Genomic DNA, 71,499 nt, shown 5'->3' with positions numbered 1-71,499 from the left:
TATTGGAGGGAGGCAAAGACACCTGCCAGGTACCACAGTCAACCAGATCATTATTAAGTGTGCAAAACAAAACATGCTGCATGTCTGAAAGTCAATTCTGTTTTTCTAATATATCTTGACACACAAACGTCTATCTGTGCTTCTTTTTTATATATGTGTGTGATTCTTTCTGGCCATGTTTGATGAGAAGTTAGTCCCATAAAGAAAAAAACCCTGTTTTTCTGTAGGGTGACTCTGGAGGTCCAATGGTGAGCAAGCAATGTTTGGTGTGGGTTCAGTCTGGTATCACCAGCTGGGGTTATGGCTGTGCCGATCCCAACGCACCTGGTGTTTACACGCGTGTTTCACAGTATGAGAGTTGGATCTCCACCACCATTGTCCAGAATCTCCCAGGATTTGTCGTCTTCAACCCCTCAAGCACGTGCCAACCTGTTTCTACCACCTTACCTGTTTCTACTACATCTCCTACTTCTACCACCTCAACCGCTTCTACTACCTTAAGAGATGTACCCTCTTCTACTACCTTAAGAACTTCTACTACTTCAGCAACTACCCTAAGACCTCCACCCAATCAGAGTAACTCTCTCTCATACACACTATACACTCCTGTACACATTTATGCATCCTTAACACCACTCACTTCTAATGCTTGTTTAAATGTCTTTTTGTTGTAGCCTCAATTTCTTGTAGAAAGAGATGTGGTGAGAGATTTGACATCCGCAACCGCTGCAACTGCAATCATCACTGCCGCATAAACTGCTGTAGGGATATGCAAAAGCGATGCAGTAAGTCCATATACACAAACAAATACACATGCAACTGTTTATGGTGCTTATAGTTCTGAAATAAAATTCAAATCACTGAATCAGTAAGTTACTCCAGCAATATCACACAATCTCTGTATGTTTTTGTGTCTCTGCAGTGGGTCACTGGTAACTCTTGGTTGGCACAAGCTTCTACGTCTCTCTCTCTCTCTCTCTCTCTCTCTCTCTCTCTCTCTCTCTCTCTCTTTCTCTTTCTCCATATATATATATATGTTTTCAGTTTCTTCATACATTCTATAAGCTGTCCATGTACAGCTTATAGAATAAATATTTCTTCAAATCAGGACAAAAGTACTCAGATTTCTCTATTCAGACTAAAGATTTATTTTAAATCAAATGTGTCAAAAAAACTAAATTTCTAATTCATGTAGCATACAAAATAATATGAAAATATTTGTATTATAAATATATCAGCATTAAGTGATAATATAATTTGAGTCTGTAATCTGTATCTGTATAAGTGACTAAATAAAGACTTTGCATCACATGGCTTGTAAAGTCTTTTGCTGTAATAAATTACACCAACAGGGGACGTTGTTTTACAATTGAAAAGTGTCACTAGGACAGTCACATAGAAAAGAATAAACTGATTAAACACAGTAATCATAAAACTCATGATCAATTACTGATAACTTTTGGTCAGTGGAGGCTGTTTAGATGTTGAGGTACTGCTATGATGAAACACTGGCATGTTCAAACCATTAATGAGTAAAGATGTCATTTTCCATTAACTTTTGTAAAGCTTTGTTTCTAACAAAACAGTGACTTTCCACCACCACCACCAAAAAAAAAAAAAAAACCTAAGATTTTTTTATAGTACTGTAGTTGTATTTCAAAGTATGAAAATTTCAGCAAAACATAATGACCAGCAATGTTGTTGAACAAATTTCTGAAAACAACAAAGATAATGTTAGTTTTAAGTATCCTAGTGTGTTAATGCTAAACACACCCAAAGGTCATTGTGAACTCATGTGAGATTAATAAACACATGTGCAGCATTTTCATTAGAATAACTAAGCTTTTTTATAGATCTTCATTTTTCCATAATCTTTAGTTGTAAATATGCAACTGTGCTTATTTATTTCCTCATTTGTGCTATATTATTGTAAATCAAGTATATGGAGGCATTCTAAAAACAAAATCCCATTTTAATACATCTGTTAGGATGCGTAAGTGACAAACTACAGTAGTCAACATTTGAAGTGGATCAAAACCTTTCATCAAAGTTATACATGAATTACAACAATACCCGTTCTTGTCTTAGGACAACTTTGATTCAATTTTTTGATCCACTTCAAATGTTGACTACTGTATAGAGTAACTACTAGAATCTTATAATAATGTTAAAAATGAATACAATAATGATGTTCAATAAATCATGCTGATGATGTTGTGTAGTGGTAAAAATGTCATCAAACAGTAAAAGCTTACTCACGTAAAGCATTCAATAACGAAACTTGTGGCAATTACAAGGTAACTAGGAACAAGGATATAATAAATCACCACGCAATTCACGTAACATCTCTTGGAAGGGGGAAGTTATTTTAGGAAAGGTAGTTCATGATAAGATTCAGGATGAGGTCATGGTCTATAAGGAAGTAGCAACAAAAAGACAGCTGGCAGTCTTGAATTCATTAGAGGATACACAATTGACTTACTACCATGATATATACAGTTACTCACAAGGTGATAACATTTATTTCTAGAGTGAGCATTAATCCAATCTGACATTAATTCCTAAAGAAGTATTTTTCTACCCTGTGGTTTCTTTACAACAAACACGACGGTAATCCATACAACCTCCCCAGTTGACGAAACCTTCAGAAGTGAAACGATAGGTGTGTGTGTGAGAAAAAAATATTATGAAGTAATTAGTAATTACAGTACTAATGAGTTAATTTATGGACTGATGGACCATATACTAATAAATTACAAAATATTAGTCAAAAGCTGTTTCTAACAATTCAAATAAAAACACATAATGTGACCCAGCACTAACTCAAGTGTTATTTTAGTATCATTGAGATTTAATTATATTTTTTAGTAATATTTTTTTTTTGTCATTTTATTATTTTTATTTCAGTTTTAGTTATTTTAGTAGGCCTACAAGTTAAACTAAATGAAAATGTGAATTTTTTCAAATATATTATTTGAGTCAAAATTGATCTTATTTCAAGTAACAAAAGTTTTTTTTTTTATGGTTTTAGTTTTAGTTTACATAACTTAACTACATTGTGCCATTTAGAGCACTGGCATCCGGATTTGGTAATCAGGAAAAGTACGATGGATTACCTGATCCTGAATAGAAAAACATGGAATTTCCAAATTCGGATCATACTGATCCTGATTAAACTTTATATGAACAACTTGGGCCAAAGCATCAATGAAAGCGTCATTATCATATTTTGCATTCTTTTGATATTCAAATTCCATTGCATATCTCAGTACGTTTCACTTTGAAATGGCTTAAGGCAATTTTTTTACAGTCAGTGGCAGTACCAGTTACTAACAGCTTCAATGTATTTTTGTCATGAAGTTTCTTGAACATCAGAAAGTGACATTTTCATTGTACAGCGAACTCTTTTATCACAAAAGGTCAAGATTTCTCATGATATCACCCTAACAGTGAACCAGCTTCAGAAAAATACAATCCTCCAATAAAATGTTAATCTTGACCCCAACTGAACATTTGCCAAAACACATACACACATAAACATCACTCAACAAATCTCTAACACTTGGCTATGCATATTTACCAGGTATAATTACATTATGTGATGTTACATAAGCACAGTCTTAGGTTTATCTCTCCTTAAACAGTCTATTCTCTTGTTCCTTGTTTCAGCAGCTTTTTCCACATGATGACTTGCTATTTTGAAATTCCTTAGAAATATTCCTGTCATTGTAACTGCTTCCAACATGCGTCATCTCAAATGTACCATATTGACATGAGTTCAGTGCATATGGCTTAGAAGAAAAGTGCTTCTCAACAGGATTTCAGGTCCTTTGTATGGTTGTCAACATCTATTAATATTTTGGACTCACGCTATACTAAAAGACAAACACTTTTGTAAAGACCTGAAAATAACTGAATGTACAGAATTTTAATTACCATTATTTAGTAGGTGTTGTTGCTGATACCGTTCTGTTATTTATATGAACAATAAGCAGTCATTTAGCAGACACTTTTATCCAAAGCAATTTAAAGTTTTCTGAATATAGAAAAATCCCCATGCGGGAACCGGAGCTTCAAGGCAAGAATAGTTATTTTCATTCCCACAAACTAGCTGTCTTCTGATTACCAGCCCTGAGTTTAGCCATTGTCACACCTGCCCTATTTTGTAAATTAATTTTGGTGTCTGTTTAATCCAAGAGACTTTAAGTAAAAACAAAATATACTTTTGCAATGCCACCTTTTTAAAGTCACTGTTGTGAGTGACAGAGTGTTATTAAAATGTTTTATCTGAATAAGTTCTTGATACATTCAATACATTTTGAATGTGATAATAATTTGTTTGTTGAATTGCAATCTGTGTTAAACATTTTAAAAGTAGAGGTTTTAATGAATACTGTATTACTGGTGGTTCAGCATATGGTTGATTCTTTATGTGGTTCAATGTCATTTTGTATTTTTTTTTAATCCATAAAAATGCAATTCAGGGGGTTTACCAAGAATTTTTTTTTTAATAGTAAACTAAGGCTTTTCATTAAAATTTGATATAGAATTAACATGAATACAAACAAAACAAAGAAATACTCCCCATAATAGTCGACAAAGTCATAAAATCCTGTTTTGTTATCCTTGCGCCCTTGAAAAAGTACTTCAATAAAGGATAATCTGATTCACAAACAACAAAGTAATTCTATATTTGCGGTGTCTTATAGGATTCTACTGTCTCCTATATGAAGCCTTTTGATCTCTGATTAATGAGCACATTTTAAGACAATTCGATGTTAGGCTGATAGAAGGCTTATTCTAAGGCCAACTTTCAGGATTCTGTATTCTTTATGTTGCCGGATCTTAAGATATGTGATGTCACAATTATGTTAAGAGGTGAGAGAAATGGAGGGGAACCTGATAGCCAGACTGATCACGTCTGCACAGACACTGGACAAACAAACAAAAATATTAAAGAGATCCAAGACACTGTAAAGCATATAATCTGTTAAAAGTTTGGAAACATTAAATTTTTTTTATGTTTTTGAAAGGAGTCTCTTCTGCTCATTGCTCACCAAGGCTGCATTTATTGAATCAAAAATAGAGTAAAAACAGTAATATTGTGAAATATAATTACATTATAATTAAACATAATAATTAAATAACATAATTAAAAGAACTGGTTTTTAATATTAAAAAAGTAGTTTATTTATCTGAAAAAAAAATGTATTCATGTGGTTGCAAAGCGGAATTTTCAACATCATTACTCCACTCTTCTGTCACATGATCATTCAGAAATCATTCTAATATGTTGATTTGCTGCTTAAGAAACATTTTTTATTATTATGATCAATGCTGAAAGAAAACAGCTGTGCTGCTGAACATTTTTGTAGAAATGGTGATTTTTGCACTACTGAATATAATAGTAGGCCTATTATATGTTAATAATAGCTATAATTTATTAATTCCGCACTTTTTTGTTATACTTAATTCAAAATAAAATATTATTGTTTTAATAATAGCCTATCCATTTCTGATAATCCCAGGTATGGTCACGCAGGGTAGTTCTCGTGGCCACGAGAAATAGCTATAGATGTCGTTCCCACAACATGATGTCGTTACCTCGACAAAATGATCTCTTGGTCATGACATATTATCACATAAACTTTAAATTTAAAGTTAAAATCTAGACTAAATACATCTTAATAGCCAAGCATTTACATAATACATCTCTTAACCTTGTTCTATATCAGATCAAATGCACAAGATTATCTTTGCTTGAAATGTTATGAACAGCAGCTAATTATTTTTCATTTGTTTTTCTGTTTTATCTTGGGATGCCCATCCCGATCAAGGTAACTAGAGTATGTGCGCTTCAGTTCTTCGCTTCTGTCCTCTTATGAAGACTTTCCGAAGACACAAACTCTGAATCAACATGCACCAATGCTAAATTTCTATATATTGTAGCCAGGCTAATCATTATGTTCACAACTTGTTATAATCACTTCAATGAGCTAATTTTTTTGCCTAAAATGTATATGATAGCTAACTGCGTGATTTGTATACATTTCTGAAATATATTACTTGGACACAGATATGGAACACAGACTTGGAAACAATATGAATTGTGAAAAGCGCTATTCAAATAAATGTGAATTGAATTGAAGAGAATGACAAAAAATTGAGGTGGAGCATAGTGGGCATGTGAGTGAGTCATGAAAGGAGTAATTTGAGAAGCACAACTATATAAAAGGGACTGTAAGAGTCACTTTGTACCAAATTACCACCAGCATCCTGCTAAGGAACAGAGTGACTGTGTGAAGATGTGGAGATCAACGTGTGTGACTTTGACCCTGCTCATGTGTGTAAAAGGTAAGGTCTCATGATATATCTGTTAAAGCGACGATAACATAGACATAATACATAGAAAAACTATATATTTAAGTATATATAAAGTAAATATATATTTGTTTTCTTTGCACATAAGAGCAGTCTAAGGCCTATGAAAATACTCATTACCATTAAACTTACAGTTCAGTAAGTGAATCATGTTGATTCATTTGTCTGATTCATTTGACCGGTAACTCATGGATTAGTGAGTTATTTTAAAGCTGGAGTTTGTAACTTTTGGTGCTCTAGCGGTTAATAAACAGAACTGCATGCGTCTTGGGGAAGAACATTGTCACTATTCTTTCATAAGATACTAAGCAAAGTTTGGGATTTCTGAACTGCAGCAATGATCATGAGAGATAATATATAAATTCTCTTTCTGGGTCATATTCTGTTAATAATGCAAGAACAGAAGAAGCCTATAAATGTTTTACATTGTGAGTAACGCCTACTGAAATGTACTCGCAGGACATGCATGGGGCTAATGTCACTTGTTGAATAGTTGTGGAAAAGAAGGCTGTTAATTGTGCTTATTGTGTGTAATTAAACCGGTTTGCCCACAGATGTTTTACCCATGTTCAGTCTCACAAGTTTAATCTATCATTATTAGAGCAAGGATCTCTGACAGGGTCATTATTAAGGGAAAGGTTTAATTGAATTTTTCTCATTTCTTTCTGTCCTTGCAGGTTCACTTTCTCAGCTGAATGGTAAGAGCTTTTCTCTTTCTTCAGATGTTGACATCAAGTCAAATAGTTAATGTAGATATGCTAATGTGAACAATCACTCTCCTCTCTTTCTCTCTCCTAGTTTGTGGACAAGCTCCTCTAAACACCCGTATTGTGGGTGGTGTGAACGCCCCCGATGGGTCATGGCCGTGGCAGGTCAGTCTGCACAGCTCCACCTATGGAGGTCATTTTTGCGGAGGATCCCTCATCAACAATGAATGGGTGCTGACGGCAGCTCACTGTTTACCTGGGTAAAATTCACCCAAACATGCAGTTATTTAGTTTTAATTAGTAAAATGTACTTGGTGTATTGTTTTGTTCTTTTCTCACTTTCATGTTCTCTGACTGTATTCAGTGTGAGCACGTCCAGTCTGCGTGTGTACTTGGGAAGGAGGACACAGCAGGGATCCAATGCCAATGAAGTCATGAGAACTGTGAGAACGAAAATCGTTCACAGCTCTTACAACAGCAACACAAATGACAATGACATCGCTCTTCTGCGCCTGTCCTCCACTGTTACCTTCAATAACTACATTAAACCTGTTTGTCTGGCAGCCCAGACCAGCGTCTTCAGTGCCGGCACCAGCAGCTGGATCACAGGATGGGGAAACATTCAATCTGGAGGTAGAAATCATCCATTAATTCACATATGCATCAACTTATAACATCACTAATTAGTAATTATTATATGTGTGCTTGTGTACGTTCAGTCACCCTACCTGCTCCTGGGACTCTGCAGGAAACTATGGTTCCAGTGGTCGCTAATGATCAATGTAATACTCTGCTGGGTTCTGGAACTGTTACCAACAACATGATCTGTGCAGGTTTAACGCAGGGAGGCAAAGACACCTGCCAGGTACAAAAAAAAAAAAACAGATTATAAATACACATTAAAGCGTGTACAGCTACTGCATAACATATAATGCACTTCAAGACCTGTATATTTCTGGGATTCACATTGCTCAATTAGTGTAAATGCTTGATGTTGAATAGCTCCAGTAGTGTAAATATATAAAGGGCTGTAGTGCTCCTGTGGGGCACAGGTTGTTAACTGTCCTAATAAAAAAGTCCCCAAATAAAAAACATCTCCTTTGTCTTTCTTTTTGTCCCTCTTTGTAGGGTGACTCTGGTGGGCCAATGGTGAGTCAGCAGTGTACAGTGTGGGTTCAGGCTGGTATCACCAGCTGGGGGTATGGCTGTGCCGATCCCAACTCTCCTGGGGTTTACACCCGCGTGTCTCGATATCAGTTTTGGATCACGAACAACATCGGTCAGAACCTGCCGGGATTTGTCACCTTCAACCCCCCAAACTCATGCTCCTCTGCCAGCCTAAGTAAAACTCTCTCTCAGACACACACATATATCCACTCAAAGCATACTTGTTTGATTAATGCTTATTTGTATGTGCAGCCTCAACCTCCTGTAGGGGAAGATGCAACGAGAAGTACAACCCTTCAAATCGCTGCAACTGCAATACTAACTGCACGACAAAATGCTGCAGTGATTATAGACAGCGCTGTGCCGGTAAGCCCGAACACATTCATTTCCATAATACACAAAAAAACACAAACTTCACTTATAAAAGAGTTGTTGTCTTAAAAACAAAATATCAAACCATGTGGCATCAGCAAACTAATGGTGTTAGTCACTTTCCCAGATTACTTTACTTTTTTCCAATTACTTTTAAATGACTGGTCTTGAAGCGATTGTTAATGGACGTATGAAGTCAGTGTTTTTGTCTTCATTTTGAACAGTATATATTGTTTTGTATTATATTCATTTAAAACCTAACAAAAGTTATTTTTGTGAAATGTCTTGCTTTAAAAATGTTTATTTATTTAAAATAAATGCCACTTGCTTTGATTTTTTGATCCGGATATACAGATCCAAATATGTTTTATTACTACTGCACACCATAACATGCATTAAACAAACTTTGCTTGTCGAAAATGTAAAGACCAAAAGTAAATCTTTCTTGCTCCAAACTCACTTTTGTTTTTGTGTCTCTGCAGTGTGAAGTATGTCATAACTCCCTGGATTATTCAAAAACAGGTTTATAAGCACCTCACTTGCACACAAGTCAGGTGCTAAAAGATCTTTATGCCTGTTCTGCCAGAGATTTTACTTCAGCGCTGCTTTGGAAACGTTGCACAGTGCAAACAGTCTGTCACAGATTGGCTTCACTGACTACACTCAGGGGTGTAAATGTATATTGTTTGTGTTCAACATAAGTTTAACAACAGCACGTACCTCACTCCGGTACCTCTCTCTCGTTTGTTTTTCTCTCTTTCCAGTTGTAGCATGTAACCAGCTAGATTAATTGTAGGCACTTGAAACTTTTTTCTTCACTTAGTAGCATATGCACATTTCTAATATAAAAATGTTATATATAATAATGACTTGGAATTTAAAATTGATTGTGATCGCAATACATTTCTGCTGACAAATAAGTGGGTATTACTTTGAATTTAAATTCATATTTATTTCTCTGAATTCTTGAACATGTGTAATTATAATAAGCAATGTATAATGATGTCATTGCTTTATCAGAATCATTAAATACTTCAAAACACAGTTTTAATGATGTTTTATTAACAAAGTTCGGGAGGAACATCCCTCCGCCACCTCACTATTGGCTGGTTCCTATCCCAGCCAGGGATACGGGGGAGTAGCTACTGTGTTCAGACCAAATTTTTAGCTCTGAGCCCTCCACAAGACGGCACGCCCGAGAAACTCTTGCTCGTATATACTCTTGTGTACTGTATGTTAATTTTTCGTGTTTTCTTGTCGTTCATTCGTCATTTTTTTGCTTCGCTTACTCTGGCATTGCATTTGTGCATTTTGGGGGCTGATTATGAAAGGAGGGCTGTGTTTGTTTGGATTGATTTAAAATGTCAACAGTGTTCAACAACGATTTTAAAATTGCATACTGCACCTTTAAAGGGATAGACTACGTTTTCTTTCCGAGTTCATACATAGAAGTAAAACTTGTAAAAAGCATTCACGTCCTCGTAGAACTCATTGGAAGTTGTAAGACTGGAAAAACTGGTTGAAGAGATAGACCTTACCACTGGTCTATGAGACAAAGGACCTTGCTGGAAATTAACATTTGACTTCCCCTGAGACGAAAGTCTCACCTTATCTACATTTCATTCTCTCTCTCAGGGACACCTAAAACTCACATATATGGTTTAATGTGGATGATTATCATTGAGTATTATGTTTAGTATCATTTAAAATGTATCAGTGCGACTGGTACAAATGTCTCATTTCCAAATAAGTAAAACAAAAGGTAATAAGGTTTCTAAGAGTTTAGAGATAACATACACACAAAGGAGGGTGGATGGCTAAACCCTCCTGCTCTCAGAAGGTGTTAACTCAATGCTAATTCCCACTGTTAGCAAATGGTACCATGTAAATCAGGGGTCTCAAACTCAACTTAACTGGGGGCCGCTGGAGGTAGAGTCTGGGTCAGGTTGGGCCGCATAAAGTATTCCACAAAAAAATAGTATTCAAGTATTCCAAAAAAGGAGCACAACTGATCCAATCTTCTCAATATTTATTATTAACGTTTCTTCTGAACTGTTCCTCTGAATTTGAACATTCCTTTCTGTACATGATTGGTTCTTCATGAGCTGTCCTTCTGACAGTTGAAGTTCATTTTTTACAAACTTTCTTTGTCTATAACACATATTTGTGATATTTATATTTGCTTATGTCCTTTTTATTTTCTTTATACAACACATTAATGATATTGAATGTTTTTTGTTTTTTTGGAAGGCACATTTCCTTTTATTATACTTAGAAAAACAATTATTGCTTTTGAAATACAAATATTTGCAGTCATGTCAGCCCGTCTTATTGAGTTCTTTCTACACATGTATAGTGTCTCAAATTACTGACTGCACAAATCAAAGCAAACCTTCTTATCAACCTGTTGGACACATATTACAAGCTCAAAGTGATTATTTTCAGTTTTCACATTGTTTTAGAGCAGAGGTCTCCAACACGTCGCTCGCGAGCTACCAGTAGCTCGTGGCCTGATTGGTGGCACCTCGACAAGGGGCCGTTCACATATCGCGCTCACATATTTTGCGCGCTCAAGTTCGTTATTTCAAATGTAGGCGCGCGGCAAGCGCGCTCATAATTGAAGGGACGCGCTCATTTTTTCCAGGCGCAGTATGTTTGTACTTCGCGGTTGTCTATGACAACTATTGACAACAAACCCACCGTAAGCTGTCACGAGACTATCTATGGTAGACCATAAGGGATAAAAAAATATATATATTTTTTTTTAAACGCGGCACACGCAACGACGGGCCGCACTAACATTAAACTTTAATGTCAAGTAGGGGGCCACAAAATATCACCCTGCGGGCCGCAAATGGCCCGCGGGCCGCGAGTTTGAGACCACTGATGTAAATCAACTTCTGCCCCCAGTAAGTCTGGGAGGGTGATCACAGTAAATTTCCACTGTGAACTCATGTTTACATATGAAATGAGGTCTGGCTATATAATGAAATGCAACTAGAAATCAGGGCTTTTTCTGTACTTCAGATGAGCCCGTGACTGAGAGCGCCGAGTCTCTCAGCTTCATGTATTTCCTAATGTCGGGTTCGTCTTCTCTTTATTCCAGAGCATTTTATGTTTTGTATTGATTATCTTTAACTGATTATGAAATTGGAAAGATAAATTTACCTGACATAATAAATTGTTACATTTGATGATTCTAACTGACTTTGATATTATTTCATTAGAGTTAAAAGGAATTAGTCAAACTTTAGCTTATATTTAATGATGCACAGATATAATTAAAAACCTTTTCATTTATGGAGTCAGATGAAATAACGAGAGAATACATATGAAACATGTATTGCATTTAACCCACAATACTTTGCCACGAGAAAAGACAGTAATACGCAGAAACCTTCACCCGCTGACCGGATGCCTCCATTGGACCGATCGAGCCGGGCTTTACAAAGTCTTGTTTTTGGAATAAAATTTGAGAAACTCGAGACAATTTTTTGGGCAGAGCATAAAACCAGAATGACTAATGTTATAATTCAAGTTTAGTGTCAGTGTCCAGAGAGAGTATATCTTAACAATATAGACAAATCAGTCTGATGCTGAAAAGATGGCGTTCAACAAACCAAATATGGAGGAGCCTTTGTTAGATCTAGAAGGAAAAGGATGAAGGAAGGAGAACTTTTTTTTAGCCTTCTTACTTTACATTGAATAACTGTTACGGAATACACAATATTAAAAAAATTATTTGTTAAAATTATGTTCGTTCAACCAACCAACACTGAGTTAGAGGAACTTCATAATTTGTTAAATAAGTTGCTCCAATTACATGAATAGTAGTCCTGGAACCAATTAAACATCTATTTCAGTTAAAATCCACAGATCTTATCATAGCACATGCTAAACGTAACTTATTTAGCTCATAAATTTAATGAAGTAGGATATTACATTTGTCAGTGGCATTAACACAGCCATTGCTGCAGGGTCAATGTAGTGTTTACCTTCATGTAACTCTTCAGCACAATGATTGATAACCACAAAAATTTCGACCCTAACCCTAACATTTCTATTTTCAAGTTACTACAAATTATACAACTTTTTTAAATTAAAGTGTAAGCAGCAAACTACATATTAGACATACCAGGCAGACGATGAGCTATACCCTGAAACTGATTTGCATACAAGGCCATGTCAAAAATTGTTCGTTTCCAGCTTTTGTTTTCGTTCCTTGAACCTATTCAGAGCCCTGATTTCAACACAAACTGACTCAGTTATCTTGTGTAAGTCTTTTATGAGTAACAATGGTTGCCATCTGACAATAAGTTACCATTCGTAATCATTCACTACAGCCCATTGTCTGTGTCTGAAAATAAAGGGCATTATTGTCATGGCTTTTTTAAGTAGTATGTTTTTTTCTTTATGTATGTGTTAGTAAAAATAAAGCAAGGAAAGAAAGACTAAAAGAAAAAAGACAGAAAGAATGTGTTGTCATGATGTCTTAAGATATTTTCCTTTGCCATTTCACATTTTTGCTTTTTCTTCTGAATTACACTTGTTGGGCCACTTTGAAAATCTTTTGAAAAATTACGAATTATCAAATGAGCAGAAAGCTATCAAGCTCTGTGACTTCTCAAACAATGACCTAATGGATGTTTGCTGTTGCGTATCTGCACAATCATACCTTAACAATGCCTACAACAAGTGCAGATGTGAAAAATGTTCTCAGTGAACAGTGGCTAATTTGCTTGTCATCTTTGGCATAAAAGAATGATAAGAATGAAACAGAGTGACAGAAAATGGAGGAGGAGCATTATGAGAAAAGAAGTGGGCAGGTGAGTGAGTGACAAGAAGAGAAATTTGAGAAACAACTATATAAAAGTGACTGTAGAGTCACTTTGTACCAAATTACCACCAGCATCCTGCTAAGGAACAGAGTGACTGTGTGAAGATGTGGAGATCAACGTGTGTGACTTTGACTCTGCTCATGTGTGTAAAAGGTAAGATCTCGAGATATATTAAAGTGAGGATAACTGTTAACAAAGACATAATAGGCCGACATATAAAAAGTGAATATATTTTGATAATATTCTTTGTTGCACCGCACATAAGAGCAGTCTAAGGGCTATGAAAATAATGATTCATTAACAATTCTATAGATTTTTACTTTTGATATTTAACCATTTGAAGTGTGCGATCGCACTGGTGTGATTAGAACGTTCAGTGCGTCACGTTATCAACTGTTCTGTGTTTTTAACCATATAATGTTTATTTTATGTTTCTGACATTTAAATACAGATAGGCCTAAGTTCTAGCAAAAAACGTGTATAGTTTGTTAAATATTGGCTGATGACTGTAGAAGCGGCAATAATCCTTTCAAATGAATTTAATGAGTACTTGTTTTATTGATATCCGATTTTAAACATTGCGTAGTAAAGTTTACTCTAATGTTAGATAGGCTATTGAATAGTGTCCCAAAGTTCTCATTATAAAGTTTAAATATAAATAATAATAATTTTTATTTGAGGTTATAGTTTTTCTGCATTGAAATAGTTTTGCTTTCAGTAGAACCCTCCCTACCTAAGTGGTGCCACTTCAAAATAAGTGCGTGACTTACTCATTAACATGAAATTTGTGAGTGAATGTATTTCTCTAGCCTGGCTCCACCATCCTACGAACTTCCGCAAAATGTTCATTTTCCTTCAGTACTACCTGGGATTGTGTGGTGTATTCTTTGGTTTTCTCCGGTCAATTTTCTACCGGTCCAATCAGCGAACAGAGGGAGTGGCTGAGAACGACGACGTTGATGTTGTGCGCTAGTTTGAGTCGTCATACGTCACGACCAAACGTACTGAATACCTTGACCCTGAAAGGCAAAAAAAAAAAAAACATTCTACAAAGATTTGATTAAGATTCAATTACTAAACTAAGAACAATGTATCTAACACTACCAATACCTCCCAAAGTGAAAGAAACACACTTCAAAGTACTGAAAAACATTTATCCCTCTAAAGAATTACTGACTTCGCTTTGGTATAGATAACACATGTACATTCTGTGAAAATGATGTCGAAACTACGGACCATGTGTTTTTCTCATGTAATATTTTGGTGTGATATACATAAATGGGTTAAGCAACAGGTGTCTTCATTCCCAACCTTTATCTATAGTGACGACATAACATTTGGATTGATATTGCAAAGGAAGGGTGATGAGCTCTAGCCTGTACTAATACAATTGTATGTCTAGCAAAATTTTTCATTCACAAATGTACAAATGTAGAATTGTGAAATCATGTCCCAAATTATTTTATTTTTTTAATGAATTTAAACTGTATATAAAATCCTTAAAAACTCAGAAAGATCCTAAAGCACAAAAAAAAGTATGATACCCTAAAACACTTCCCAACTAGCTGAACAAAGACTGAATGTTATAATTTCTTATCCGTTTATTTATTATGTTCTTTTTTCCTTTTATAAATCATCCTTATTTTTGTTACTAAGACTATTTCCTGTTTGTATTAAGAGCTGCTCCCTCTGGCTATATTTTCTCTGTATCCTATTCTGAAGAAACGGATTTTATGCAGCCATGTTTGTCTGTAAATCTTGATATTTTCAATAAAGAAAAGAAAAAAGTCACGACCAAACGTTAGCGATTATGGCAGATCCAATAGTTTTAAACTTCAAAGCAGTAGGCTACCCGCCTACAAGGAAGTTAACGCTTGTCAAAAGTCAATGGAGCGAGGCCAGACTCTCTGTACAAATGAAATGTACGAGAGTCTGGTGGGACCAGGCTAGTATTTTCTCTGCTCTAGTCTAAACTTTAAAATGTGCAGTCAAATCGTTGGACCCTGCATTAGGCTACCTGACACATTTATGAATCTTATTTAAACATTACATGGGTGATTCTATGGAATTCTCTTGGATTTCAAAAAGTTAAAGTCCCCCTGTAGTCAATAATTGTATACTTTAAAACTCATCTTTGATCACCAAAATGACTTTGTGGTGGTGGTAAATTAAACGCGATATGCGGTGACGTCAAAATCGCGTTGCATTGACTCATTGAGTTATAGGCCTATGGAGCTGCCTGAAGTGTAAAATTCGAGGGGTCGATATACAGACAAATTAGGCAACATCGTTACACTACCTTGGTAACAGAATTTGACGGTAACAGAATTGACCATTTTAAACTTTTTAGCCAAAAACTCCACTTCCTAGCATAAATGCTATGAGCACATGGCACTAATGAAATCATGATTAAAAGACTTTTAAACAATTAACCCACTATAGTGACTCTGTTTTCCCCTTGATAGTGTGGTAACAATTTTGACGTTTAACAAAAAAACTCTTGGTGCAAGATTAAAAACTTTGTAGATTAAAATATTTTCTCAGGAAGAGGAAGAGCACATGCACATACCTTTCAGTGCTTCAGACCTTATCAGTGAGGTAAAGTGACCATTTTCTGTCTAACATATTTGTGGGAGATAATTCCACCAATTTATAAAGGCAAAGTATAGCGTAGCAGAATTGATGCAAGATGTATCACACATTTTTATAAGATAAGTTATTTTTAAACAATTCAATGTTGTAGAATTAGGAAAATGACTATATAGGGCTTTTATTAATAAAATAAATGAAATATTACCTAAAGAAAAGTAAAATAAAATATTTTGATTACGATACATGATGGAAAAAATACACTGATGTGATAACAACAAGAAATCATATTGTTCATAAAGAAAATATATTGTTATGGCCTGTAATCTTGTGATCCATGATAATGAATAACAAAATATTAAAATAATTTAAAAAATAAACATTTGAAAAAAGCAGGAAAGAATAATGACTGCACCATATAGGCCTACCTGCAATCGTAGAATCACCCACATGACAAAAATGTGTGAAATATATCACGAACATAACAAAACAACTTGAATTTCTCTGTTTGTAAGGACAGTCTTGCATGTAGGCGAAGGGTAGCTTGCTAACGGCCTCGTGAAGACATCTAACGTTAGTTGTTCACTTTCGTTTGGAACCTGAAATCTTTTGATGAAATCTGAGAGGGTTCTGTGCTTTCTGCCCCTCCATTAGCAAAGTCAAGGTCCAGAAACTAATGGTAGTTTAACCTCAATTTTATGTAGCGACGCGATTTGTTTGCGCAAAAAAATAAAATAATTATTTTTTACCGCTTTATTTACAAAGTTATATTGTCCTAAGACGCATGCGGTGCTCCCCCTACTGGGTTGCGTGTAAACAAAGACATTTCACGCTTGCCTTTGACTGAAATAAAAAAAAATCGCACTGTATCCAGGTTCACAGTGACTATTTTTTACATAAGATTCAAAGTAAAAAGGTTTGTGAGATAATCTGTTTAAATTATCTTTCTGGGCAACATTATTTTAATAATCCAAAAAAATATTTCTTTCTTTTGTTACTTTTACAGAAACCTATAAATGTTTTACATTGTGAGCCACACCTACCATGCACATGGAATGTACTTGCAGGATGTCTCTTTTTGAATAGGGAAAGAAGGCTGTTAATTGTGCTTATTGTATAAAACCGGTTTGCCCACAGATGTTTTCCGCATGTTCAGTCTCAAAAGTTTAATCTACCATTATCAGAGCAAGGATCTCTGGCAGTGTCATTATTAAGGAAAACATCAAAATTAATTATTCTAATGTACACGTTATTTCTGTCCTTGCAGGTTCACTTTCTCAGCTGAATGGTAAGAGCTTCTCTCTTTCTTCAGATGTTAACATCAAGTCAAATAGTTAATGTAGATATGCTAATGTGAACAATCTCTCTCCTCTCTTTCTCTCTCATAGTTTGTGGACAAGCCCCTCTAAACACCCGTATTGTGGGTGGTGTGAACGCCCCCGATGGGTCGTGGCCGTGGCAGGTCAGTCTGCACAGCTCCACCTATGGAGGTCATTTTTGCGGAGGATCCCTCATCAACAATGAATGGGTGCTGACGGCAGCTCACTGTTTACCTGGGTAAAATTCACATCAAAACACGTTTTTAATTTATTTATTTTTATTGGTAGAAGCCACTTGGTTGTTTTGTTCTTCTCACTTTCATGTACTCTGACTGTATCTAGCGTGACTATATCCAGTCTGCGTGTGTACTTGGGAAGGAGGACACAGCAGGGATCCAATGCCAATGAAGTCATGAGAACTGTGAGAACGAAAGTCGTTCACAGCTCTTACAACAGCAACACAAATGACAATGACATCGCTCTTCTGCGCCTGTCCTCCACTGTTACCTTCAATAACTACATTAAACCTGTTTGTCTGGCAGCCCAGACCAGCGTCTTCAGTGCCGGCACCAGCAGCTGGATCACAGGATGGGGAAACGTTCAATCTGGAGGTAGAAAACACACACAAACTCATAAATTCACATTTGCATCAATTTATAACATCTTTTATTTATAATTATATGTGTGTTTGTGTACGTTCAGTGAGCCTACCTGCTCCTGGGACTCTGCAGGAAACTATGGTTCCAGTCGTGGACAACACTCGATGTAATACTCTGCTGGGTTCTGGATCTGTTACCAACAACATGATCTGTGCTGGTTTAACGCAGGGAGGCAAAGACACCTGCCAGGTACAACAAACCCCAACCAGATTATTACTACAAATAACCTAAGCTTGTACAGCTACCGTATAACACTCAAGATAGCACTTTAAAACCTACTGTATATTTCTGGAATTCACATTGCTCATTTAGTGTAAATGCTTGTTGTTGAATAGCTCCAGTAGTGTAAATATACATGAAACACAAGGGCTAGTGCTCCTGTGGGGCACAGGTTGGAGTGCGGACCCGGACTGCCCTTTTCCTGTTGCATGTAACCAAAGCCCGTCTACGGAAAGCCTGGCCACTCCCTATTAAGTACCGACTTTTTGGTTGTAGTTCCACCAGAGTTCCACTGGGGGCAATAGTCCGAGTGCAAAATGAATGGGAGTCTATGGGGCTAAACGGCTAAATTGGTCTTTTTCACCCGATTGTCATTGAGAAATTTTAGATTTGAATGTAGGTTTTGCAAGTCCAACATGGGTTATAGATCGAAAGTTGAATGAACGAGTACTTATGTCCTTTCGATTTCTTACAGGTTGAGTTGTTGTTGCCCATAACACGCTAGCATTCTGCTAATGGACGCTGATTGGTCAGTGAAGGACTGATTACGACTAGAGATACCGCTTGATGGCATCGTGGCATCCGAAGCGGGACCACACATGTATTTACCTGTGTCAGTTGTGTAGTAGATGCCTCGAGAGAAAAGAAAGTGCAGAACGCAAAAGCATAGACATAATAACGTTGCTGCGATAGTTTTCTTATTGTGGAAAAAGCATTTTCTGTGATTGACCCGATTTTAGCAATAACAAAGATAACTGATGGATCCTTTATCTATGGTAATACGATATGGTACAACTACAGTGCAGTGCAAATAGTAAATATAAGATAAAGTGAGAAGTAATAGTAAATAGTTTAGTCAATAAAATAAACAAACAAACAGTACAGCAAATAAAATAGTAATGAAAAGGCTATATAAAATATAGGCTATATAAAATAAAATGACACAACCCTGTCTATTTTTCAGTTTTATTGATCAGTAAGAGACATTATAACAGTATAAGTAGCCTAAAAGGTATAAGAAGAGTTATACAAGACAATAAATAAAGTAAACGATTCAGACACAGCAGGATACAACGTTAAAATAGCCACAATATAAAGTTATGAAACTTCACTTTGCCGTCAGCCAAAACGATTTGCCAGGGAACAAGATTAATGAGACCAAAGATCGCCCGTTAGATATACACAAGACGGATTATATGTCACGTTTAACCACAAACGTCAGAAGCACCGAGGAAAGGCTGTTCCAGGCGGGGTGCAGAGCGCTTAGACCCCGGTAAAGGCTTGGATATCACAACTCCGAAAACGTCAGATCAAATTTTTAAATAAGCGCTATCTTTATAAATAAACCACAGATTTGAGCTTTCAACAACTACATTGTGGACTGAAAAACTATTAAAACTACATTTCGTGACACAATAACAGTAGTATTTTTAAATTTCGCGGCTTCTCTCGTCTGTCTATGCGCGAAAGCACCAGTGAATGAAGGATTGCCGTAAAGCAGGTCTCTCTCTGGTCGTACGATGTGTATGACGTCATTGACATTTTAAAAGACTTTTTAAAGCAAATAAGTGACTCTAAAAAATCTAACACCCAGCAATGTGTAATTTCTTTGCATCTTCTTTCGAATACAACATTCGAATTACTAGACAAAAAATTATATCCTGAGAAAAGTGGATTTTTAGGGGTATTGCTCCATAGACCTCCATTCATTCTGCACTCCGCCTGTGAGCGCCCTCATATGGACCCAGAGTGGAACTGCAACAGTTCAGAACCCGGAAGTTTAATGTGAGTGGGAGTTCTCCCCATATTAGACTTTCTCTGATGTAACTGTCCCATCTTGATAAAATAGCCCCCCTCACCCTCACAAACCCCCCCCATCTCCTTTGTCTTTCTTTTTGTCCCTCTCTGTAGGGTGACTCTGGTGGGCCAATGGTGAGTCAGCAGTGTACAGTGTGGGTTCAGGCTGGTATCACCAGCTGGGGGTATGGCTGTGCCGATCCCAACTCTCCTGGGGTTTACACCCGCGTGTCTCGATATCAGTCTTGGATCACGAACAACATCGCTCAGAACCTGCCGGGATTTGTCACCTTCAACCCCCCAAACTCATGCTCCTCTGCCAGCCTAAGTAAAACTCTCTCTCAGACACCTACACACATATATCCACTCAAAGCATAGTTGTTTGATTAATGCTTGTTTGTATGTGCAGCCTCAACCTCCTGTAGGGGAAGATGCAACGAGAAGTACAACCCTTCAAATCGCTGCAACTGCAATACTAACTGCACGACAAAATGCTGCAGTGATTATAGACAGCGCTGTGCCGGTAAGCCCGAACACATTCATTTCCATAATACACAAAAAAACTCAAACTTCACTTATAAAAGAGTTGTTGTCTTAAAAGCAAAATATCAAACCACGTGGCATCTGCAAACTAATGGTGCTAGTCACTTTCCCAGATTACTTTACTTTTTTGCAATTACTTTTAATTGACTGGTCTTGAAGTGAATCTTGTTAATGGAAGTATGTATGAAGTCAGTGTTTTTGTCTTCATTTTGAAAAGTATATCTATTGTTTTGTATTCATTTCACAAGTTCACCAGCCTATTCAGCCTTAAAGGTTAAAAGTAAACTAACTTGGCTTGCTGTCCTTGGATGAGGCTCGAGCTCTGAGTAAAAAAAAAAACCTATAACGGAATTGTGCATAGGAGGAGAGAGAAAAATATAGGGGGAAAAGGAGGGCTGCCTAAAGAATTTGTCAATGGGATGACACGGTGTCTGCTGCTTATATGGCTGTTTTAGGCTCCTCCCGAACCTACGTTTGGAACCTCATTTTCAACCTGAAATTCTTGAAATGTCTTGCTTTAAAAAAAAGTATTTAAAATAAATGCCACTTGCTTTGATATGTTTTATTATTGTATTATTACCAATTTTTTTGGTGGGCTATGTTTTATTACTGTACACCATAACATGCATTAAACAGTCTACAATTTGCTTGTCCAAAAAGTAAAAACCAAAAGTAAATCTTTCTTGCTCCAACTCACTTTTGTTTTTGTGTCTCTGCAGTGTGAAGTATGTCATAATTCCCTGGATTATTCAAAAACAGGTTTATAAGCAACTCACTTGCACACAAGTCAGGTGCTAAAAGATCTTTATCTGCCTGTTCTGCCAGAGATTTTACTTCAGCGCTGCTTTGGAAACGTTGCACAGTGCAAACAGTCTGTCACAGATTGGCTTCACTGACTACACTCAGGGGTGTAAATGTATATTGTTTATGTTCAACATAAGTTTAACAACAGCACCTCACTCCGTTAGTCTATTTGTACCTCTCTGTCTTTTGTTTTTCTCTCTTTCAAGTTGTAGCATGTAACCAGCTAGATTAATTGTAGACACTTTAAACTTTTTTTCTTCATTTAATTAGCTTTTTTTTATGTACATTTCTTATATAAAAATGTTATATATAACAATGAAATGCAATTTAAAATTGATCTCTTCATTTGTGATCACAGTATGTTTCTGCTGAACAATTAGTGGGAATTTCTTTTGAGTTTCAATGAATATTTACGTCACTAAATTCTTGAACATATAGTTTTTATAATAAGCAATAATGATATCATGGATTTGTAATCATAAGAATCATTAAATACTTCTAAACACTGTCTGTCTTTTAATGCTGTAATAAATCTCAGCATCTCAGCAATGTGAGCACAGTAGTGATGTTACATTTGACTGAAGCTTCAAAGCGCGTATCGAGTACACAGCGCAATTTCTCATGAAGCTCCGTGCCGGAACTCGTATTGTTTTCAGAGAAACACTCGATCAACGAAAAACGAAGCCTCGCCTTCTTTCCAGTCACGTGAATGCTTCACTTTGCGTGTCGGACTCGGAATCATAGACTGTAAAAAAAGAGGGTCGGAATGTTTGAACCCAGACCACTACTCTACAGGTTTTTGTAAGTTTAAGTCCATGTACTACGGTGGCCGAGAGAGCTCAACGCGCTGCAACTGAAGAAAACACATGCAAATACAAAAAAACACATGCAAATAAAATAAAACGCATGCAAATAGAAAAAAACGCGTGCAAATAAAAAAAAACACCCGCAAATTAAGAAAACATCTTCATCAGTTTCACAACACACGTGTGCTCCAAATACTCACAACACCACCAAATACAAACGCGCTGCAAAAGCTCACAACACAAATACAGAAAACGCGCTGCAAATAACACAGAGCACAACGGAAATGTTTCCAGAGGAACCAAATAAGTGACGAACCCGGCTGGGACGTGCGTGCTGGCAGTGGCATAGATATCCATAAATCTATGCGTGCTGGTGCTTACAGCTTAAAATTATACTTTATTTATTTATTTTTGCAAAACATACAGAGATTACATTTTTTTTATGACATACAACTTGTATACAATGTACAAAATGTATTAACAATGTGTTCAATGTCATCAGAATACAAATGAGAAAAGAATGAGCTGGAAACTAAAATAAATAAATAAAAAAGATAAAGAAGAAAATCATGAAGGAAAGATATTTATCTATACATCAGTTACACTGTACAAATTGTTTCATGTTATTACATTTTCATAAAGAAAAGTTTCGTAAGAAATGTTAGGTAATGTAGGGTCCAAAATTTTAAAGTTGAGACACACAGATATAACGCATATTTTAAAAGCTTTTTTGTAAACTAAAAATAAAAATGTATTTGCATCCGTTATGTTGACAGCATTATATTTCTGTGGTAAGAACAGCTCTTCAGCTGATGGACGCTGTGCTGCGTTGTCATGGGAACATCCCAGGTGAAAATAATAAGGAAATTAATTTCAATTTCAATTTTATTAATGGATAGCCCCTTGAGATGCAACATCTCATTTTCAAGAGTGTCCATACATATAGACATAAAACTATATGTATGGACGCATAGATTTATGGATATCTATTCCAGCACGTCCCCTGAGCACGTCCCAGCCGGGTTCGTCACTTATTTGGTTCCTCTGGAAAAATTTCCGTTGTGCTCTGTGTTATTTGCAGCGCGTTTTCTGTATTTGTGTTGTGAGCTTTTGCAGCACGTTTGTATTTGGTGGTGTTGTGAGTATTTGGAGCACACGTGTGTTGTGAAACTGATGAAGATGTTTTCTTAATTTGCGGGTGTTTTTTTTTATTTGCACGCGTTTTTTTCTATTTGCATGCGTTTTATTTTATTTGCATGTGTTTTTTTGTATTTGCATGTGTTTTTTTGTATTTGCATGTGTTTTCTTCAGTTGCAGCGCGTTGAGCTCTCTCGGCCACCGTAAACTATTAAAAATATATATATAAATACGCCTATGTTACATGATCATATATTTTGACACATAAACAGCATAGAAACCATAAAATAATAAGACAAAGATTTACTTGCATCAAGCAACTCTGTTTGTATTTTTATAATTAGTAGGCCATTAATATAATCGTTACATTTATTGTATTGCCACACTTTAATATTTGAATTATATTATCAGAAAACTGAACACTCAGCTGCGCACTCAGCTGCTCATAAACATGGCTGCTATATATTTGACCTGCCACATGCCAAGCTGTCTATGGCCACATGATGGCGCTGTTTTCGACACTCTAGATGCTTCGAATCTTTTTCTGAAACACTCAGGGGAAAGCCTCAGTACTTCATGAGGCTTAAGCTAACGTTATTGTGATTAAAACTCACGTTAAGATCATTTTGAACCGTAAAGACTATGCAATAATCAAACCATCAAAATGAACACATGGTTGTTATCATAAAATCTAGAATAGAAAAGTCAAAACATACCGAAAATAAGTCAGCCGTGTAAAAGCGACATCCCAAACCGACCGTCTCTGCCACAACTGAAGAAGCGGGATCTTGTAGTAGTCAACAACAACAACAACAACAACAACAAAAAAAAAAAAAACGCGCGCGGATTCAAACGGACTTTGCTTTTCAGATTAAAATTGACTTTGGGTGAATGTGGTGTGACTATAAAACATTAAATAGTATTTGCAAATATATGATACAATTTACTCTTTCTTCTCAGTTAAATTATTACATAAATATCTTAAGTAAAATTTACACAATTTATTATAGTTCCAACTTAATCTTGATTTTACAATGTATAAATTACATGAATTAATGTAATAGATTTTACCATACCACAAAGTCATTATTTTCAGTGGTAGGCCTACTCTTGGTTTTATAAGGTTACTTTTTCATCCAGCATCAGTGTGTCTGATAGCTCTTCTCCTTCTGCTATACATAACTAAAGCTGCTTCCATTGAGTGCATGAAGTCTCCAACATTCTACACTTTTTTTGGGAGGGGTTAAATAAGTTCATTATCCGGGTATTTAAAGTGCACTTTCTTGTTGGAATTTTTAGTGTGAATACTCTAATCACAAAAGGGCATAGAATAGTTAATTTAATTAATTAACACATTTTTCTTACTATTTTGGGATTCACAGACTTTGTTGGAAGTTGGAAAAAATTAAAAAGTTGGAAATGAAAACCAGTCCTCATCCTCTCTTCCTCTCTATCCCCTTCATCCACTCAAAACAACCAATCAAGACATCGACAACACCATTCTTAAAGATGTGCACATGGCAGCTTCAGAGGTCAAATGTCAGCGGATGAAACTATTCTGTAAATACATGTAATCATGTCTGTCTGTTTTGTCTGAGTGGAAATATGGATGATGATCAGTCAAAGTGCACTAATGACTCAATTGACTTAAATAAATTAGTTTAATCTTGTATAACATAAAAAAAAGGTTGAAAATTGCTTAACTTGTTTTGATAAGCTAAAGCAATGTAAAACATGTTGTCACAACTTATTGATCATATCATTTTTACAGTAAATATGCAAGAAAATTACAATCTTGAAGTGTCATAAATATTTAGTATTCCAAAATCATGCTAAAGTGTATCTGTCTGTCTGTCTAGCTTGCTTTCTGAACCTGGCATTGTACAAATATTGTTGGCTCTATGACGAATTGCTTTTGTTTCTCAGTTGTCAGAGGTGGACAGTAGTACTTAAGTACACTTTTGGAGTATCTGTACTTTACTTGAGTATTATTTTTTTCTGGCAACTTTTTACTTTAACTTCACCACATTTGAAAGAAAAATATTGTACTTTTTACTCCACTACATATCTGTCAAGGTCCTTGAATAGAAAGTAGTAACGTCAGTCAGGGGATGATTTTGGTTGCAGGGGTTGCATTTTGGTTGGAAATGAAAGTCGGGTTGACGTCACAAACCGACGTCAGATTGACGTCAGAACCCGACGGATGTTGGTTTCTGACGTCAACCCGATTTTCATTTTCAACGTTGGGTTTGGTCTTCTAAATGCAAATTTTGTCATTGTTTTGGAGCACAGCTTATAGACAGTAAGGCTAACATATTCATAATAAATGCCAAAAAACTTTAAATAGAGCACTATTTGAGGGAATAGCCATTTTGGTGTCCTAAACCATTGTGGACGCTATTGAGTGCACTTATTCAATCTCACATTCAATCCCACCTCTAGAACTTAATTTGATATTGATATGAGGGTAGGTAGGCAGGCATAGATTCAGAGGCATAAGGTACTGTATTAAATAAAACAATGCATTTACATTTTTACTTCTGATACTTAAAGGCCTACTTTTAAAAACGAGTACTTCTGTAATTTACTTAAGTAAAAATCGGTCTTTACAACTTTTACTTATAACAGAGCAATATTTGAGTATAGTTTCACTCAAGTAAGGAAGTTGTGTATTGTCCACCTCTGTTAGCTGCAAGTCACTTTGGATAATAGCATCTGCTAAATGCATTAATGTTTTTGGGTGTTTGTGTGGTTTAGTAGTAAAGCATGCTTATCTTGAGCAAATACAGCTGTGCCATCATGATTTAGAGATTTAATTTCTGCAAAGCTGAAGTTGAAATTTATTCCAAGTTCATTATATCAGTCTTTCCTACCACTGATTTGCTTCATTTATGGACATGTATAAGAAACTTTACAAGCAAATAAACTGGCAGTGTTGCCGCAATTCAGTATGCACGTTTATCAGCCAAACTGCTTGTATTTTGGTGTGTATTGTGTAAACACTTTGTTCTCTGTTATATTGTGCTGGTATCATAAACAAACCTTCATTTAAAAAGCAAACTGACAATTATGTTTCAGCGAAGATGGTGGTTGTTAGAATTGTTTGAACAGTTTCCACCTTAATGACATATTACGTAAAAGAGGAACACACAGAAGAGAAAAGTGATTTTAAGGATGACAGAAATTCAAAATTTTATTTGATTAGTCAAGCTGCTTTCTGTGAATGACAAAAAAGGATTTGAATCATCAAAGTAGAAAGTTTGCTTATTTTGCAAAGTTTTTATTTTTTACCAACTTTCCTTTTCTTTGTTGCTTCATATCTATTGGCAAAATACCATTACTGTGTAAATTTCTTCCAGGATTGTGAAACGGTTGAGTCACATCTGAGCATGAACGTCTCAAACACACGCACACACGCAGTGTTGTGTTAAAACATCGGTACAGCTATGAGGCGGTGGAGGCGTGGCTGGAGGGTCTATTAAAAAAAAACAGAGGAAAAAGACATTTGTACGCAGACACAAACAGTGCTAAATGAAAAAGGGGAACAAAGTAGGGTTAGCTATAAAATCAGGAAGGAGGTAAGAAAGAGAACCAAAGAATAGAGGATGGACACCACAGCTGTGGCAAGGTAAGCCACTGACAGCCAAAAATGACCTTTTTTATATTGATTTTTTACTAATGAATCTTTTAACTGTGTGTTGTTGTTTTTTAAATGGATGTCTGACAATCGTTCTACATTTAATTTATATATGCTTAGCTTATTTGCAAACGTTCTGACACAGAGATAGTTCACCTAAAAATGTAAAAACCTGTCACCATTTAGTTCCTCAAGTTGTTTCAATCCTGTATGACTTTCTTTCTTCTGTGGAAATGTTTAAGTGTTATGTTTGGTTCATCAAAATATCTTAATTAAAATTTTGGGTGAACCTGCCCATCCATGTAATTTCTTATGATCTAATGAGAGATAAGGATAAATAATTGTACAACATAGCCTGTTGTTCTGGATATTTCTGTGATCCGGACGTGAGTGGGTAGGCTAATCGTCAGCCTTGTGTTTAACTTGAAGCGGCGCTTTAAGTCGAACACACCTATTGACTATGGGCCTTTCCAAATACCCACTTGCAATTTTCAACAATGGGCTATATGCACGCATAACTTCCGCGTTTGACGCAAGGATGCTCGTGCGTTTCCGGTTGGGGAGATTTAAAGCGGAGGAAAACCGAGGAAAACGGTATTATGGCAGAGTCTTCAAAATTTACTGTCCTCTCGTCTTTGAAACGAAACTTTAATACGTTTAGATGTAATTTTATATATAGTTATGTTTATTTAATATAATAAACACAGAACAATAAACAAAATGAGGAGTGTCTGTTTTGTCTGTTTTTGTGACTAACGTTTCTTTAGTAGGCTATAGCAATAGAGTATAAAAACCAATATAAATTCTCGGTATAGCATGGACTCTACGATCGGCGGAAGTAATCCAGCATCCTTAGACCTTCACCGGAAATACCGCCGTGCCTAGAGCCCATTCAACAAAAATGTATTTCGGCCCTCACAGATAATGTTCCATAGTAAAGAAAAAAATATATGTAGGCTGAAGCCCATGCTTATTATGCCTACCCTTTATATAATTATTTAATAAGTATCACTTTTCTGGATTTGATTCATGCAAAATAAACAAACAGTTACATAAGACAATGTCCAAAATTTACATAAATGATTACAAAGGTGTATATCAGATTACTATGACAGACACAAATTATTCATATTGAGTTATATAATTATTTATCACCTTGTTTGTTTGTTTTTTCTCTTGAAATTACTGAGTGAAGTACACACTTTTAATTTCTTATTACAATTATTCCATAGGTTTACCCTTTTAACAGATATACATCTTTACGGAGCTTTATTTTGATTTTCAATACTTTGCATTTTAAAATAAACTTCTAAATGTCTGATCAGCATATAGTCCCATGTAACAGAAGACACAATTTAAAATTGTGGTGCTTCCAATTAAGTGATACAAAGCAGTTGAAAATGTTGTACAAAAACCATATAGCCGACTAATCTTTGCACCAATAAAATTACACTTTATCAATTTGTTTTACTTCGAGATTACATGTAATATCTAGCCTAATTAATTTAACTTACAGTGGAATGTTTTTTGTGTTTAAAATGTGATTAAATGTGAATGTAAATGTGATTTCGGGGCACTTGCGGTATGGGTATATTTTTTATAAAATATTTTTAAATGTATTTTAATGTGTGTGTCATTAAGATCAAAGGGCATTCGATTAAAATCTCCACATTTGTTGTCCATTTAGCTCAAATGTTGAATTGTGGCAGTTTTGATGTGAGCAGTAAAAGCGAGATTTCTGTTGTGTTTTAGGCAACAGGATGTAGCCTAGTATATATAGTGACCTTAAATTGTGGCTTCCAGTCACAGGTTCACGAAGAATAATGAAACCAGCAGCCCTTAAATTGAAATGTGGTCACTAAAAGACTTATGTATACAGGTTGTTTGCGCTAAGTATGCTTTGATGCCACGTGGATGTTACATTGATATTTGATGAGCTTAACGTTTCGTTTCTTTTTAGGATGTGGAACGACACAGATTATCTCCGAAATGATTCCTTTTCTTGTGCGTCGCCCTCTGTAGAGGGCTACCGTTATTTTGGCGTCCTCTTGGGATCGGCTGTGACCATTGTAGGAACCATAGGGAATATTCTGACGGTGCTCGCCTTTGCTACTGATGTCAACCTGAGGACACGTTTCAATGTTCTCATAGTGAATCTTGCCTTCGCTGACCTCCTATACTGCACCATGCTCCAACCTGTTAGTGTTGACTCATATCTGCACCTGCACTGGAGGGGCGGAGCCACGTGGTGCCAGATGTTTGGACTCCTACTGTTCCTGTCCAACAGCGTGTCCATTATAACATTATGCCTCATCGCAATGAGCCGTTACCTGGTTGTTGCGCATCGCACTTCTCGCTGTGCCCGTCTGCTCCTGTCCCACCGTGGAGTGGCGGTGCTCCTCATCTCCTCCTGGGTACTGGGTCTGGTCAGTTTCGCCCCACTTTGGCCTGTCTACGTGTTCGCCCCACAAGTGTGCACCTGCAGTTTTCACCGCACTAAGGGCCGGCCCTACACCACCGTGCTGCTTTTCATGTACTTCTTCCTGGGCCTTGGTTGCGTGGGTCTTTTCTACTTTCTGATCTACCGAAAGGTGAGCGTAGCCTCCAAGGCTTTCCTGAAGTACAGGCCCAGTCGCCACTCATCAAAACGCAAGAGGGCTGAAGCCGAAGGGACGACAGATGACAGCGGGATCAGTGCAGGAGCCTCAACAACTCAAAGCTGTGAGATCAGCAATGAAGGGACAGGAGCAGAGCAGCATAAGGACAGAGCGCAAGAAGGCCACACAACCACACAAGAGTCAAACAACACCATAAGTACCATTCAAAGTTCCTCAAATGGGGTAGAAACATCTTCTAAACCAGCTCCGGTAGCAATCCAGATCACTCCAGCTGCCAACTCAGGAGAGGACAATGAATTTAAACGCGTGACTCGGATGTGTTTCACAGTCTTTTTGTGTTTTGTCGGCTGCTTTGCACCATTTCTGCTGCTAAATGTTGCCGATAAGGCCAATCGCGCACCACAGGTCGTTCATATGTTTTGTGCAAACCTCACTTGGTTAAATAGTTGCATTAACCCGTTGTTGTATGCAGCCATGAACCGGCAGTTTAACCAGGCCTACAAAGACCTGCTTGGCAAAGCTTTACATCCACTAACCTGGATATGGAGAACCCGTTGGTATACACTCAGATAAGCGATAATGAAGAATGGTACTGCAATTAATTTCAATCTGAATATGACTGAAAGCTACTGCTATTAAGTGATCTTGCTCTATATATGTTCAGTGATTTCACGTATTATGCATAATGAAATATGGAGATGCACTCATTGGATATTTATTCTGAGGAGAACATCACAGTTCTCAGGTTTCTCTTTGTTCAGTTCCAACAGCTGTGTTTTCTCATGTATATTCCGTTTTATTTTCCAATCACTTTTTATGTTGTCAGATATCTTGCACTTTAAAATTTAGCTAGTCATGGTCCGTAAGCATTTCTTTTTTTAAGCATTGGGATTTTCCAGCTCTATCAAAGATTGGAAAGAAAACGTGTCATGTGGCTTTTCACTGCAAAAGCTCAAAATTTCTCTCATTCATTTCCTCTTTTTTTCTGATTGCACATAGGCAGAGTAACTATGTGTGCCACCACCACAGGAATGATTCATGATGACATAAAGAACATTTGTTACCTCACGCACAAATCCACATGTAAATTTAAAGCAGGGTGATGGAGAAAACAAGAACAGACATGCCTCACTGCTTCATTTATTACCTCATATATGAAACCACAAGAGTTTCTTGTCCTCTTTTGCTTCCTGTGGCGTTTCTGTTTTGATATACTGTGTAAGCTGGACCTCTAACATATGAAATAAGAGGTTGAATTTTTGAATATGTGTTGCACATCATGTCAGTGTTCTACAATTAAAACAGAAAAGATAACTCGTGTAGCCTATTTTGATTTTTTTGAATTGCTTCTTTTGAAATAAAGTAAATTAAAATGTAAAGTCAGCAAAAATGCTTTATGTGGCAGAGAACGTATACGCTCTTGCTTGTTGTGACATACAGTCAAACCAAAAATTATTCAGACACCAGATATCATTTTTGATTTTTCTTAGTGGGTGCAGGACACTATAGTTCATTTATGTAAGTGAGGATAGCAAAATAAAGTAAACTGTGACATATTATACCCCAAAATTCTTCATACAGTGGGCTACCAGTAAAATGTATAAGAATTTGGGACCAAAAATTATTCTGACACTTTGACTTGACCATGTTTTGCTTAAGTGTTTTTTCTTTAATTGCTAATGCGACCTCTTTACACAGACTGAACAAAATTAGGCATTTCTTGGTAATTGGTTGACCTAAATTGCCATTATCTAATTGTGAACTTAAATTTAACAGCTGACAGCTATTCAAATTCTTTTGTGAAACAGTCTAACAGAAGGATGACCAAAACCAGTGATTTGATAACTCCGAGTTCTTGTCATATTGTATTACCATTTTCTGAACTATAGCGAATAAACTGTGATAATGTAAGAAATGTTGAAGGTGTCTGAATAATTTTTGGTTTGACTGTATATGAGCTGCTGGCTAATCAAAGTCCCAAAGTAAACCCAGACAGCAACATACATTTGTACTAGATGTGGGCCAGATGTGGGCCGGATCTGGGCCGACACTATGTTGTTGTCTGGGAAAGTCTGTCCCGATTCCATTCCTTTTCTCCTCACTTTCCTGTGTGGTTCTGTAAATAGAGACTAAAAAGTCCAAACGTAAAACAAATAATGCTTTTTTCTCCTTTTACAGAAAGTTTTTTTTTTATTATTATCTATTTTTATTTTATTATGTGTTTTCATATTATTATCTCATGTCATCTTCCTCTTTTTTTAGTGCTGAACTTACACACATATACAAACCCATACATTTCACAAGTCCAGACAAGTGTTCCTGACTGCCTATCTGTAAAAATTCCTAACACTGCAACAAATAAAGACCCATAACACAAATGACACCAAAGCTGAGGTCAAATTGAATTTAGAAATTTGAGGTCAAAATACTGGGTATCATGCTCATGGATCATCTCAAAATGGCCCACAAGAGTTGGTTACTGTTTTATTTGTGGATTCAATGTTTAAAAACTCATAATACATCAATTCCAAATCTAGTTTGCAAGTGTATACGAAATGCGTGCGTACAGTGGAACATGTGACAGATCTAATTTTGGCCAACTTGTTAACACAATATCTCATCACTCTATTATGAGTCTATAAAACAGTTTGCCTGATCAGATAAAGTGTCATGGTTTTCAATAAAAAAAAGACATTATGACAGCCCAATGTCTCATTAGATGTTTTATTGGAGAACATTGCACCTTCTGCATCTTCTGGCACACAGATACAAAACAAACTACAGTATGGTTTATTTTGTTGGACAATGACAATGTAAAACATGGTTACATACATTTGAAACAAAGACATTCATACATTCACGACAGAAGTACTCATGGGGTAACTAAACGATTCTGCATGATAAAGCGATGTAATTACTATGACTTGGTATGTCATTTCAGTGAAAAAAAAGAAACAAAAAATTCATTTGGACCATTTTTTCTCTCTAAAAGATTTCAGACACTGTCTAATCTTCTCCGGTACCTAACAGATTCAGTTGGATGAACATACAGAACCTTTTATCTGTAAACCTTTTTACACAAAAAAATGATTTTGTTTGTTAAGAAATCAGAAGCGTTCCGTTCTTACAAATTTCCATTCAATTGCATTTTTCCGTCATCAACAACACAGTATTACTCTCAGTGTACTCGTACAATCAGTGTAATTCAGATGAAAGATATTATAAAGAAATTAAAAACAAATATAAAGTGTTTTCTCCAGCAAGATAAAGCTCAAAGAAATATGCATTCAACTGGGGTAACAGAACATTTTAACTTAATTCAACTTGCAAAAAAAAAAAAATAGAAAATGTAAGGGTCTATAATTTAATCAAAGTTTTTGAAATCTTAAATGATTAACTTTTGTCACTTGAATCAAAAGCCAAGCATTCGGGTACTTTTCTAGTCTCAATAGTGGTTATACAAAGTGGAAAAGGATCATAAAAGACAACAAAAAAGTGCCTTAAATCCTAGAGCAATATCCTGTTCATCAAAAACAGCGATTAGACATTCATCATTTACATGAAATGTTTTTACACAAAGAAATATTTTAAAGGTAGAATTTAGTGCAAAGCAAGCATTACTTTTAATGCAGCATAGAATAAACTTGTTTTACTATTAAAAGACTACAATCATAGTAGTCAACGTTGGTGCCTTTAAATGTAAATGATAACATTTAATCCAAGCACTGTATCTCTTTTAAAGTGCTCTTTTTTAAAATGCAAAGACATTTTTCATGCGTTCTACACTTTTTCAAACTTTCACTGCTTTGTCCGCACTGAGAAATCCGACCACAGATATGGCTTTACTGTTCATGAGATGCTTTTTAAAACATTAGCTCATACTGCCTGATTCACATTACTAAAGGTGTTTGACACATTAATAAAGTATATCGCTTTCACTATCAAATTATCTCTCTCCAGTAAGGCCCAGTTAATTAGAATAGAAGAATACAAACTGTCATTCCAACCTGCATAAAAGGTGATCATTTACTTGGGTCATAAAAGCATGATCAATACTTGAATCAAATATGAAATACATATATATATAAAAAAAATTTACATAAAAATTAAACTCTGTAATCTCTAAGCAAATGTACTATTCGCCAAAGACAAATATGCTCTGATATTATTTGAATTATTATCAATAAAACAATTTTCCCAGCTTATTTTTATAGGGACAAATATTTAGTAGCAGCTAATGAATGTTAGGGTCAGATCACATGACCTCATTCCAAAGTTGTTTTGGACTTGGATGGGCATCTATGCCTAGTCAAAGGCTTTACTCTGAGAATAGACACGCAAGTAACAGATAAATGGAGGAGCAGACATACAGATTTACACATTAACTGGATGACGTAATAATGAAATCAGTAAAGAAAGTGAAGTAATAAGCTTAGTATTTTGCATCTCTACTTGGTACTTATTTACAACATAAATCAGAACTACGGAAAACATTATATGGCTTGACAGACCTACGTTTTGGCTAACCTCACGGGTCATGAATCAAATTCAGGGGGTCAGTGGCATGTTAGGATAGCCAAGGTCTTGAAAACAATGGATGATGTCCTCTGGTGTAGAATGCTCCATACTATTTAGGACGTTTTGAGAGTTTAGAAACTCTTGCAATGTGTGATGAACATCAGTGTCTGGAGAGAGTGCTTCTTTAAGGATATCCATGCCACTCTCTAGAATGGTTTGTTGGAAGAATGATGAAGAAATGTGAGGAGCAGGTTGAGAAAATGAATCTTGAGAAGTACTCTCGCCATCAATGTCCAAAATGCTGTTAAGCAAAAATGGATCAATGGTAGAGCTGGAGAGCATTGGAGACTTCTCAGGCCATTGGAGCAAGATGTCGTCATCATCACCCGCCTCAGAAAAAGAAGGAGGATCTTTCAAAGATGAAGCAGATGACACAGCAAGAGAGACATGTTATAAACCCAATAATTGCATTACAATAATAACAACTTATTATGATACTATTAAACTTCACTCTTAAAATAAAGGTTTCACAGTGATGCCATAGAAGAACATTTGGGATCCCCAAAGAAGCTTTCAGTGAACAGTTATTAAAAGAATTTATTTTCTTAGTGTGAAGAACATTTTAATAATCTTATAAACCTTTCTGAGTGATGAAAAGGTTACAAGGATGTTAAAGGTTCTTCATGGAACTATACATGCCGATTATCAATCTTGGTTTAACCAATCTTGGTTCATGTAACATGCAACATGCAAAAAAAAAGTTAAATCTTTAAAAATGATAATGATTTATTAACACTGTTAAAATGTAATCTTTAGCAAATCTCAAAATTTTTCATACTAATATAAACATAGTAGTTTTTGCGTTTTATTATTAATTTATTTCTACAAAACAGTGGAGTATTTTAATATCAGCTATTTATCAGTTATTGGCAATAGCGTGAAAAAAAAAAAGCGTATGGATTTCAGTGCATCCCTCCCTACACAAGAAACCTCAAGCGTCCATCCACATTTTTAAATCAGTGTTACTGTAATGGTTAGATTTGTGTTATAGAAACAGAAAAACCAGTCCCAGCCCACCACACACACACACAGAAGGTCCCTTTGTGCATTGTCAATCAAATGCACTTGGGTAGGGAAGAGTAGGAAAGAGAAAATCTTAACAGTGTTTGGACTTGATTGAGCCTCTGAATGAAAGAGAAGCATCTATAAAGGCTTTTCATTACACATTCTATTTATCAGAAAGCCTTTTGCCATCAAGACACATCTGGTCATAATCCAGTGAGTGAGAGGCAGGTTGAGCTGATTAGATTCGGAGGGGCAGTGGAGGCAGGACTCACCTCTGTCCTGTGGGGACAGGTCAGACACTGGCCCCTCTCCGACGCTTGTACATCCGTTCCTACTGCAACCAAGCACAGATCACTCCAGTAAACCAGCAGCACAGCCATCTCAGTGTCAACTCATACCATAATCTTACAGCATAACTGTTCGCTTATAGACTTCATAACATCACATGTATGGTAGACTTTTCCCCAAATAATACGGTATTGTTGTAACTTTATGAATTCTGTTAGGCCACAATGCGCCCCTCACGTCATCATGACATCGAATGGTAACCTGCATTCTAACCTCTACCCAGGCAGTGATAGATAGTATGGCAAGGTAAATCTTGTTCTTAAGGCCCAGATATACTTTATTTTCCACGTTCTGCTCCCTCTCGCGGACATCAGTGGACGGTACTGATGACAAAAATTACGGCACAGACACACTGTCTGCGAGCCGGAGCGGAATGCGGACAAGGGAAATATTTTCACCTTTACTAATCTAGTACCACCTCAAGACTCTGAATGTTAAAATCATGTGCCTGCATGTGTGCGAGACCAATTGGTTCTTTTTTTTTTTTACTGTATTTTACTTGTATTAAGTCTTAGCTTACAGTGGCTGTTTGGTTGATATGATGAGAAAATATTTTTTGTAGAAATCCTTTCAGTTGAAATGAGAAAAAAATCTTATCAGTAAAGATTACTGAAAGTCTAAAAAACTGATTTTATCCCCCACTACATCACCCAGCCCACAATATGAACTTAAACCTCATCATAACACCATACAATATGACTAATGTATTAAACACCAGCACTATAGTATACACAGCACATGTGCACTGTCACAAATATTACCTATATAGCACACAACCTCACATGCTTTTGAAATAATTTGCATGCACACAACACACAAATATAAACCAATAAACAATCAAAACAGGACTTACTCTTTAGAGACAAAAACCAGTTTGGTTTTCAGGTACTTCAGGTAAGGATTCTCCTCTGAAACAAAACGATCACAAGTAACACAAATGAGCAAAAGCCTTTCCCAGTTCAAATCTAAGTTGACATACATTGCATTTTTTTTGTGACCCTAATAGTGAAAGTTGTAAATAGACAACTGAAGCATTTGTTGCCATTAGGTAAACACCAAACTAAATGCCCATAAAAATACAATGTATGCCTCCCTTAATTGACCCTTCGCAGGGAGCTTGATTGACAGGTGATCTGACCAATCATACTTCGCCATCCGCCATTTTGTCCGACAAAGCAGTCAGGAGAGTTAGTAGATTAACATGGGAGGATTTGAACTTGAAAAACAGAATGTACTGATGCCTTTCTGCGGTTAAAACAACATTCCTTCTTATGTTCATTCATGTTTATTTGAACTAAAAGGAAGAGATGATCGGATCACGAGCAGCTTTAACTGATGCTCTACAGCGATCTGTCACGACACGTTAAAGAGCCACAAAACAGTATTTATGGTTTAATTTTTTTTTTTTTTTTTTAAATGACCAAATTTGAAAGGTGAGACTTTGTTTAATATGTTTAATATCAAAAGTAACCGAAAAGTAACCTGGTCTGTCCTGTCTGTCAGCGTGTTGTCAGTCCGCGATGTATTTTTCACTGCGTGAGAACATGGTGTGTGTGCGAGAGCAGCGTAGCTTGTCAGACATAGCGACAGTAACTAAGGGGGGCGGGTCTTTGCGAACGGTCAATTAGACTTGGGGAATTGCAAAAAAATGCACCACATTCTGAATAAACAATTCACCTCCAGTCTTTTCACTGTAGTATTTGCCAAAGGCCTGGTCTTTAGGGGTGTTTGGGTAAAGGTAACACAGTGGGTTAACTGGAACGTTTTCTGCTACCATGATCCGAAAGTTGCAGATGATCTCAGGTAAAGCAATCTGCTTCAGGTCAGTACTGATAAATGGCTTCACTGTTTGCACACTCGGATTGCCTAACAAAAAAAGAAGTAGTGTATTCAGTCAGACATTCACTGGACTTTGTGATTTCAGAGATGTCTTAGAGAAGTATATCTTTTTATGACATATTTACCATCGTTAGAGTACTGCACCCAGCTGAACGTGATTCCACCATCTTTGATACTTTCGCTAAAACGCAACAGGAAAGTGCCGTTCTGCTTCTTCTTCAGTAAAACTCTCTCCTTCCCCTTGCTGACAAAGCCCATTATAGAGCTACAGAAACAAACATACTTGTGTTGAAAAAAACACACACAAAAAACACACACTTTCTGTTGAAAACTTGATTTTCACAATCTATCTATAGGATTCATACCCATCACTCCACAGGTCTGACAAGTAGCCTTTAACCAGGTTTAGAATTCCATCCAGCCACACCCACAGGGTGAAGTTTGTATCAGGGAGGTTCTCCTAAAACACACACACAGACAACAATGAGTAAACAAAACACTCATGCGTCAATATCAGGCATTTCACAAAGAGCTACATAACTGTGTTTATCTGTTCTTACCTTACTGAACTTGGCCCAGGGTATCGTACAGTTGTCATAGCTCTGTTGTTTACCTGATAAGAAATATTACATCATTAACAAACACCAGATTACTTTATGGCCTTAATATTACTTTATATAACAGTATCTATTAATGCATGAAAGGGGTTGATGTGTGCATACCAAAGAGCTTGATGGCGAGAGTTTCCAACTGGTCATTGTCTAGACCACGCTTCCCAGAGGAGAGAAACTGCCAACTCAGCATTTCTCCAAACTGTGCCCAGGAGGCCGGAGGAGAGCCTTCAAAAAACTTGATGTTCTAGTGATGCAAATAATAATAATTAAAAAAACTGATTATTTTATGATGATTAAGGCTAATTATTATCCAAGAGTAACTCCTGCTCCTGACCTTGGGATCTGAACAGAGCATGTTGAACCATAGAACAGACGCCCAGGCGCTCTGCTGCTGACTGGAGTTTGAAATCACCACAACAGGAAGAGAAGAGGTCTGAAAGAAAGAAGGAAGTATGGTTATAGAAATTGTAGAGCCAAATCTCTGGAATGTTCAAACTTCACTGAGAATGCGTTGAATGAGGAAAAGACATCTCACCTCCAAAGAGACAGACAGGCCTTGATAGTCAAACTGCGTCTGAAAGTTTATATTGTGTAGTTCTTCAGTCACACTCAGAGATAGCTGCAGGAAACACACAACAAGATTTATACACATACATACAAACAGAACTCTACTTATTAGTTGGTCACTCAATTCTACTTGTTTTAATTAACTACCGGTACTAGTAAATAATAATAATAATAATAATAAGGAAATAAACTATTTTGTGGAATTATTATCTTCAGCACTGTAATCAAATTTGTTTTATTAGGAGTAACTCTTAGGATGTGTTCACACCTGGCTCATTTTGACTCAATTTCTCCCGTAGTTCAGTTCATTAACATATATGAAAATAGTTTTCTCAGTGAGAGTGGGAATCAAGCCTTATATACATTGGTTTATGTGTGTTTAACGACAGTCTTGTCAATCCATATTGATGGCTTTGAGCGGAATCCCAGATAATAAACAGGTGCACTCTGACCAATGAGAGAACAGTTTTATGCACATGTGACTTGCATAAACACATTTTTGGTAAGCTTTGAAATGCACCATGTGAAAGCAAATTAAATCTAAACCTAGGAGAAATGCAACATTGTAACAATTAAGGGTCCGTGTTTTGGAACAAAGCAAAAGGTCTACAGATGTGGAAACACCCTTAATCTGTATTGACTCTAGAAACCAGTCTTGTTTCCGTTACTAGCAGCTGGATTTGTTTGCTATGTGCAGCAATGTAGTTTCTAGAAAATATTTTTAACAAGCTCCTTAAACTCACATCATTGATTCCTTTTCCTCCACCACCAACTTTCTGATCTTTCAAAGTCTGTAAAAAAAAAATAAAAAAAAAAATCACATAACACAATTCTTCAACTTTTTATTAACGGTACCTCTTTATATTTAAAATCTGGTTTAAAAAAACGGAACACCGCAACCAAATTGTCTACCCAGGTATAAATATATCAGATGATATCACTTAAATATATCACTTAATATCAACTCACCAAATGTCTGAAATCAGCAACCATGCCCCCGTTCGTACTCTCAGCCATGTTAAGGGCTTTACTCGAAGTGCCCAGCACATTAAACCTCCGAAACCTACGATAAACACATAATCATGAATTTCTGGTGGGAGGCGTAATGAGGGAAGTGTGTGTTCAGAATGCGTGTATTGAAACACTCACCCTTTCATTTGTGAGATAGTGCTGAAACAAAAGATGGAGAGAGGGATGAGTGTAAGAATTCAGAGTCCTAATCACCAACAGACTTAAAACTATATCAAACCACACAAACCTTACAAGCAAACTCATTCTCACATATGACTCAGATTGTACCTAATGAAGAAAGTAAGAGAGACAGGGATCTTACTTGTCAATAGAAACAGACACCTTCATAACATGGTTGAGTTCAGGAACTTTATACAGGAACCTGTAGAGAGGAGAATGACATGCATTTCTATCTCAACAACCCAAACTAAACATTTCAAATAGAATATATGATACAAATATATTTTCTAAGGATAAATAAAGTAGTCAACATTTGAAGTGGATCAAAACCTTTTTATCAAAGTTATACATGAATTTTGAACAATACCCATTCTTGTCTTGGGAAAACTTTGATTAACTGTTTTGATCCACTTCAAATGTTGACTACTGTATATTAATAACCTATTTAAAAAAGAGAATCTGTACAACATTTTTTCGTTTATCGCAAATTTACAATGCATTCAGGGCACAAATTTCTGCTTGGGGTTGTGTGTCATAATTTGAAAAATAAAATTCTTAAATGAAATATTTCCTTTGTATTTGAGTCATTCACCCCAGGCACATGTATGCAAATGGAACAAAGGTTTGGTTACATAAACAGGTCTGTGCATGCATAATAAAGATACAATTATGCAAAAGCAGTACTGACATTTGCAGGAGAGAAGGTCACTTTCACAAATATTTAAAAGTACTTGGTTCCTCGCAAAGTACTTAGTTCCTAAGTACAAGACTATGTCCTATGTACAATACAATACACTAAAATGAATGTACATATTCTCAATTTCATAATGTTTAAAAGGATATACCCCCGCCCTGTCACAAGCAATGTAAGACAAAAAAGCATCTATATCAATCATTATTGTTTTAAATAGAAGCAATTCTGGTATACACTGTTTTACAGGTGGTGTGTAATGTTGCAGAAATGTCAGAACCTGACCTGACTTTGACTGAGAACTGGACACTTGTGCGCAGCACCAGGGGGCCTCGTCCTTGCGGCATGGATGGCTGAGTCTCTACAACAAATGAGCTAACAACACACCAACAAATAATGAAGCGTACATGCATGAAGAGAGAGTAATGGATATGATGTGTATGTGTTTGAGTATACCTCTTAATCAGGTTAGTCAGCAGAGTGTCAACTCTAATCTTTAAAGGGGGTTTAAGGACTGGGATGGGGTCATTTGCGTAGCTCATCTTCCCAAGCAGCTCATCAAGCTTCTGTAAGAACTTCTGCAGCTGGAACATGCACTCTACAATCTGAGTGAACCTGTCAAAGGCCAATAACGGCTTAAAAACGGATCCAAATGGTGTTCGTACAGACAATCAATCAGAGAAATTCTTGTGCTGTTACCATTTCTCTAATTGTTCCAGACTTGTATCATCAGGAGCCCCAATGCAGGACTTCTGTTGTCTCCGCTTCCAGTCCACCAGTTCCTCATCTATGAGCACTGAGCTTAGACAATCAGCAGCATCCAACATAGCCGTGATATCAGACAGGAAGTTCTGAGACAATGATACAAGAGAAGTCGGGTCAAGAAACATAATTTTGTAATATGCTTTTTTACAGATTACTATTTAGGTTTCATTTATTTTTATTTCAGTTTTAGTTATTTAATTCCAGTTACGAATTTTAGTGCTTCAACTTAACCTTGTTTCAGTTGGTTTCCATTAATTTCCATTTGGTTCATGTAATATTTATATTTTAGATGTAATTCAATTAACAAAACTGTTTTTTTTAGTTTTAGGTTTAATTAACAATAATAACCCTAAATAGTATAGACTAGAACAGACGTGCACTTAACAATTTGCCTCTTATCGAGTCACATACCTTTCTGCACTTATCGAGTGTATTGAGCATCTTCTGAAGCCCTTCTATTTGCTTGTTCTTCTCTTCCTTTGTGCAAGCTAAACACACATATACATTTACATACACACACACACACATATATTAATACCACCACTGATAATGAAATCAAGGAGAGTGTGTTTAAAAGTGTGGAGCCTCACAGTCCATTTTGTGTGTTTGGAATTTAAAATCAAACTCATCCTGCTGCTCCTCCAAAGACCTTATGCTGTGCTCCATCACCTGCCAAAAGAAAAAAAATGAATCATGTTCTTGAACAAATACACACATACAAGCAGATACACACAAACACACACCTCTACTTTGATCTTGAGTTCTTTTATTTTTTTTTCCATTTGTCTCTGGCTCTCCAACTCCATTGTAGGCGGCTGAACCTGCAACATCTGCACCTGAAACATTAAGAGAGAGAGAATCAGAATAAGCTGATGTTGATAATAAGAGTGATGATGATAACACTTTAAGGTACTGACTTGCTGTGCAAGCTCTGCATCATTCAAGATCTCTTTCTCCTTCACCAGGAACCAGTTGATAATAGCAGCAAGAGTATAAGGCTCCTCTTGGTACTTCTGCAAACAAGATAATGTGACCAATGATCCCCCAGCTGTCACTGATTAACCCAGCTGTGTTCTAAACAGCTCATAATTACAACAATAAAGTTATATAACTGAAAGAGCCATTTTTTCCAGTTGATGAACAATAAAAACATTGAGGAGTAGCTTGATGACGCCATAAATGAGCGGAATCATGGGAGCTGCTGTCTTCACCTCCACAGCCAATGGAAAGCAATCCGACGGGACTAAGGCAGAAATCAGGCTCATGGGTGAGCTAATGTATTAAAATGTTATTAACGCTACTGTGGTATGAAGCAGGGCGGGGCCCAGAGCCGGGGGCATTTTACGTTGCTGTTTTTATTATGTTTATATGACGTAGTCAGCCGCTGCTGCAACTTTCATTTTGTTGTTTATGTTTATTTACGTTTAAAGTTACGTTTAACATCCGCCTCCTTCTTGCCTAAACTTGAACTTTGTTACAGTTATGTTTGATCACTTAAATTCACATTATTTTATTTCATTCTAATGAAACAGCTGCAAGTTACTACTCATACAGGTCACTTTATTTGACGTATTAAAATTGTGGGGTAACAGTACTGTTTTACTAGGTCAAAACAATCATACTAAAAATTCATTTGAGTGTGTTGAAACTTGAAAGTCATGATATAATAATGTTACTCTGTGCGTTAGCTCAGTATGGTATGTGTCACGGTCGGCTGTAATAAATAGCACGAAAAAAGATCGAAAACGAAAACAGTCTCAGGAGATTGTAGGAGCAAACGTAAAGACAACCACTTTTAACATAGACAATACCATACAAAGGAACAGAATGAAACCCAGGCCTTAAATACATGAGGAATGTAATCAAGGTGAACAGAAACAGGTGTGTGGAAACTAATTAACAGCCAGGGAAACTTATGGGTGGTACACATTTTACGATTTTGGGCTGTCCGAGACGAAAGATGACCAATCGTGGTGATATCTGTGGTCGTGGCTCCTAAACCGTGGTCCTACATTGTACAGTGAGAGAGGTTCAAAGACGGCCTTTTTCACAGGTTTAGCGACCAAAGATAACCTGCGACTGTTTCTGACAGTGTCAGAAATTTAGTGGTGACATGGCGCTAAAACTTAAAACTACTTCCCTCAAGCGTCACTTGCAAAACTGGCATGCCAAGTTGGCCTCTTTTCCTAACCGCATCCATATTCTCCTCTTTCGCTTCATCCTCTTTTTTCAGCGCACATAAAAACCACAATTGCCAAAGTGTGATTCATCTTGCACTTTTTGCTTACCACTAGCGCATGCTGATGACGTTTTATTCTTCTATACCAACTTGTGTCGTAGCCTACGATTCAATAGGTTTTAGCATCTTCCATCTTACAGTCTACATACATGTCGTACCCAAGTTTATAAGATCTATGTCGTGTAGTGCGATTTGTAATGACCTTATAGGATTGTCAAAATCGCACAGTCTGTAGCAGGCATTACTAGGAACTGAAGACCAAAACAAACCGTAAATCAAGGATAATGTGGATACAACGTCATTGACAGGCGACGCAATGACATCACGGGACGTTACACTGGTTAAAAATAAATGGCTGATTTCTCCGGATTTAGACATTATTGGAAATATCTGGGATAATGGAAGTACACCAGTCAACAATATAACATTGTTCTAGTGGTTTTTGGATATTTTAAATCCAAAAATCGTACATATTGTGCCTTTAAAGCGTGTGCTGCAATTATGCTCACAGCGCACTTACTTGCGTCACATTATCGTCAATTGGGGTGGATGATAACATATAGTAGTTGAGGTTATAGTTATTTTTCTTGGTGTGAACAGGACTTTAGTCTATCAGTATAGTTTTTGTTTAGCATGTTTAGTATTTTTTGGAGACTTCAGAAATTCAAGGAGGGCAACAGGAATGATGCTTTTGACAGCAGAAGTACACTTACCTGAAAGTTTTGTTTGTAGCGTCTGAAATTACGCTGCAGTAGGAAACTATCTTTCTCTTGCGCAAAACGACTGAACTGGTTGTCCAGATTCTCCAAAAGCACCTGAAACAGGAACGCAGCTTGGGAAGAGTCCCGAGAAGCACGCTCCCTGCAAGACACACAGACACACACATTACTTGTAATGCCAGGTTGACGCTCCTTGATGCAGTTTATTTGCATCTCTTTATCCATTGTTATTAATACATTCTAAACATATATATATATATATATAAAAAAAACAATCTGCACTGCAGATTTTACTTCTTGCACTCACCAGTCTTGGGTCTCGATCCAGGATGCCAAGAAATGTCTCACTTCCATTGGGAATTCATCTCCATTGTACAGATCAAAAGCCCTCTGCGAATACACTGTATCCAGCTGCTGCAATCGCTCCCACTGTGTCATCCTACAAAATAAAACAGATTTCATGTCTGCTGATAGGTTAAATGATGCCTTGTTACAGAACTGGGACTGACCTGCTCTCTCTAATCTTTAGAAGTCAGATGCTTGAGCTTAAGCACCATTAACAGTGGTTATTTTCAAATACAAGTCAAGGTGAGAAAATTCCAAATTCTGAGTTTGGAAGTTAGAACACAAAATAATAGTGTATGGCATTAATGTAAAATATGGTGAGACTTATCAATGTGCAATTTTTTTTATCTGAAGTCAAATGAGTTTTCTGATTTGCTGTGAATCTGATTTTTTTTTTTGTGAATTTCATTTGCACTTCAGGTCCACAGTAAAAGCATTTTAATGGTGCTTTTTTTGGCAAATAAGAATTGTTCTTGTATGAAAAACACTGTAGAGATTCTTAGAAAAGTCTTTTGTTTTGATGGAAATATAACATAAGTTTGATTAAACAATTAATTACAGAACTTTAAAAAGAAATCAACATTGATAATAATAATAATAAATGTTTCTTGAGTACAGAATCAGCATACTAGAAGAATGATTTCTGAAGGATCATGTGACACTGAAGACTTGAATTAATGGCTGCTGAAAATTCAGCTTTGCCATCACAGGAATAGATTTGGACTATTTCACGTATTAAATTAGTAGACAAATTGAACTAACTAGCGAGAGTGTAAACGTGTTTATAAGGACAAAAGTGAAAACCATTAACGTTACGTGCACTTTGCACAAGCAGTAACTTAAAGTGCTCAACACCTGCACACCCCTCATCAAACAACAGCGGAAAAACTGAGTCAAGAACTGCGTTTCTAATCATGTGAGGACAAAACGTGATACCTCGTCATAATAATGATAAAGGCTATACACATACAGTAATAGCAGCCTACGCCTAGACATTTGAAAGCATAGTGATGTTTATGTTGCAAAGTAATGAGCAGCTCATTGTAAATAAGTTACATTAGCATGTAGCAGCTAAGTTAATTATCAATAACTTACCTGAAACAACAGTCTACACTTTTGAAGAAATTATCCTCAAATATTAGTTTTACAAAGCGCCTTTTGCAGGCATACAGGAAAGACAAGAACACAGCACAGACCTGAACATCAGCTGGCGAGTAAATAAACACACTTCCAGCGCTTCTCAGGAAACGGACGGCTTTTCTATAAACCTCCCTCTGCTGTCCATTTCTGCTTCCAACGCGATGAACTTTTGCCCACTCACTGAATCATGAGGTCCCACCCATTTAGTTGCGTAGTGAAACCCTCGCGTTCGTTCATTGGCGCGGTTAGGCACACTGGCCGCCACCATTGGTTGAAGCACCCGGCAATGAAATTCATCACAACGGAGGGTGTTGATAGAACAGCACCAGAAACGAAACTCACGATCTCTCTTCTGGCATTCCGAGAAATGACGAAATGAAAGTTATTTTATGGAAGATCATGTACCGCGGAAATTTAAAAAGCCATACACTCTCTTTTACGAAAGCATTTTGTGATCAACAAGGGATAGATGTAATACGTGTATTCTACATTTATTCATTTTACACCAATTCTAACTGATTTTACGTGTAACTGTTACATATTCATATTTGTAATGTATATTGATGACAGAAGACTGCATGTGGTTCAACTCAACTGGCTTTTACTCGCGTCTGCTTATAATAAAGATGACGCGCCTCACAGCATTCTCTCCATTATTACAATACAACATGTACACGTCATGAGTCATGACAATATTCAAAATGACAGTAACAAATTAAAACCTTGACTTTAAGCTATGTCTGAGTATCTTATATTCTACTTGTCTTGTGTTCTGCTCTTCCCACTGATGTTATTGATTTAAATAACTGCCCTATAATAGTTAAATATGACCCATGTTGACGAAGAAATGATATGTTAGGTTGTAAATGGAGTACTGGCCATTCCTGTTATGTAGAACCTTTTGAGGTCGATCTAAATTTAAAAACTATTTCTATGAATAGGCATACCAGACTTTAAGAAATATGCTCTGGACAAGCTCAGAAATTTAACATGATGCATCAAAGGGATGTCTTTTAAAATATTGATAATATTCCTTACAGAAAAAAAAAAAAAACATGTGCAAAAAAAACATTTGGTAAACATCATTAAAATATCATTCAGATTTCTGTAACTTTATCTAACAGAATGGAATGTTTTCAATTGAGAAAAATCCATTGCTATGAGGAGCTTAAGTGCTAGTGTTATTTTTTTCCCCACCAAAAAATTGTTACTTACTGCTAATGTCATACCTTTTGGATATTAATAATATTACAATCAAAATGGAAAGTGACATTTAGGACATATGAAAACCCAATTAAAACGAGCAAAACAGCATTTGAATATAAATTACATTTTAGTTAATTAGTTTCAGTAGAAATTAAGAGATTTAACTCTCATTATTATGTTTATGTTACTGATATTGTGAACTGTAAAGTAGCGACTGAACACATACAAAATAGAGCTTCTTAAACATCATTTACTGCTGGTGGAAAAATCATTGAGTCCCAGAGCAATGTTTTCCATTCTTGAATTTCCTCATTGGTTTTTATTGGACAGTGATACTTCCATCCTCCAAGCTGTTCTGGTTCATTAGCAGGTCGCCATCCTCTTTCATGTTGTTCAGCAGATATTTGATCCCTGCCTTTACACCCGTTTTTAAACCAGCCCCCAACGCATAACCAGCAACCCCTGCAGTTCCCCCGGTTACAGCCATGAGGGCATCTGTGCCCAGATCCACAGTGCTGAAGATGGCTCTCTCTTTTGCAGTATCATAGCAGTTAACCGAAGCATAGTAAACGGCTGTTCCCAGATTATACAGTGTGGAAACTGCAGGAATCCACTCCACAACCATGTACACTCGCTCCTCTTTTTCATTGACACAGTGATGCTGAGGGACCCCATTTCTGCGCCAACGTACAGACCCCACCTTGCAATTCTGAATCCAGCTCTCCGAGTTAGATGAAGGCACTATGCTGCTTCCAGGCCTCAAGATAACTTGATAATATTCAGAATCTCCATCTTGGGTCACACCTGCACATTGAATTCCCAAGCTTCGACAAGCCTGCTGTGCTTCCTCAATACTCAATGGCCTGCTCTGTTCTGCAGCCTGTCCCAGTAACTGAGTGCCTTTCACCCTCACCCATCCCTTGCATTTCCCCATAGGCCTAACTTTACCCTTATAACCATTAACTCTCTCACCTACCTCAGCTAGCTGATGTATGTTAAATATAACAGCCTGCAAGTGGCACTGTGACTCAGAGTTGAGCATAAGAGGAGATGGCGGGGTTTGGAATCCATTGGTAAAGGTTTGATGGCCAATGTGTGCTAATTCCCTCTCTTTGCCTCTCTTGATCAGCACCAGCACGTCCTGCAAAAATTCACATGTATCATTTTGGCCCAACACTGCATAGAGTTGCATTACCAAAGCCTGGGCTTCAGTCAAACATCCTGCTGACACCAACACAGGCACCATTGCCAACCCCAATAACTCCTGAGAGAAACCCTTCCCTCTCCAGCCTCTATTGGCGAGCTCTGCACAGCTTGCATTGCTTTGGAGATCCAGCTGACCTTGTAGAGAGGCTGAGAGGTTTAAGACCAACTGATGGGCGGCGCGAAGACCACCTTTAACCACTTGTGTTTCTACTTGCTCTGTTTGAGACATTTTTGAAGTCACTGAGGGCCTCAGGCTGCTTTTCGGGAGTGGAGCTCTGCCAAATACTACTTCAGACAGTAAGAGGTGGATGAGAAGTAACAATTTGAGTTTTGAGCCCCATTTAGCCATGTTGAACTGTGGAGTCATGCAGCACCAAGCAAATCGCCGGTTCTGGATTTAAAAAAAAGGAAGAAGAAAAAAAGAGAAGTTTAACATATGTGCAGTGTACATGAAGCACTTTAAAGGTATGGAACAATTGCGATTATTTTAATATTTTTTAAAGAAGTGTCTTATGAGCACCAAGTCTACATTTATTTGATGTTACTTGAATACAGTAAAAACAGTAATATTGTAAAATATTATAACAATTTAAAATATCTGTTTTCTATTGTAATATGTTTAGAAATGTAATTTATTCTTGTGATGGCAAAGCTGAATTTGCAGCAACCATTTTTAAGATTTCAAAATCTTAATTATTCCAAATTATTCTTTTGACCTGTGTATCTATACAAATATCTGGAGCTGTAGCTACATCATGAGACCATGAGATATGTGGGTATTTGTGTGCTTGTCTTTGTCATAGTGCAGCTGGGAGAAAAGAAAGGAAGGAACGGGATGAGCACTTTTTTTTTTTGGTAAGACTCCTCCCTTCCTGATGTTTTTACACATCTTCTATATACATCTTATATATTTAAAATACGTTAAAATTATTGAAATAAAATAAGTAAAATGTTATTATAAAACAGTTTAAAATTGAATATTAATTAAATAAAAATTGTTCATAAATTTCATCATATCATTTTAAGTACATTTCTCAAACATGCAGTCTGTCAGATTTAGTTGAAAAAGATTATAATTTTTTATTACATTTTATCTAAATTACAGAGGAAATTATATTTCAAGTCATTTGAATGTTATATACTTTTGAATTATTGATCTTTATATAAATATGAGATTAATAAGACTCTTACCTTCTAACAATCCCGATAGTACCTCTGTGATAGAATCCAGCCTTCACAAAAAACATGTACATCTCCCTATCTCTCGTTATACCCCCCCTCTCTCTCTCTCTCTCTCTCTCTCTCTCTCTCTCTCTCTCGCTGGCCCAATTGCCCTGAATGTGACATCACGTGGAGAGGATCAATGTGTTCAGTGGACGTTTTGTTTATTTACCCTCATGTCCCCTCTCTTCCTCTCATTCTCGCTCTGCTTTTTCTCTGAAGACCATGTGGGGGTGTGGGGGCTTTGTGTTTGACCCAGATAAATTGCTGAACACTCGTTTCATGCATGGGAAGATTGTGTGAGTGTGTGTGTGACAGTGAGAGAGAACAGGATTGTGCACCCGTTTACAAAATTCCACTTGGTTCAGTCATTTTAAACATGCTGCTCAGACCATAGGCCATATTTGAATCAACATTCAATACAACATCCAATATCTGTTTACAGCTAACTTAATGTTGCTAAAAAGAAAAATACACAAAAAAACACGCTTTTACCTCTCTCCCATGTAGATTGTAGTTATTTCTAAATACATTTTTTGTTGGATGATTATTACATGTATTAAGTGGGGCCCAGAAGTGTGAGATTTATTTATTTACTTATTGCATGCATAATTTGGTTTATTTCCGGATTTAAATGAAAAATAAAAAATAAAACAATATATGCAGTTGGACATTTGGACCCTGCTATGTTGTGTTCCCCATCTGTCAGTCACTACAACGTAATGTCGACTGACAAATGGGGTCTCACTTGGGAGCCCCAATCACCTCTGAGAAAAACGGCCAATGGAACTGGCAAGTGGAATTTGAATGCCGAGCCACTCACCATATATACAGGTAAGATGGAGGCACGCACTCTTCCAATCACCAAGCAACAAAAGAGTGTGCTACGGAGATGGTTCTCGCTAATGGAAAGGCACATTCAGCGGGTTTCACCATCTTAAAAGACCAGTGCAAAGTTAAGTGCAATGAAATTCCCCCTTCAGCGCAAAGAGCAGATTTCCTTAAAAGAGCAAGCACGGTCAGCGAGCATCTTTTTAAAGATGTCTTTCCGTCCATGTGTTTCTGGATGCAGTCGTTTCATGTCTTCATCTGACAGCCACGAACAGCTCACGCTCCCGAGAGAATGGAGACTCCATCCCCAGGTGGCCCAGCTGATCTGGAGTTGATTCAGGGACACACAGGTAGACCTGTATACCTCCCAGGAGTCCTCACACTACCAGCTCTTTTACTCCCTGACTGAGGCCCACCTCGGCACGGACGTGTTGGCACATAGCTGACCCTGGGGCCTACGCAAATACATGTTTCATCCAGCAAATCTACTAGGTTTTTGGACTTGATGCTCCTTGCGACAGCCCCTCCCTGGCGGATTCCCAGGAGGAAGGACCTTCTTTCTCAGGGATGGGGCACCATATGGCACCCACGTCCACACCTCTGGAACCTCTACGTGTGGCTTCTTGACTGGAGAAGGTGGACTAAAGTGGCCAACTACCTGCGGTGGTAGACACTATCTCTCAAGCCAGAGCTCACTTACCAGGCAACCTTATGCTTTGAAGTGGAGTCCCCCGGAGGAAGACCCCCGGAGAGGCCCAATCGGTTCAGTGCTTTCCTTTCTGCAAGGAGTGTTGGAGTGGAGGCTGTCCCCCGCCATTGAGGCACAACATGATGCAGTTGACTGTAAGTCACTAGGAAAGCACATCCTGGTTGTCAGGTTCCTGAGAGGCACCAGGAGATTAAATCCACTCCTGGGATCTCTCAGTGGTCCTCTCTGGTCTGGTCTGCAGAGAGCTCTTTTTAAACTGCTTGAGTCAGTTGAGCTTAACCCTTTCACACGTAAGTTTAAAATATTCTAACTGACCCCCCAGCGTGAGTTTTTCAAGGCGACCGTTATTTAGAACCTGTCACTTTAATGTTTCCATGGTGACGCGTCATTTCTTGTCACGTGACACAGCGCAATCACAACACAGAGCTGAATGAGTGATGATCTGCTTTTATGTATTTTTTCCTTTTCTATTCAACATATTCACAAATGTATTAGCTACAGCATGAAACACTGATATTCCGATTGTCAAATATGTGCAAGTGGATGTGTTTTGTTGTTTAAACATCTTTATAACGATCGCGTTAGTTGAGCTGTATGCGCGATGGGCGGGGCCATGTTAGTTTGTTTCACAGTTCAGAGAATCGGATCTGTTGTTTCTCACGAAATACATGAAAGTAAGTGGCCGGTGAACTGGGAGAAGAATAGGGTCAAATGTAAAGCTACTTACACAATGTGTATCTGATATGAATAAAACGTTTCGTCTTATTATAATGGAAATGATTATTGTTGCCGTTTCCATAGACATCAGTGTCTATTTTACTAATTCAAAATCACTGTTTTGCTAGTACTTATGTGTATTTAAATGTCTGAACCCTAAAATAAACATTGTGTGGTTTAAAATACTCAATAGTTGTGATATATGACAGCACTGAGTGCGTCCGTCTCTGGCTCAGCGCCAGCCAACGCGCGAAAGCACGTTTGAATTTAGCAGTTGATCACGTGATGCACTGACCGTTCTAATCACACCGGTGTGATCGTACGCTCCAGGGACCAGCCAAGACTGATCACACCGGTGTGATCGTACGCGTCAAAGGGTTAAGATCCTGTTTCTAAAGATAGTCCTCCTGACCACACTCACTTCCAAGACAGTGGGGGACCTACAGGTACTTTCGGTCAGTGAATCATACCTTGAGTTCAGGCCGGCCTCTTCTCAAGTGTTCCTGACACCCAGCCTGGATACATGCCCAAAGTTCCCATCTCTCCTTTTTGGGACCAGGTGGTAAACTTGCAAGTGCTGCCCCGGGAGGGGGCAGACCCAGCCCTTGCATTGCTGTGTCCCGTTCGAGTTTACATGGGCCGCACGAAGAGCTTCAGAAGCTGTGAGCAGCTCTTTGTTTGCTTTGGAGGTTAGCAGAAGTGAAAGGCTGTCTCCAAGCAGAGGTTGGTCCACTGGATAGTGGATGCCATCGCCTTGGCGTACTCTGAGTGTTGCCTCCTTCTGAGCATTGGTGCACAGCGCCTCTTTGGCAGACATCTCCAGAGCTGCGGGCTGGGCGACACCTAACATCTTTGTGAGATTCTACAATCTCTGGGTGGAGCCGGTTTCTTCATGTGTGTTGGGTACAAACCAGTAATGTGCAGGAAGGCTGGCCCGCTGTCTCGCTTGCAGCACCATTCCCCTCTAAGGGGGGATACGAGCCCCTTCTTGGCTCTCCAGATGAGTTCCCCACTTGGAGAACACTGGATTGAGTTTCCTCTGAGCATCTGACTCCCCAGTGATTACCCAGTGCATGCACGCTCGGTCAGCCCCTGTACTGGGCTAGATGCCCCATGTGTTGTTACTCACCCTTGTTAATCCCATATGTGTATTCTTCCATGGTACAGTTTCCCTGTCTGTAAACCTGTGTCTTTCCCTGGGCAGATATTGCTCTGCCCCGTCTCTGCGTCTAGTAGTTCCATTCCTGTCTAGGCAGGACATACCGTAGTGATCTTTCCATATGTAGCACTGCCCCTGTCACTTCCATCCCGTTGGCATGGAGGGCTAACATTGTGGGCTTACATGGGGCGCTGGGTAGGTTACGACTCAACTGGAGCAGTTGCCAAAAGGGCTCCATCTCCATCACTTGTAACACACAGTTCAGTGGTTGTGGTGCTTTCCATTAGGACCCCATTTGTCAGTCAACATAACGTTGTAGTAAATGACAGATGAAGAGTGTAACGAGGTTCAGTTGTTACAGAAAGAAGGAGGTGGGAACTGGCGAACATTCAACAGACTTTAAAAACCAAATAAAACAAATACAAAAATTAAAGTATAAGCCAGCAGCCCCTCACGGACGACTGCTGGCCACAAAAAAACAGAAACAAAATATCACATAAATTCAGGCCTGTTCCTCTCTCGCTCTTCACTGTCGTTGCTTCTCCTTTATGCCTCCGCTCCTCCGTGAGAGATACGAGACCGGTGCGTCGCGCAGGTGTTGCTCATCATTAATCATGCCACAGGCCTCGCACCGCTCTCTCACGGCCCTCGGCCTTGTCCTGCTCGTCTTGGTTACAGATGTAACCCTCATTCCCTGATGGTGGGAACGGAGACATTATGTCCCCCTTGCCACAACCCTGAAACACAGCTAAATGGCTGGAGCCCTCGTCTTGGCTCCTCACCATAAACCTGAATGAGTGGATGAGTGCAAATTCATGCAAATTCCACTCGCCAATTCCATTGGCCGTTTTTCTAAAACTCAGAGGTGATTAGGCCTCCCAAGTAAGACTCCATTTGTCAGTCGACATAATGTCTCCCTTCCCTCCATCAGGGAATGAGGGTTACATCAGTAACCAAGACGTTCAGAGTGCAAAACTTGCCATGAGAGGGCATTGCAACATTTCCATACCTGTCAAGTATCCCGTTTTGGCCGGGAAAGTCCTGTATTTTACCCTTCTTTCCCGCCGTCCTCCCGTATTAGGATTTTTCCCGTAAATCTCCCGTATTTTAACCTGCGTTATTGAAAAATAATAATACCTGCGTTATTGAAAAATAATAATACCCCGGGCGGAGTAAAAAAAAAAACATTCCCAATCTGAACTCTGTCACTAGCCTCGCGATAACTACAGGTAGGGCCTACTGTAGGTGCAGTTGTCGCGAGGTTAGTGGTCAGATGATGAGTGACAACGCGGGGAAAACAAAAAACAAACAAAAACAGAGACGGATGATGGACGCTATAGAGCAAGGCACTCCTGCCAAAAAAACAAAACCCTCATGTACAAAATACTGCGATCAATGGGATAGCGAATTTACTTTTCTGAAGAGGAGCAGGGTGGGGGACAGTCACGCGTTTTGTAAGTTTTGTAACTGCGACTTTAGCACGAGAAAGGGTGTTTAGCATGGTACGAAAGATTGTTACAGAGAATAGGATGACGTTAGACAACAGAACTGTTTGCTCTACTCTCATGTAAAATTAACCACTCTGGTGCAATAATCGGTGCAATAATCAGACTCACCACGGGTAACCAGAATTAAAATCTGATTTAGATTACCGTATGCAAATGTATCAGCATGTTTAGCAAAAGGCTTAGCCAGACACACATTTTCTATAGACTTAAGTGAAGTTCACAACGGAGGAGTGAACACATCTAATCTTTCTTATGCAGATAAGCAGCCGCTCACCTTGCTCTGGCTTCAGCTGTTTTGCCTCACCCACATAACTTAGGCATCTTGAGTTGAAGCTGCTTCCTTGAGCCCCTCCACTGCGGACAGCAAGCCAAATACTCTTAACCTTATTAGCTTAAAGATTATACGGGCAAAGGAACTCGTGAAATGACCTTGGCGGACTGATGTCAGCACTAAGAAAATAACATCATTTGGGTGTAGAGTTGGGAATGAGCCACCAAGTATTCCCCCAAACACACCAAACTCACTGGACTTTTGATGTTGTTGGTTATTTCATTCCAACAATTATTTATAACAATTGCTTACCAGTTTTAATTGTAGGACTACAAATACATGTTAAAGGTTTCCTTTAAGACAATAATAAACCCCTATGAACTTGAACATTTTTATTGCACCCACATGGACTAACACATTATGCTGAGCTATCTGGTTACGTGGGGCTTATTAAAATTTGCTAATGGATCCAGTGTCAATGGCATCATTTCTCATGAAGTGAGAAACTCAGAAACGGGTGGGAGGAGTAATGTACAAGAAGAAATATAGAAGTGTGATTCTCATTTTCACATGCCAACTTATTGGCCCATAACACAAAGGGAGTCACATTTGACACACAATGTCATGATCACACACAGTGCTATATCAAGTGTTAACAAATCCTTATTATCATAGGGGGCTTTGGGTGATTTTGTGTGTGTGAAAAAAAATATGCCAGATATGTCCCCGATATACATTTGTCATTATGGACACCAGAGGGTAGTAAAATGTGTTAGATAGGACTGAAAGCAATCTTATTTAGTTATAATTGGATATATAATTGAATTAAACAAAATTACCTGGAGTAGCCTCAGGATGGGGCATCAACAAGGCAGTGCATTATTACCGAAACAACCAAATGATGAGCAACACTCCTTTGCACATATAAAACTCCAAACCATGTGTAAGTAAATCTTGTGTAAATTTCATTTCAATAGTCCCCTAAATCAGTTCAACCATGGTAAATTCCTTGGATTTATAAAAATTAATTCACACTGAAAGCCTTGAAATTCAGTTTTTTTTCTCACTGCTGCATGTTATGCCATCCTACATGCGTGTGATTCAGGGAAAGTGATGCATCATCTTTGCAAAGTTTTCAGAAACCTAGGTCACTTGGGTTACATTTTTAATGAGGACACAAAGTCTGATGAATGCTCTGTAAATGCTTACACTTTCAATGACCACTGACCATGAGACAGAAAATGAAAGTTTCTTTTCAAAATAAGGGTTGTTTGAATGGACAGAGGAAGCATTTAACCACTATTTTATCCTTGATCTAAAGACTCAAAGGTATGTTTGTGTGTGAGTATGTAGGTGGACGAGGGATGGACGCAAGCTGTCAGCAACCTAGCTGAATGACATTGAGACAGAGTGCACACGAATAAATTATACCAAAAATAAGTGTAAATGCCACATTTGGATAGTAAATAATAGGCCTATAAGAAAAATGATGATCATGATTACGATAGTGAAGGTTTTTTTAGCTGGCAGAACAAAGTCTGCACATGCATTGAAGTTCTACTCATTCAGTCTTTCATTCTAATCTGACAGATAATGCTATTCACATAAAAAGTAACTTATATGAATCAACATTTAGTGACTGAATGAGACCAGAAATACACTAAAAATTCAAGGAAATTAAGCTGTTAGAAAGGAAATGAGAGAGAAGCTCTGCTTGCGTGTTTGTGAGAGTTTATTTGCGTAAGCAAAAGATGGTAGGTGTCATTCACCATTGAGAAGCACTGACTGGACTGTAGTGAGTGTGGGTGTACTTCCGAACTGTTCTAATGCTTCACGTCTGCTTCAGCAAACACATGCACACTTTCTCACAAATCCAGGAACAAATTAGTCTTTGGCGAACTAATGATTCTTACTTCCACTGACAAGTCTATCAGAAAGTAATCACTTGTTTTGATGGTAATGGAAATGTTAAGAACTGAGGGAATCATTTGTTCTTAATGCAAACAACTAGACTTAATCACTTCAAAGTCCTGTTTTCCAGCTCCACGTCCGTTGTCCGTTGTATACAGTAAATCCGGCTTCCGAAAGACTGCAGTGCGTTGGTGTATCATCAAGAGCTTTCCTGCTTGCTGAGGAATCAAAAGAGAGAAATAAGAATAATTTGAAAAACTAATTAAATGTTCAGGGCTTCGTTATGCAAATGAATTTATATTTTCCAAAAAAAAAAAAAAAAAACTGAGGTCAATCAAATTGAATGTAAAAAGACTAAAGGCAGAATGTGTTTGTTTGTGAGTGAGTATAGAGATAGAGTGAGAGAGGTTGTGAGAAAGAAAGAGAGAAAGAGGTGTCACTTTTTTTCTCCAGAAAGAAATAGATGGTGATTCCGACCACTGTTGTCATGGTGACTAAATTAATTTTCTCTTATTTGTTCATTAAGTTTTCCTTTTTTTCATTAACACAACACCAAGTTCACTACTGACTGTTTGGTATTGAGGCGTTTGATGGCAAATGCCAATTATGATTTCATCTCAGTCTCACAAACACAGTATGGAACAAAAATTAAAGATATGAATCATTTGTCATACAGAAAAAGACTAAATAGAGATGTCAAATGTCTGCTAAACGTTTTTGACATGTCTATAACTTTTTTGAAAGAATATTTCACTCAATTTCAGAGACTGAATGTTAAATAAACCTTGCTTAGGGTGAAAGTCATAAGCATTAATCAATCAGGCTCCCACAGATCTTAAGACATCACCTTTTCTATAGCTTACCGACCGCTTTGTCCTGATGAAGGACATATCTGAGATGGAGTGAATGGAATGACCAGTAGGCTATAGATGACTCATAATCCCACTGGAATAAACATTGAACCCCCAATCACACACATGTGTCCTTCTGAGTCAAAAATCTGCTAAACCTTCTCTAAATGAGTTACAGAATACAAAGCAAAAAAACCATGTCCATTTGCCATCGTCTGATTATATATTGGCTCGTATAGCCTACTCTTCGCAAGTCAATTCGCAAAGGTTTAAATTGAATTAGACTAGAGGTATGAGTTTGGTAGTTTTGTAATTAACCGCACAAATACGTCAAGGCTCTGGTGTGTTAATGACTTTGCGTCACTAGGATATGTTAGCATCATTATTTGGTTCGTATTGGAGAGTCAGCTTGCCCAAGCTTGTGTGAGCGGAGCGCGCGAACACTACAAATAAAAGAACGCGCGCACCTGCGAGCCTTTACACAGCTCTAAAGAGAGAAGAACCTGAACATCATCCTCCTGAACTCATCTCAGTGTATTTTAAAGGTATTAACACCTCCTGTTTTATTCAATTATTTTAGATTAATGACAAAGTTATTGGTTTGGATTTCATATGCTAAATAAAGTTTGATGCAGGTGTGTGAAAAGCAGCGGATCTGAGGATGTCCTGCATTTGGTCGCTCGTGCTGTTCTCTCTGTTGCTCGCGTGTCCTGGACTCTCGCGCTGTGCGCTAGACTACCTATCATTCACAGTAAGTAGCCTACATGTACAATCAGCGGCTCTTTTTAAAGGAAATCGTTCGTTTGTTAGACGGACTGTTATATGAAATTTAAAAAAGTGAATTTAGAGGCTATAGTTGTCACTTCTTCTTTTTTTACTCAAGTCAGTAGGCAATACTTAAAAGTTTTGCATAAATATTATGCTACTAAATAGCCTACTACTAAATATTTCAACATTTCCACCGCAATGTCAATTAAATCGAACAGAACACATATAATTTCTGTTACAGTTATATATAGGCCTATGTACAACCGTTTAAACGTTTTAGATCGGGTTTGTTAAACGTTTTAGATCGGGTTTGTTAAATGTTTTTGAAAAAGTCTCTTATACACACCAATGCTGGATTTATTTTATCCAAAACAGTACAAAAGTTTGATTGTGAAATATTTGTACAATTCAAAATAACTTTTTTCTATTTAAATATATTTCAAAATGTAATTTATTCCTAGCAAAGCTGAATTGTCAGCATCATCACTCCAGTCTTCAGTGTCACATGATCCTTCAGAAATATGCTGATTTGCTGCTCAAGAAACATTTATTATTATTGTCAATATTGAAAACAGTTTTTTTTCAGGGTTCTTTGATGAATATTAAGTTCAAAAGAACAGTATTTATCTGAAATAGAAAGCTTTTGCAACATAATAAATGTCTATACTGTCACTTTTGATCAATTTAATAAATCCTTGCTGAATAAAAGTATTAAATTCTTTCAAAAAAAAAAACTACTGACCCCGAACTTTTGAACAGTATAGTAGCCTACATAATGTTACAAAAGCTTTCTATTTCAGATAAATGCAGCTCTTTTGAACTTTCTATTCATCAAATAATCCTGAAAACATTGATATAATAATAAATGTTTCTTGATAATGTATAGAGGTGGCTAGAATGAATCCTGATTCCATTAAAAGCTTAATGGTTTCTTTAATGTGATATCTGACTGTTAAATATGGGCTCAAACGGAGGTTCGGTCATGTGTACACACACACACACACACACACTAATGTTTTGTGAAATCAGTTTTCGAAGCAGTTCCCTGGCCATTTTCTTTTGGTTGTTTTTAGAATTGTAATGATAATCACAGTTTGGAGTCTTCGTGTTATTGAGTCATTCACATTAGTGAGTCAGACATTAATTTTCTGAGTTCTTGAACCATCCTGTTTTTGTGTTATGTTCAGGACAACAGCGACCCCCAGTCTGAGCGCTATGACAAACGATATGGTGATATCGATTATGACAGTTTCATTGGCCTGATGGGCAGGAGGAGTGCCGGTGAGACACAAAACGACTAAATTATATAAATGATGAAATGATGAATGTCCTTTTAATAGTTTTAAACATTCAGAAGTTTAGGAATAGTTCATGCAAAAATGAAAATGTCATTATTTACTGACCTTCATGTTGTTCCACAGAAAAATAATGAAACAACATGAGGATGATTAAGTGACAGAATTGAGATTTCTAGAGCCAAACCAAGGGTATTTGATGTTGGTTTTATTATTCATTTTTATTTCACAGGAACAAATCGTGACACAATTTCAACATTTAGACGTAAGTTTCCATATTCATCATTATCTTGCTTCAGTGTGATCCTGATATTGATTAAAGTGGCATGTCAGAGGCTGATGAGAGCTTTTCTTTGGTCCTTTTGCAGCTAACATGAATGACATTTTTGTTGGACTGTTGGGACGGAGAAACATTGTGTCTGGTAAGAGATGAATTAATGGTGGTCAATATGAGTTAGCCGAAAGAGTGAGTGGGGAATAAGTGATTGCATTAATTAATTATTGTCTGTATATGTCACCATACTCAACCAAACCTTGCACAATGCAGAATAAGTGACTGCATGACATACAAAACAGTGCAGAGAATACACTGACCTCTAGTGGCTACTATGGAGAATTATAGTAAATGAATATACACTCACCTAAAGGATTATTAGGAACACCATACTAATGCTGTGTTTGACCCCATTTCGCCTTCAGAACTGCCTTAATTACATGGCATTGATTCAACAAGGTGCTGAAAGCATTCTTTAGAAATGTTGGCCCATATTGATAGGATAGCATCTTGCAGTTGATGGAGATTTGTGGGATGCACATCCAGGGCACGAAGCTCCCGTTCCACCACATCCCAAAGATGCTCTATTGGGTTGAGATCTGGTGACTGTGGGGGCCATTTTAGTACAGTGAACTCATTGTCATGTTCAAGAAACCAATTTGAAATGATTCGAGCTTTGTGACATGATGCATTATCCTGCTGGAAGTAGCCATCAGAGGATGGGTACATGGTGGCCATAAAGGGATGGACATGGTCAGAAACAATGCTCAGGTAGGCCGTGGCATTTAAACGATGCCCAATTGGCACTAAGGGGCCTAAAGTGTGCCAAGAAAACATCCCCCACACCATTACACCACCACCACCAGCCTGCACAGTGGTAACAAGGCATGATGGATCCATGTTCTCATTCTGTTTACGCCAAATTCTGACTCTACCATCTGAATGTCTCAACAGAAATCGAGACTCATCAGACCAGGCAATAGGCATCAGGCACAGGCATCAGGCCTGCCGCATACTGGATGCTTTTCCCTTTTCACACCATTCTTTGTAAACCCTAGAAATGGTTGTGCGTGAAAATCCCAGTAACTGAGCAGATTGTGAAATACTCAGACCGGCCCGTCTGGCACCAACAACCATGCCACGTTCAAAATTGCTTAAATCACCTTTCTTTCCCATTCTGACATTCAGTTTGGACTTCAGGAGATTGTCTTGACCAGGACCACACCCCTAAATGCAACTGCCATGTGATTGGTTGATTAGATAATTGCATTAATGAGAAATTGAACAGGTGTTCCTAATAATCCTTTAGGTGAGTGTATATATATATATATATATATATATATATATATATATGTGTGTGTGTGTGTGTATATATATATATTTTGTTTTGGTTTAATCAGCTATTCCTGCTTGGAGAAGAGAGAGGAGAGGCAACATTTTCTTAAAGGACAGAAGGCAAAGGTGAGAATTTATAAGTTTTGTAATAGAGTTGGCCTAATTATTGTGGAGTTGAATTACAGCTACATCAACATAGTAAAAGTTATTTTCCAGAGATTTCTGTGTAATTGTATTTAATTTTTTTGAAGGTTTTGCTGTGGTGTGTGAAGCCTGATCTGATCTGTCCAGGACTCATCTATGGAATTTTACCATTCCGAAGAAAACATATCTTTTAAGATAACTGAGCTGTATGATGTTTTTGTTTATTGTCAAAGTGCATTCATTCTAGTATATTTTGTTGTTGTTGTTTTTATGTAGGATAATAATTCTTACATTGAGCCCCCTTAAGAGTACTGAACTGAGTAATCTCAAATCAGATAAAGGATGTTTTCTTTCAAGGGATGAAAACAATCCTGTGTTGATTGGACAGATATAAGAAGATTGAAGAATATATGAGCCCCACACTGTAAATATTCTTGCTTATACCTTATTCATTTTAACATATGCTTATTTAAAGTGCTGTAAAATGCACGAGGGTGAAATAATTATTTTTTATTTATTCATAGAGAAAAAATCCACACAAGAAAAAACTGTTTACTGTAAAATAAGTCTTTATTTAATATGCTGGTTATCATTCCTCATTGAATTATTCTTGTCACACATTTGCCTCACACACTCTTTTATAAATTAAAGATTGCTGTGAAAGTGCTGTACAGGATTCCTTTTGTACATAAAAGACCCTACTGAGAAAATAAACAAAATACTTTTGACAAGGGCATGAAACGCATCAATTCAGAAATGCAATTTCGCTTTAAAAAGATTGGAAAGGACATTTGTATCTTTCGGCTGGTTTTTATCTCAGCACTATGAATGGTTCTGATTCATTTATGACAAGTTGAGTTCCCTCTTCGTTATATAATCCACTACACATCTCCCAAATTTCTATGGGCCTTCTTTGTCAACGCACTTTCCCATAACACTTTGCTTAAACAATATAATGTCTGCAAAGAAAACTACTCATCTTAAGATCTGCATTTCATTGTTCTGTTGAGGTTCTGAGCCAGTCTGAAAAATAACAAAATACATTCATTCCCTCAACAATTAAGATGTACCCAGAATTCCATTAGGTATTAAAATAAGGATAATTTTACCAAGAATGTATTTATGCTCGATCAATTCACAACAAAACCATTCATTTCTACAACAAATGCAAAAGTGATGCTGGGAGTGGTCAAAATAAAACTCATTCCCAGTTCAAATAAGTTTTACTTGAAATCCTTCATAATTGTGGCAAGTTTCAGTTAGTGCACAGTCAAAATGATTGCCAGTGCAGGCCAAGATTCTTCTCTGTGTTCTTCATTGCTGTCTTCTGCCTGCATTGCAGCCTCTACTTCAACTCCTTTATCATACTTGAATAGAAAGTGAATGTGAATAATACACATTTAGTGTGCATTATTTTAAAAGGTAGGTTTGACAACACCAGCACATTTAAAGGCATGGTTTAAAAAAAAAATTCTGTCATCATTTACTCAGCCTGATGTCTTTCCGAAGGCATATGACTTCCTTCTTATGTGGAACAAAAAAGACGATATTTTGGAGAACATGAGGGTGAGTAAACGATGACAGAATTTTCATTTTTGGGTGAACTGTCCCTTTAAGTATAGCAAATACACACAAATAACTGAGAAATTGAGACAAAACACACATCACAAGAAACTGAATTATTTTCACTCCGCTGCATCAATTGTAAAATCAGCTAATTTAATCTCACACACAAACTGCTGTAGTAGTTGCCACACTAGCGATGTACAGTGAAGCAAATCCAGACAATCCAGTCATACTCCAGTCAATGAAATAAAGCATTATGTGGTCTGAAAAATCCAATAATTCACAACCTGCATGCTTCACAGTGTGCAACAGTACTCCATTCATCTACAAGACCAAAATTTCCACTAGCACGGATAAAGTGTATACATAAGCTGTCTTATCTACCTTTACTTTTTCCCTACACACTCACGAACTATTGGGCCAGCCAACAGGATCTTGATGGAGTACTAATCCGTATTCCGTAAAGAAACTTCCAGAGAAGGGTATCAATTGACTACATCCTGGTTAATCTTTAGTTTATATTGATATAATGTTAGGGGAAGTAGAGTACATACTCAAATTTGGCAAAGATATGTGACAATACTGTAGCTCGAATGTTTGCAAGATATAAACAACTTCAATACAACTTGTTCTGTGTTTAAATATTGCCTAATCTCAATACAAACACAGGAATGTATGGAAATGAATGATTTCTCTGGAACAGAGCAGAGGCACTAATTCAAGGGAATGAGCAAATTAAAGGAATATCAAGGCCCCTGGTTCTTATGAAATTGCTGTTAAATCATACATGGTGGTGTGCTTATGAATACACAGTGCAGAGCAAATACACGATTCATATTTTTATATATGTATTAAAAAAAATCATAAATGAATGCCAAATATAACAAAGGCAGAGGGAGCCTTTCTTATCCCATGTAATTATACTGTTAAGGCAGGCTCATAGGCCAAATGTATATCACATCGTAAGAACCGCAAACTCTAGCTCTACATGTCTTAACCTTCATTTCATACAATTATGCACTGTTAGGGTTGGGGTTATATTTAAACATTCACATAGAAATGCATTATTAAAAGGAACACCCTCTCAAACAGTACCAGTTCATTTAATCACACAAACATGTTATGCACACATTTCTGTGGCACAAAATAGGATACAATTAAAGACATCATCCAAATAAAAATGTAAAGCCACCCAAAAAAAAGACTTCTTTTAGAAGATTTTAAATGTTTTTTTTTTTTTCCTATGCAAAAAGCTGCTAAGACTTTTCATTAAGTTCATTGGATTGTTTTTCTCCTTCCTGTGCTTCTACCCCCTGCTTTTGCTCCGAGTCTCCAGTTTCCATTTTGTCTGGGACAGGGGCATTCAAGTCTTGTATGACATTGGGTTCAGAGGGCTGATAGCGGTATTTGTAGCCAAAGGCACGCAAGTGGTAAGTGTAGTATTCCAGCAGGTACATGTGTGACGCATCCATATAGTGGAAAGAAACAGCCAGGTCTGAGCAACACTGTGGACCCTGAGAGAGATAAAGAAAGAATTATGCAAATTAATATAGGAATATATAAATATTCATTTATTTGTTTAGTTGTGAAACACAAATGACAATGTACTGATCACTCTTTTTCACGCAGTTGTAATGAATGGGGGCTGCAGCTTTCAAGATGATTGAAAAAAGCACCATAAAATTATAAATGTGGTCCAGACAATAATGAACCAGATCGATTCAGTTTTGACTCAGTTACACTTGCAATCATGCATTTAGCAGATGCTTTTATTCAAAGCAATTTACAATAGAAGTAGCAGCAGTTACCTCCACCCACTGGATTGGAAGATTTTTTAGTGAATAAAGACTTCAGTCAGTTCTCAGAAGACTTATAGATCACCATTCAAATGGACTTCTGTTGTGGTACTTTTGCATCCTTTTAAAAGCTAGAAAAAGGTCCCCATTCATTGTAATGGAATGGAGCCCATTTAAGAGCGCATATTACGCAAATAATCTTCTTTTGTGTTCAACGGAAAAAGAAAATTAAAAACAAAAATGAAATGAGTTTGGAATGACATCAGTCTGAGTAAACAATGCATTTTTTTTTCCTTTTGTAGTCCACAAAAGAAAAGAAAAAATCATTCAGTTTTCAAACAACATTGGGGTTAGTTAGATAATCAGTTTTTTTAAACTATTAGTTATTAGCTAGTCTTTTCTTGTGTTTAATATAATCATGCAACAGTGCTTAAAGTAATGTGGTGACGGCACAGATTTACTCAGTAGACTATGATCTAAACAAACTCACGCTCACTTGTGCCAAGGACACAAAGAATTAAAGACTGCATAGTCAATGTAGGTCTGCGTCATTTATTTGAACAGGATGTATGTAAAGGGTGACAATCACACCTTCAGGGTGCATTAAATGTAAACGTTGACAGACTGAAGACTGATTTTATCATCTTTGCTTCCCTGTCAACATAAACAGCATCTTAAGAGGAACTTCAGAGACTGATCTGAAACACAAAGTTGCACTGTAAAGTAGCGACAGATCTTTTTTTCGTATTGTGTCATACAACCAAGATAAACCGATAATGAAAAAATAAAATAAAAAAAATAGTAGGTCGGGATCTTGGTTATATTCATCGGTAGTAGATTGGATGGAGGCAGATCTGAACTTGCTGTCAATTGTAAGAAAGGGGTGGGGTTTAAGTGGACTAAATGATTGGAGAAGTCTGGCATACATCACCAGAGAGAAGTCTGTCATTTCACTGGAAGATGAAGATATGTTTTCACTGAATTCAGACTCACCTGCACAATGGGGTAATAACAGTAGTTCCAATACCAGAAAGTCTTGGGAAATGTGCCAGTGAGATGGGACTCGGGTACGAAAGGATGGAATGTCTCTCTTTGTATGGTGTCTCGGGAGTCTCCTGCCACGACGCCTACCTTCTCTAAACACTGACCCATAGCTAAGTCCTCCACTGAGGTAGTGTGAGTGCACACTTTGGTGCGAAAGCCCTCCACAAACCTCCTCAGAGCTTCTTTGCTGAGCACGTAGCCAGCACCGCCACTCATGTAGCCCTGTTTTACGTACGGCTTAAACCGCCGGCCAAAATACACAGGGTCCTCTGGAGAGTGGCTGGCCAGAATCCACCGCAGGTTGTCGACGATTACATAAGTGTCGTCATCTGCTTTGAGGAACCAGTCTGCCTCGTCCCCGTGCTTCTCCAAGACATAATGGAAAGCACGAATGGTTTTCCAGTACAGCTGATCCCGACCTTCCTTGGTGTTTAGGCCAACGGTGGGAAAATCGGGGTTATCCACAGAGCTTATGAAGACCACAATGTTGCAGTGGCGACTCCATGTGGCTTTCACGTGTCGAGCTTTTTTCTCAAGGTTATCAGGGCCAGTCATAACCCAACACAGAATGCGTACACGCTTATAGAGACCATCGGCCAGTTTGCCATCCTCACCTACAAGAGACAGTCCAAGAAAAATACACGAAATGAATGAAAATCAAATTCTACAAAGTAGCAAATTAATGATACTAAAAATTCATTTGTCAAACTGCAGCTCAACCGTGTATGCTAAATAAAATGTGAATGAAAATATTTAGGCTTAAATATGAATAAATAGCCTAAATTATATCTGTTCACCATATAAAGTGATCACGTGTCTCTTCAGAAGACTTGGATTAAGCTGCTCGATTCATATGGATGACTGAGTTTACACTGTTTTTATGAACTTTATGAAGAAGTGTCAATTTTTTATTGCATGCACTTTTAATGGAGGAACAGAAATATCTTAGGTTTCATTTAAATATCTTCAGCTCAGTTGTATTTTTCGAGGATGAACAAAAGTCATGAACAACAAGGGTGTGGCAATTATGACAAAATGTTATTTTTGGGTGAACTAACCCTACAAGTAAAACTAGAAACTAGTAAAAGAGAAAAACGGTTTTAAAAATGTTGAAGAAATTGAAGAAAATTGTTTTGTTTAAACAATATCGTTGATATTCAATAAAGAATATTGTCATCTACTTTAAATTGTATGCATGAGTAGTTGACAAAATTTGAGTCAGCATATGAGAGTCCATTTCTTTACACTTTACCAAGGACAAAACATTAGATGCAAGCCCAAAATCAGAGCAAAGTCCATCTCTCCAGGGAGAACACACAAATACACAAACATATGCCCAAAAAGAGTTTCTCACAAAGAGGGCTTCACTCAAATGGAACAGTTAACTCTTAGTTAAATTGTAACACCAGGGTGTGGAGCTATATCAACAAATCATATCAATAAAAGGGTATAATAAAGGCGAAGTACTGCGTACATCGGCTCTACCAGTCAAACACACCTCTTCAGGGAACTGTGCTATTACAATAATAACTACAACAACTGTTTTATTTTGTATAAAAAAAAATAAAAAAAAGTGTATGACTGTCTGTAAGCTGGGAGCAATTTTCATTTTCTGGTTGGCAATGAAACAATGGAAAAGCAAGTTAAGGTGAAATGAGAGAGTACAAGGCATGTCATTAATTCAGTGCCATTTAAGATGTTCCAGTTAAATACACAGATACACATTAGGATGTCCATACACAAATTCCTGCAATGGCACATAGCCAACCGTATTACAGGGTGTGCTGTGCAAATGCTACAAAACAGGTTCCTCATCAAATGAACAAAAAAGGGTTTTTAGTCTAAATAAAGGGTTAGTAGGGTTTTAAAATGAGTCGATCTGATTGATAATTTAATATTTAATAATTAAATATAGAGTAATAGATGCAACGTATGAGTAGATAGTTTCTACTATATTCTGTATATTCTTTCTATTATACTACCATGCGTTTTGCTCAGTATAAAAGTATTGGTTTTATTTGCAACATCTCAATTAGTTTTACAGTGTATTTACCTGTATGGTGCGGATGATTGAGATTGAAGAGAGCCGACCTCTCCTTTTTCCAGTTCTTGTTTTCATCTTCTATCATCTCCAGCAGGCTTTTCACGTGGGCCTCGTTCTTATGAGACCCGAAGTTCCGCGTGAACCCAACTTGAGTCAGGAGCAGGTACAGGCTGCACGTGCCCACCACAAAACCCACGTAGAACGCAGAGCGCGCACCGAGAGCTTTCATGACGAGCTCTAAAGACTCTCACCTTAGTGTGACTATTAGACAGAGACACAAGGAAGACTACAGTGAGCAGAGGATGGCGTCGTATTTATCACACCTATCACCTATTATGTTTCAAAAGCAGACCTCTTTAACCCAAAAAAAAAACGAAAAATAAACCTGATGATAGGCGCATCCAGTCCGCTTGACAGCAGCTTCGTAATCGATATGACAGATTAAACAACAAACAACGTAGCGATAGAGCAGCATACGTCATCATCATACCAGGATACAACTACTACTGACATCCGACCAATTCTGCTGAATTCAAATGATTGATTTAAGAAAAGTACTACCTGTGTAGGCAACGTTATCAAATGTGAAACCATTACGGTCTAGAAAATAATAAATTTGTCTTGTATACTTAAGACAAATTAGCCAAATTTAAGATAAATATGTCTCGTTTACTAGCACTGTAGTCGTACAACGAGGGGGGCCTTAGCAAACTTCCAATAGGGCCGCAAAATAACACATTAAATACGTTATAATAGCTGTTCAAAATGTAATCGTAATACAACGTGTAGACTGACATCATCAACTGTTGCTTTTGTTATTTTTGAAAGAACATACAGCTTCTGTAATCACGAAATTAATCTAAGTTTTTTTTTTTTATAATAATAAAAAGTTTTAAAAACAAGTAACTGTTAGCTATGTCATGATTACAGCAGAAGTACCATAGGAAATATCTTAGCCTACATGCAGAACAATAAGGTATAGAAAGAAACACTGTCACAATCTTACCAGACAGCTGATTTCCTCCATAACTGAAGTGGAAATAAAAACTAAAAGAACTGCAATAGTCGGCTCCGGTGCCTTTCAGTCCAACTCAAAGAGCTAGCATAACAGTAAAGCTATGGTTTTCAACTTAAATGCAAGAAATTTGGCACCCTAACCAGGAACATCGCCTCCAAAGTCATGTCCTGCCTATTTTCTGCCCCATGCAAATTTGGGTTGGTTGATAATATTACGCTTTACTTGAAGCTAACTAGCAACGTGCTTCCCCAAGTAAAGCCGAGAGGTAGCACTATGGAGGCGGTTCAATTCCGTATTTGAATTAGCCAGCCTCTTTAAGAGCTACTCTCTTGTCAGTCTGTGTTTTGTGGACAGTGACACACACTCACCCCACTAAATTGTGTTGCATTTATTTAAAAAAAAGAAAGAAAAAGAAATCTTTTCGACTACACCATTCTAGAAAAGAAAACGCTTGTTCAACTGCGAACTGTGAACTGTTTGCGTCACAACCATGTCACAACTAATACAGGACATACGGAAGCGCATTTGATTGGATGGATCGCCTGTCGATCTTGGGCTGAACGATTATGTCATTTGAACGGAGCGTTATGATTGGGCCACATGGAACACATTGAACTTTCCCGTCTTTCCCATAGACTGTAAAAGGTCTTTCCGCCGTATACAGTCTGTAAAGGGTTTAGCTCTCTCTCTCTCTCACACACACATTATGGTTTCAGCAAGCGAAGGCACAGAGCAAATTAAATCACGCCAAGAAGAAAAGTATTAACCCTCTACAGCCCTTAGACAACGGAAAGTTTTCTTAAGCCCCATGTTCAGTAGGCTACACCAAGAGTTGCGACACTCCCATAGACCGCCATAGGAACTTTGGAATGCGGAAGTAACGCGTGTCGTGGAGCGGCCAATAGAGGGAATGCGTATGACGTCACCGTCAGCTGGAGTGATTGCGGTCACGCCCACTCGAGTGGCAAAAAGACTGAGCGGCAGCATTGGTTTTCAGCGTGAATGCCGTGAAAAACACAAAAAACACATCTAAAATGGGAAAGAGCTTTGCGATTGACTGTACAACTACATTTCACAAGAAATCTGAGGTATATTTTTACAGACTGCCAAAAGCTACAGAACAGAGAAGCAAATGGATCGATGCAATTCATAGAATCAACTTGACTCCAGAGAAAAGTGGATTTGCAGTTATCATTGAGCACGTTTACATGCACACCAGTAAGATGATAACTCACATATATCAGCTTATTGAAATAACCAGTTTCCCGTTTACATGCAAACCAGTAACCATGACAACACAAGTAAACCGTGTTTACATGACTTTATTAATAAATCAGGCCATGACCGTGTGACGACAAAACAATCATTTGCGTATCTGACTTCATTTGTTTTGTCGGTTGATGTTAAATAAAGCTTGCAACATGTCAGCGGGAAACTTACAGCCAGGGGCGCCGCTAAGGGGGGAAAAGTTAGGACGATTCTAAGGGCCCACACACTTTTAGGGGCCCCATAAATCGATTTTATTAATTGAACGGGTGCAGCAGTACCTATTTTTTCATGGGGCCCAAAATCCCTGGCCGCACCCCTGCTTACAGCTCGTATATTCTCTCATGTCATGCAGTTACAGATGCAGCGTTTTGACTGAACCACTTCTACTTCTGCTGCACGAGATGAGAAAAAAAAGCAGAAAGCAGGTTAATGCGTTTACATAATGCGAAATCCGAGTAAGAGGCAAAAAACTAACGTTACCAGTGTAAAAGAAAACGGGTTTCCCGTGTTTACATGACCACATGCGTTGTCATGACAAAAAAAAAACTATAGGCTACAAGTTTTAGGGCTGGACGATATGATTATAGCCTATATATAACATTGATATGAGTGATCACCTGGATTTAGACCTACCTATATTGTATTTATATAAAGCGTTCACAGGCAAATTTGCTTCACGTATTTCCCCGGCGTCGAAATCAGGCACACAAATGTCAGGAAACACAATGGCTGCGTGTCAATATGGATCACTGGATCTTTGGTAGGCCTAAATTGTAAGGAACACTTATATCGAGTCCAAACATCGTTTGTTTTACTCTCGTTTCCGCAGTTTCCCCTATTAAATCCAGTCACGCAGCAGCTCTTTTCTCCAAATAGAGGTCTCTGCGGAACAACAAGAAGGTGTTTCCCAATTAATGGGCGTTTTCAAACCGGTCTAGGCATTTTCCAACCATCCAATCATAACCGTACGGATTCGGAAGCCCTTTCAGAAGCGGAAATTTTATTATAGCACTTTCAGAAGCAGAAATGCGTTATTATTATTTCTCGGGTTTTTTCTTGATTTTTACTATTATGTCTATATCGCGACAACATTTGATTTATGTAAAAAATAAAATACAGGCTACAACTACCTATTTTCTTTAAAAAGGAATTCTTTCATAAGATATAAAAAGGAATTCTTTCATAAGATAGTTATACAAGATCTGTATCTTATAACATAACGGGAAATTTGGTTTATGAAAGAATTCCTTTTTAAAGAAAATAGGTAGCTGGATTTTATTTTGACATAAATGTTGTCGCAATGTATATGTAAATGTTGTTATAGCCTGTGAGTGTGTATTATATTTTATAATATTCTCTCCTACCTACATGCAATTTTTCTCTAAATGTAAACCTTAAAAGGTAAAAGTATTAAAAATTACTTTATTACTCAACTATTTATAATTACATTAGTTTTATTTTCGTTTTGTGTGTGTGTGAACAACACAACATAAATCAAGTTGTAACGGTGATTAACAAGGAAAAATTCAATTTCCAATAAAGTTACCAAATCCTACTGTAAAGCAATGGTGAAAATTATTGTATTGGTCTTTCTCACCTGTATTTTTCAAAATATATTTATATGTAATGACTGATATTTAAGTGATATTTGTAGCTTACATTAAATGATATATAAAGTAAAACGTATTGACCTTTAAATTAAGGTAAAATGTGTTTACTTAG

At 37.3% G+C, this 71,499-nt stretch overlaps 6 protein-coding genes across 6 annotated transcripts in view; 3 read left to right on the top strand and 3 right to left on the bottom strand.

Annotated features, from left to right (window-relative positions):
• LOC130087614 (transmembrane protease serine 9-like) overlaps positions 1-21,548 on the top strand; it is a 22,718-nt gene extending 1,170 nt beyond the window's left edge. The window contains exons 5-16 of the mRNA XM_056254022.1: positions 1-29; positions 228-576; positions 691-701; positions 923-932; positions 6,220-6,354; positions 7,059-7,079; positions 17,443-17,611; positions 17,716-17,984; positions 18,076-18,221; positions 20,163-20,376; positions 20,458-20,571; positions 21,311-21,548. The exon at positions 1-29 is cut by the window's left edge and continues 117 nt beyond it. Of these exons, the coding sequence (XP_056109997.1) occupies positions 1-29; positions 228-576; positions 691-701; positions 923-932; positions 6,220-6,354; positions 7,059-7,079; positions 17,443-17,611; positions 17,716-17,984; positions 18,076-18,221; positions 20,163-20,376; positions 20,458-20,571; positions 21,311-21,315 (1,472 nt within the window). The 3' untranslated portion in view covers positions 21,316-21,548. The remainder of the gene's footprint in view (positions 30-227; positions 577-690; positions 702-922; positions 933-6,219; positions 6,355-7,058; positions 7,080-17,442; positions 17,612-17,715; positions 17,985-18,075; positions 18,222-20,162; positions 20,377-20,457; positions 20,572-21,310) is intronic.
• A 5,328-nt stretch (positions 21,549-26,876) lies between these two features.
• Positions 26,877-30,376, top strand: gpr84 (G protein-coupled receptor 84). The gene is made up of 2 exons (XM_056253930.1): positions 26,877-26,966; positions 28,936-30,376. The coding sequence occupies exons 1-2, from the start codon at positions 26,944-26,946 to the stop codon at positions 30,164-30,166; spliced, it is 1,254 nt and encodes a 417-aa protein (XP_056109905.1). The 5' UTR covers positions 26,877-26,943; the 3' UTR covers positions 30,167-30,376.
• Positions 30,377-32,976: 2,600 nt separating this feature from the next.
• Positions 32,977-45,788, bottom strand: stat2 (signal transducer and activator of transcription 2). The gene is made up of 24 exons (XM_056253929.1): positions 45,590-45,788; positions 44,457-44,588; positions 44,144-44,291; positions 42,109-42,204; positions 41,935-42,027; positions 41,782-41,860; positions 41,603-41,679; positions 41,126-41,277; positions 40,883-41,041; positions 40,712-40,801; positions 39,878-39,937; positions 39,694-39,714; positions 39,514-39,607; positions 39,288-39,335; positions 38,513-38,596; positions 38,312-38,410; positions 38,086-38,221; positions 37,924-37,976; positions 37,729-37,823; positions 37,489-37,628; positions 37,202-37,390; positions 36,378-36,432; positions 35,449-35,510; positions 32,977-34,521 (listed from the first exon to the last, which is right to left on the bottom strand). Exons 2-24 carry the CDS (start codon positions 44,585-44,587, stop codon positions 34,142-34,144), a joined length of 2,541 nt encoding a protein of 846 aa, XP_056109904.1. The 5' UTR covers position 44,588; positions 45,590-45,788; the 3' UTR covers positions 32,977-34,141.
• A 1,335-nt stretch (positions 45,789-47,123) lies between these two features.
• On the bottom strand, positions 47,124-49,336 carry apof (apolipoprotein F). The gene is made up of 2 exons (XM_056253689.1): positions 49,238-49,336; positions 47,124-48,437 (listed from the first exon to the last, which is right to left on the bottom strand). The coding sequence occupies exon 2, from the start codon at positions 48,411-48,413 to the stop codon at positions 47,160-47,162; it is 1,254 nt and encodes a 417-aa protein (XP_056109664.1). The 5' UTR covers positions 48,414-48,437; positions 49,238-49,336; the 3' UTR covers positions 47,124-47,159.
• Positions 49,337-57,603: 8,267 nt separating this feature from the next.
• On the top strand, positions 57,604-61,185 carry tac3b (tachykinin precursor 3b). The gene is made up of 6 exons (XM_056253688.1): positions 57,604-57,975; positions 59,180-59,273; positions 59,520-59,552; positions 59,656-59,709; positions 60,962-61,022; positions 61,148-61,185. Exons 1-6 carry the CDS (start codon positions 57,886-57,888, stop codon positions 61,164-61,166), a joined length of 351 nt encoding a protein of 116 aa, XP_056109663.1. The 5' UTR covers positions 57,604-57,885; the 3' UTR covers positions 61,167-61,185.
• Positions 61,186-63,693: 2,508 nt separating this feature from the next.
• Positions 63,694-68,545, bottom strand: c1galt1lb (core 1 synthase, glycoprotein-N-acetylgalactosamine 3-beta-galactosyltransferase 1, like b). Its single transcript, XM_056253928.1, has 4 exons — positions 68,497-68,545; positions 67,500-67,751; positions 65,396-66,060; positions 63,694-64,120 (listed from the first exon to the last, which is right to left on the bottom strand). Exons 2-4 carry the CDS (start codon positions 67,717-67,719, stop codon positions 63,863-63,865), a joined length of 1,143 nt encoding a protein of 380 aa, XP_056109903.1. The 5' UTR covers positions 67,720-67,751; positions 68,497-68,545; the 3' UTR covers positions 63,694-63,862.
• Between the last annotated feature and the right edge of the window lie 2,954 nt (positions 68,546-71,499).

The sequence above is a fragment of the Rhinichthys klamathensis genome, unplaced genomic scaffold (genome assembly GCF_029890125.1).
Source record: "Rhinichthys klamathensis goyatoka isolate OS25496 unplaced genomic scaffold, OSU_Roscu_1.1 h1tg000109l_1, whole genome shotgun sequence".
Lineage (NCBI taxonomy): Eukaryota > Metazoa > Chordata > Actinopteri > Cypriniformes > Leuciscidae > Rhinichthys > Rhinichthys klamathensis.
This window is presented reverse-complemented; position numbering and strand designations above follow the sequence as displayed.

What these genes read in the sequence shown, in the direction of transcription:
- gpr84 (XM_056253930.1), top strand. Translation starts at nt 26,944, where the DNA reads ATGGACACCACAGCTGTGGCAAG. An exon ending in GACACCACAGCTGTGGCAAG is followed by an intron (nt 26,967 to 28,935) that starts GTAAGCCACTGA and finishes GTTTCTTTTTAG; the next exon opens with GATGTGGAACGACACAGATT.
- tac3b (XM_056253688.1), top strand. Translation starts at nt 57,886, where the DNA reads ATGTCCTGCATTTGGTCGCTCGTGCTGTTCTCTCTGTTGCTCGCGTGT. An exon ending in GATGGGCAGGAGGAGTGCCG is followed by an intron (nt 59,274 to 59,519) that starts GTGAGACACAAA and finishes TTTATTTCACAG; the next exon opens with GAACAAATCGTGACACAATT. An exon ending in ACGGAGAAACATTGTGTCTG is followed by an intron (nt 59,710 to 60,961) that starts GTAAGAGATGAA and finishes TGGTTTAATCAG; the next exon opens with CTATTCCTGCTTGGAGAAGA.
- stat2 (XM_056253929.1), bottom strand. Translation starts at nt 44,587, where the DNA reads ATGACACAGTGGGAGCGATTGCAGCAGCTGGATACAGTGTATTCGCAG. An exon ending in TGGATCGAGACCCAAGACTG is followed by an intron (nt 44,292 to 44,456) that starts GTGAGTGCAAGA and finishes TGTGTCTTGCAG; the next exon opens with GGAGCGTGCTTCTCGGGACT. An exon ending in CTGGTTTTTGTCTCTAAAGA is followed by an intron (nt 35,511 to 36,377) that starts GTAAGTCCTGTT and finishes GCTTGGTTGCAG; the next exon opens with TAGGAACGGATGTACAAGCG.
- c1galt1lb (XM_056253928.1), bottom strand. Translation starts at nt 67,719, where the DNA reads ATGAAAGCTCTCGGTGCGCGCTCTGCGTTCTACGTGGGTTTTGTGGTG. An exon ending in CAATCATCCGCACCATACAG is followed by an intron (nt 66,061 to 67,499) that starts GTAAATACACTG and finishes TGTCTCTTGTAG; the next exon opens with GTGAGGATGGCAAACTGGCC. An exon ending in GTTATTACCCCATTGTGCAG is followed by an intron (nt 64,121 to 65,395) that starts GTGAGTCTGAAT and finishes TATCTCTCTCAG; the next exon opens with GGTCCACAGTGTTGCTCAGA.
- apof (XM_056253689.1), bottom strand. Translation starts at nt 48,413, where the DNA reads ATGACTCCACAGTTCAACATGGCTAAATGGGGCTCAAAACTCAAATTG.